Here is a 70,334-nt window from a genome sequence, read left to right as displayed (position 1 = left end):
GGGTAGGAAGGTCCTGAGAGTGGTGGGTGGCCCTCCTCCTGCCAGGCAAGAGTCTCAGAGCCACGAAGCTCAGCCCCTGAACCAGCTCATGGAGAATGGGGAGGAGCTGGCATGTGTGTCTTGGGCAGAGACCTTGTGGATTTCTGTGAGCAGGGGCAGGAGCATCTGTGAGCGCAGGAATGTATGCATCTACCCAGCAGAGGAAGCTTTGCCAGCTTTCCCCCACTCCTTTGGTCTCCATTTCGTGGTCTTGCCAGGGAGCTTCCCCACAGTTGCTCAGAGCAATGCCTCATCCCCATCAGAGGCTATACCTAGCCCAGGGCTGTCTGAGCTGGTGCTTTAATAACTAGCATTATCATGTGGAGACCTTGCCCAAGCACCTCCATCCTCCTCCCTCTCCCTCATCTATCACCTGCCCTTCTGTCCTCACTAGCCTCTAAATGCAAATTTCAAGTGGAGGCTGAAATTGCCAGCTTCCGAGTTTCTTGATAACCCTGAGAGTCTAAGTATTAAGGGGAAACAGCTGGGCATGATGGCTCACGCCTGTAATCTCAGCACTTTGGGAGGCTGAGGCAGGTGGATCACTTGAGGTCAGGATTTGAGAACAGCCTGGCCAACATGGCAAAACCCTCTATCTACTAAAAATGTGAAAATTAGCTGGGCACGGTGGCACATGCCTGTAGTCCCAGCTACTCAGGAGGCTGAGGCAGGAGAATCGCTTGAGCCCAGAAGGCAGAGGTTACAGTGAGGCCAAGATCACATCACTGCACCCCAACCTGGGTGACAGAGCAAGACTGTCTCAAAAAATAAATAAATAAGTACTAAGGGGAAACAAACAAAAGGAATAATCACTTTCAAGTGAGGCTAACCAGGATGTGTGGGCAAAGGAAAGACGTTGCTGTTTCCCAGACTCCTCTCCTCTCTTTGTGTCTTCAATGCTGGTGTTTCTGGGGCTCTCTCCACTCGGTGTAGGTACTCTACTCCTGTGTCCCCCATTAGCATGTGAATGCAGATGATGTCCAAGTCTCTCTCTCCTGCCCAGATCTGTCTCCTGCACTCCAGACCTCTATGTCCAGCAGCCAGCAGACAGTTCCATTGGCATATCCCTTCACCACCTGGAGCCTACTCTGGCCCAAACCAAACTCAACATCTTGTTCCCCAAGTCTTCTCTTTCTCCCGAGTTCCCTAGCTCACTACATATCATCACCACACACCCAGTTCCCCAGCCTGGAATCCTGGCCTCGCTCCCCACCACCTGCTCCCACCCCTAATCAGTTGCCAAATCTGTCCACTTTTTAATTCTAACTCTGAATATTTCTAAAATCTGTACACTTCTCTTCATCATCCCTGCTACTAGCTTCATTTAGTCTTTAGTATGCCAGCTAACAGCTCAGATTCTAATCCACATTCAATGGGTTTGAATTTTAGAGGAGATTAAATTTAACCTCAAAAGTGCGGGTGGATGAACTTGGGCAAGCTACTGAACCACTTAGTAGCTCAGAGTCTTCCTCTGTAGAGCAAGGATAATAGTACCCACCGACCCACCGCCTGGGTTGGCAGCTGAAATCAGCAAAGTGCTTTTTAAAGTGCCCCGCAGGTAGGAAGGTGCTAAAGAAGTGTTAGTGTATATTACTGTGCTATGATGATCACTTTCATTGTTATTACCTGGGTTATCACCATAGTCTCCTAACTGGTCTCCCTGCCTCAACTCTCATTCTCCACACTGGAGAAGCACCTGAGGCTTAGATAGGTAAAGTATATTGCTCAAGCTAGTAAGTGGCAGAGCAGATTTTAAGCCACTTCTAACTGACTCCAGAGCCCTTGTTCTTAGCTACTAAGCCACTCTGCCTGTTTGCAAGCATGAAGAACTAATAAATTTGGAAGAGCAGGATAGTGAGTAAAGAATGAAACCAATGGAGGGGAAATTAGAAGAGTGACTCAGAGGTGCTCCAGATTTTCCGTACAGAAGAGATATCAGAGCTGCCATCTGGTTGCTGGGGGTGGGAGACCAGGGAGCTTGTATTGAAGCTGGGTTTGACAGAAAGCATAGAGCTTTGCTGGGGATGCTGATGGACAGAATGTGCTAGAGAGGCAGCAGTTCTCCCCAGAACTTCTTGGGACAGAGTGGTCAGGCCCAGTCAGTGGGGACCAGGTGAAATCTTCACAGGCATGTGCCAGAATAACCTTGGCTGTCAGAACAGTGGAGACGGGGAGTGGGAGTCTCACTGGGAATTGTTCTCTTATGCTCCAGCCACCACACCAGTGTCTGGAGAAGAAACTAGCTAAAGCTCCAGTAGCAGGGCCCCTGTGTGCTTGGAGCTGGGCTGTAGGCATGAGAAGAAAGATAGATGTTCAGGCGGGCCACCACCCAGCCTCTTCGCTCTGCCCCTCCATCTCCGAAGAGGCAGTGGGCAGGAGTCTCAGCCTCAGGTGAGAGGAAGTGATTTGGTAGCATTTTGGACTTGGGAATGGAGAGCTCTGCCAACTAGATTCTCAGGTTGGCTCTGCTCTGCGAGGTCTCTGGGAGAGGCTGCTGGTTAGTTGTCTGGTCTGCCTGTGGTGGGATTATGAACAAAAGCCAGCTGGGAACAGCAGGCAGGGTGGACTTGCTTCAGGTATCCAAGCTCTGGATAAGGGGATATTTTTCCTCTCAGCCTTCTGCACCTGAGGCTGGTTGCTTAGGTTGTTGGCTTCCCTTCTGCTCCCAAAGAATGCGAAACTTTAAGACAAACAGTCCAGGGCCCCTGTGTACTCTGCTTCCAGCCCAAACCTGCCCCCAAGAGTCCATCCTTCTCTATCTAGCAACCCTTGGAGTTCAGGTGCAGGACGGAACTTTGAATGGCAGGGAGAAGCCCACCCCATTCCTGTCTCAACTGTACCCCTCAGGAGAAGCTGGCTGGACAGGCTGAGGTGAGCAGTATGGAGGGCACTGGACCTTGGTAAGTGACCTCCCAGAGGAGGCTTCTCTGGCATGGGAGGCTGGAAAGGGAACCTGGGGCCCTGCGGGAGGAGGCTGTGCACCAGCTTGTCTGATTCAGCCTGTGCAAAAATGAACAGTGTTCCTTTTAAAAATCAACAATCTTGCGATTTCTGGGATCTGTGAGATGTTTGTAGCTTGTGTGGAGGGTGGGGGGAAGCAGTTTTTAACACCAAGCAACATGAAGACAAATTCACTGAAAGCCACCCAACCACACCCCCCGCTTTTCATATCCGTGTTTTACCTTCAACAAAAGCTCTGGGTTCTCTGTCATGCCTCTTTTTTCTTCCTGGATCCCAATTGTCAAGCTTTCAAGAAAATGCACTTCAGTCCTTTGTCACTGAGTGTAATTTGATAAACTGAGCAGAAACACACTGCTCTCCCCATCCTTTCAAAAACTGTTACTGCCAGAGAAAGAGGATGAGGGAATGAGATCTGAGGTCTTTGAATGGACATTTAAGCACGAGCGCATGCCCACACACACACACACACACACACACACAAAGTCTCGTACACATGCCAGGACATACAGTTGCCTTGGTGGGAAGAGGCTGAATCCCAGATTCTTGTGTGTGGGGCCCTGGCCCTGGGGTCCTGGGACGAATGCCCTCTCAGCTCCTAGAGACTCCCCTAGTTGCAGGCCCTTGTTGCAACCGCCCAGTGGGCGGTGCCAGGGCAGGTTTCAGGCTATAAAGGGCTCTTGGCTCCCCGGGCCTGAGGGAACGCCATCACTGCGGCAGTGTCGCTGCCAGCCACAGCCAGCTTGGGGCACTGCCGGTGTCCCATTGCCACCGAGCAGGCTACTCTTTTCCAGGCAGTGCCGATTTGGACACAGCTGTCAGCTGCGTTCCTCGCACCTATCCGTCCTCTCCATTGGCAAGTCCTTTTTTGGATTGCTTTTGCTGGGGTTGGGTGTGGGGTGGGAGGAAAAGGACTGAGTTGGGGGCTCTGACAGGGGACGATGGGGGTATTTCCACTTCTTTTTGAAAATTCCTTTTTAGGCAAGTCTCTGAAGCTGAGATTTCTGAGATGAGGTATGACGTGAGGCTTGGTACATATTCAGGCAAAGGAGAAAGAAGCAAAGTTCTTTCCCAAAGGCCACCCCCTTCCTAGAGGGCTGCAGGGGAGTGGATGGGGGCTCCCTCCTCGCTGTTTCTCTCCGAGGGGCTGGGAGTGAGGGGCCAGGCTGTGCCGACATCTGGCTCTGCCAGGTAGAGATGGCTGTATAGTGGTTGCTATCTATAAAACAAAATGAAAATCAACATCTGAAGATACCTGGGGGTGGGGTGGGAGCAAGTGGCACTAAGGAAGAAAGAAGGAGGAGAAGGCAGCCTTTAAGAAATAAACGCACAGAACCCAGAACTGCGCTCTGCTTCGGCAGCACTGAAACAGCAGGATGGTCTCTCCAAGGGGCGGGTGGGCTGGCTGGGCTTCTGGCAGGCAGTGGCTTTCGAGGGGTCAGTGCATTCTCTACACAGCCTCAGAGCCCTCAAAGCTGCAAGGGGTTGGGGGAGAAGGAGAGTTTAGCCCCTACAGGCTCTAGAAAGGCAGAATGCCTGGTACCGTGTTGATTTCCAAGCCGAGCTGAGTTGAGTGCCACCATACACCCCCACCCCCGCCCAGCCTGGACAGCAGGGATCCCAGCCCGTCAGAACAGCCAGGGCACAGGCAGGGAGCGCCCTCTAAGCTGCCCTTGAGGACTGAGCACTGGACGAGGGCTGCCGATCTTGTGGTGCTGGCTCTGGAGGGAGGGCACAAAGTGGGAGAAGGGTAGGCACCTAGGCCTCGGGACGAATACCTGGGGCCGCAAGCTGGGTTCCAGGGGAAAGGGGCATCCCTGACCCACCAGAGTCGCAGTTTCTGCTCTGGCTCCAGAGAAGGGTCTGAGCAGGACCTGCCCCCCAGGTCCCTCTCCTCCACAGCCCCTCAGAAATGTCGTTTCCCCATGGGACTTGGGATCTCTCAGGCAAAGGGCCCCGCCACTGTCAGGCAGTGTACCAAGAAGACTTAGAACAGAAGGGAGCCAGCCCGAGACCCTGGGAAGAATGAGAAGGAGCCGAGAGCTGAGTTTTCCAAGGACTCCTTCGTGCCAGCAAGCCAGAACAGGTCTAAGAGCAAAGAGCTCCCTGAGGCGAAATGCTGCGCTTTGTCCCTCAGGCTAGACGGCTCAAGGTGCAGGCCAGAGGCTGGGAGGACTTTAGCAAACCCTGCTGGTTCCTGAACACACAGCCCTGCTTCCTGCTCGCTGCCTCCTGGTGTCTTTGCCTCTGGACTCCTTGGCCAGTAGGGCCAAGTGGTCGCCTTGATCCTGGACAATTTCCCCCTTTCTGTTTGGCTCCGGTTGGAGGAATTAGAAATGGTTTTAGGGAAAAGAAAGCAAATTAGCATCAATTGAAAAAATTCAGGGCCAAAACTATACAAAATTGAGCATAAAATTGACAGCTCCCTCTGTTGTTGGCTTTAGTTGTCAGAGCATGGACATTAAACAAAGAGGAAGCTGCCGTATGGACAGGATCTCATGGCTCCTGGAGATGTGTGCTGGTGTGGTGGGAGGGGAAACAGGACAATACAGTGTGTGTGTGTGTGTGTGTGTGTGTGTGTGTGTGTGTGTGTGTGGCGGGAGTGAGCATTGAGGGACTCTGGCCCTCTGTTTTCTCATCAATACAAAAAGTAACATGTATATCTAATATCTAAAAATAGTATTATTTCACTATTTTATCTCACTGAAGTAAAACAATAGCTGTAGAAGAGAATTACTGGCTATACAGGACTGCATGCATGTAAGCGACTTGTAAGGGGTAATGCCTTCATTCCCTTGGGTGTAGCAAGTCCAGGGCAGACAACACCCCTGTGCAGCTTTGTGTCTTTGTGAGCAGCAGGACTTTAGGCAGACCTGCCCCTGTATGTGGAGTTTTCTGAGCTAGGGAAGTGGGTGCAGAGGCTGTGCTTGCCCCTTGCCTGCATATTCCTGAGTGCCTGAGGCCTACCTTCTGTATTTCCCAGGCCCTTTCTGCCAAAGACCGCAAATGTCACCAGGCAGAGCTCCACTTGAACTAGCATCTCCTTACTCATGTCCCAGGCTGCTCTGACTGATTTCAAAGTGCCAGAAAGGCTACAGGGTCCTGTGACTCAGGCCCTGAACTGCAGCACTGCAGGCAATAGCTGAAGCCTCGGGGTATGCCCTGGGCCCATGGGAAAGAGGGGTGTGTGTGTGTGTGTGTGTGTGTGGTAGGGGCAGCAGTCTGGGAGTTCCTACAATCAGCCCGGAGGGAGAGGGATGACCATTAGCCAACAGGCTTATCATCCCAAGGCTAGAATGAGGCAAATATTCCCCCCTGGAATACACTTGTGTGCCCAGCACCTCAGGGGTGGAGCTGTGCCCCAGCTTTGGGGCAGTCTACAAGGGGCCAGTCACACTTTCACGGCCAAAGTGATACTTGGTAGTACTGGCATTCAGTCTGGGCTTAGAGACAGGGTCAATCTTTGACCAGGATTAAGGATCATTCTGGGATTTGGCTCAGGGGTCTGTTTTAGGTCAGGGTTACAGGCTAGACTGAGGTTTGGAGCAGGGCTCTGTCTGGGATCAGAGTCAGAAGTCCATCTGAGGTTAATGAAAGAAAGTCCTCTGATGGAATCCGACTGGCAAAGACAGTTGCCGAGCTTTCTGTATCTTAGCCACCCTCTTCACAAGCCTGTCCATGGCCTCAGCACCCCCACTCTCCACAGCACCTCCAGGAAGTCTTGGAGTGGAGTACCATGCTCTCCTTTTCATCTTTACGAAGTACTTTGTGAGATTTGAGTAGAGAGGTGGTTCTAATTAGGAAATCCAGCGACTATTGCTGTGGGGCTGTGCCATCCCTGCAGACTTTCCCCAGGATCCCACTTGGCACAGGGTGTAAGGACTCAGAATTTCTCCCCCACATCCCTCCCAACTCCTCCTCTATACCTGAACGGGAAAAGAGGGTGGGCAGTGGAGGACAAAAGGGCACAAAAGCCACCCCCACCCAGGAGTAAGGAGATGGGAGGAAGGCAACTGGTGTGTTGGGGGACTTCTGGGGCTGTGATCCCCACACCGCAGACACTTCCCGTGGTCTCTTGGGTTGGTGGCTGGAAGGTCTTGGGTGTTTTCTGACTGTGACAATGATCCTTTGTGTGTGTGTGTGTGTCTGTGTGTGCGCTCAGTATCAACCTGTGCATCTGTCTGCATTTCTATAAAGCTGTGTGTGTGTCTGTCCTTTAGGAGACGGAGATTTCCACAGGTGGGTTTTCCTGGGTTATCTTGCCCATTTCACCACCTTGTGGCCAGTGCTGTGTCTGAGGGTCAGGCTAGATTCTTAGAGCTCTTCAAGCCAGCAAGGCCTCAACAATCTCCCCCAACCCCATTTTATGTTAGCCTCATCCTCAGATAGAGTGTGGAGTGGCTCTGGCACTTTGATGTGCCCGGTTCAGATGTGACTGTTTTGTGAAACCACCCTGCTCCGAGAATGCTTCCTAGCTCCCTATTTCGGGACCACAGTGGTCCTGACAGGGCCTTCGTGAGTGTCCGGCCCCGAGCATCCTGGGGTGGAAGTCTGAGGGCACTGACAACAGGCGCGGGGTGCTTCGGAACCTAAAACTGGGCCCTTTGGACCTATCTCCCACTAGGAAGGGCGAGTGTGGAAAGGGGGAAGAGGGAATTGTTTCCCCGAATCTGTAGTACTATAACTGCCCACCAGGTGGGGTTCCAGGGCAGAGAGTGAAGCCGAGGTGACCTAGCACTAGGAGCTAGACCAGCGTTTAGATCTCTTGCTTACACCAGCCTCGGAAGCGCTCATCCAGGGAGGGACAACACATCTGCGCGCACCTTAGACGCTCACACGCATTCTTGTCTCGTGAACTCTAATGCATAACTCGTACGGGTGCAGGCAAAGTGTTCAAAGGGAAGTCTAGTATCGTTAACACACACACTACTCTAAACGAAAGATAGGATATCGACTCTGGTTCCCGGAGTGCGAGAGTGAACGCCAGAGCCAAGGGGACTGAGGGAAGCAGGATGCATGGGAGAGGGAGAGGCAGGCACTAGCTAGACCAGTGCCGGTGTTGCTGTGCGCAGCTCCACGTTAACACAGACTCGCAGGAGGAGAGGCCAGATGACAGATGCACGGATGCGCAGACACACTCACGGCTCTAGAAAGAATACACAAACCCACAGACATGCCACCTTGCTCCTCAGACTTCGGGCCGACGCAAGGCCACGCGCGCGAACACACAGGTGCGGCCCCGGGCCACACTCACACCGTACACAAGCACGCGCGCCGGGTCCTCTACTGCCAGCGCTGAGAAGGTGGCCGTGCTCACCCGGCACGTTTATTTACCAATTTGTATCAATGAACGTTTGTGCCCGTCTTCTCCCGCCTCTGGGTACCGGGGCCGCCGCGTTTGCCCCCGTGCAGGACACTTGCTGGACCAGCATCGGGGTTCCCCGACGCTGCGGGCGGTGGATGGGGACTACAAAAGCAGGGGAAAGGGGTCCCTACGTGCCGGAGAGGAGGGGCTGCAGAGTCAGCAGCCTAGGACGCTGACGGGGACTGGGGAACCTCTAGGTTCCGTAGGGTAAGAGACATATGGCGGGGGTGGGGGGGCGGACCTTAGCATCGGAGGTGTGAGGATGTAGGGATCGGGAATGGGGGATTTGGCTTAGGGGGATTGGGACTAGTAACTGAGGGGTCCCTGGAGATAGGAGCCAGCAAGATCCCGCGGGTTGGAAGCTCGGGACCCTAGGCACAGGTTCGAGGGCTTTGGGCGCCTCCCAGTCGTGGGGGCAGTCAGGCCGGACCTCCGCTGCTGGGGCTCCGGCCCAGGAGGGACTGCTGGGAGCTGGAGGAGGAGGCCGCTGACCTGAGGAGGAAAAGAGGAAGGGAAGGAGCCTAGAAGCCAAGCAGGCACTAAGCGAGTGCGCACCGTGTGTGTGCGGAGGTGTGTGTGGTGTGTGTGTGTGCGCGCGTGTATGTGTTTGTGTGTGTGTGCGCGTAGGTGCGCGCGCGTGTGTTTCATCTCGTCCGTCTGTAGGCGCTGGGCTCAGCGAGACGCCGGCGAGAAAGAAGAGGAGGCGAGAGGTGAACTGAGTTTGATCCTGCGGCGGCTACAAGTGGGTCCCGGGCGGGCTGCGGGCGGCGGGCGGCCGGGGCGGGGCGGGAGGCCGGGCTGCACTCTACAGCTCCGGCCGCGGGCCCGGCCTCTCACCACGCCTCCGGCTTTGTGAGCGCGCGGGTTGGGGGGGGGTTTGCTGGCTGGGCGCCCACGGCGCAGCCTCCCGCCTCTATATAAACACACGCATCGCCTCGCTTTGGACTCAAATTCACATTGAGAGAAGCTTTTAAAACCACCAGCCCTGAAATCCTGCCTCCTGTTTTTCCCCCTCTTTCATTCCTTTTGCCTTCCTTTCTTTTTTCCCCCTCTCTTCCCCTAACAGCAACTCCAGAGCCGAGAGACCGCGTCCCGGGACGGACTGCCTTTTCTTAATTGATACAATAGCCCAGCTCGGGTTTTCCACCTCCTCCCCCAACCCCACCCCGCCTCACCCCTCCCGCCCGCTGCCGTCGCCGCCGCCGCCGCCGCTGCCGCCCCATCGCCCGCCCGGGGCTCTGTCGCCGGCTGCGTCCCGTCCCGGCCGCGGCCCTCCAGCTCCGCATCCGCGCTCGGGCCGCAGCGCCCGCCTCGCCGCCTCGCCCGCCGCGCCCGCCGCTCCTGCCTCAGGGGTGCCGCGGCGGCTCTGGGGCTGGAGCGCGCCGCCCGGGGCAGCCCAGGGACATTTGGGCTCCGGCCTCTCCACTCGCCTCAGCCAGGGAGCTTTCTCCCTCGCCCCCAAAGTTTCTGGGTTCGTTGGAATTTTTGGATTCAGGATTTTTTTTAATTCTTTTTTTACCTAGGAATTTTGGGGCCATACTGCAATACTTTTGACAAATCGACTGCACTTCCTCTCCGCTAGCTCTCTGCCCCCTTCTTTTTTTCCGAGCAGGGAAAGGGGCTCCCTCTGGACAAAGTTTTCCAAAGTTTTCCGAGTGTGATGGTAGCGGGGAGAGCAAACCCACCAGCTTGACTCACGGCTTCATCTCACCACCCCTTGAGCAGCCCCTAAGCCCGCTATAAAGGAACAAACAAACAAACAAACAAACAAAGTTACACCCCAGTCGCCTCGTGTCTCCTCTCTTCTTTTAGGCAATTTTTTTTCCTCCCTCTCTGCGCTCCCCTCGCAGCCTCCATTCCCCTTCCCTCGGCCCCTTCCTCCTCATTCTCTGTTTCGGCTGGAGGTGCCAGGACCCCCGGCCGCAGCCTCCCCTCCCCCGCCGCTCCGGTCCCCTCCCGTCTGGCCCTCCCCTCCCCCGCCGCGGCCGGCACAGCCAATCCCCCGAGCGGCCGCCAACATGCTCTTTGAGGGCTTGGAGCTGGTGTCGGCGCTGGCCACCCTCGCCGCGTGCCTGGTGTCCGTGACGCTGCTGCTGGCCGTGTCGCAGCAGCTGTGGCAGCTGCGCTGGGCCGCCACTCGCGACAAGAGCTGCAAGCTGCCCATCCCCAAGGGATCCATGGGCTTCCCGCTCATCGGAGAGACCGGCCACTGGCTGCTGCAGGTAAGGGCGCGCTCGCTCCGCTGCTCTCCGGGGTCCGCTAGCTGCGAGCGTTGGGCTGATGGAGCGGCGGGCCGGCCAGGGGGCGCCGGGAGCCTGAAGGCACAGGTCCCCGCCCCGCCCCTTCCCTCCTCTCTGCCGCAGCAGCCCAGGCTTCCCCAGCCCGCCGGCAGCGCGGTTCCGGGACCACTGGCGCTCGCTGAGCAGGTTCAGGGGGCTGGTAAGAGGGGTTCCTGGACCTGAGGGGGCTCCCAGATGGACTTGCCTGGGTCGCGGCTGGCCTGGCATGGGGTCCTGGAGCGCCCTGGGGGCGCCCAGCGCGGCGCGATCCCGAGGGAGCTTCAGGTCCTGAGCCGCTTTCGCCGCCCCTCGGTGCTCGAAGCCCCAGTCGCCCTCGGCTTTCTGGGGTTGGCTGTGTCGCTGGGAGCCGAAAATTGAGTCGGAAGAGGAGGGGGCTGGTGGCAACTTGAACTGCCGATTTAAAACTGTGTTCCGGCGGCGCCGTCGGCAGCGCCAGGTACAGTTGCCCTGTTCCGCGGTCCGCGCTGGTGTGTCTGTTTTGTGGTGGAAGAGGAAGAAGGTAACCCAAAGAAAAATGAGAAGCCTGAGAAGCCAGGGCTCTAGGCTTTCGGGGAAAAGGGTCTATTTACTTATTGGGTGGGGACAGTTTGGCAGGAGAGGGAAACTTGGGAGAGGTGAGTGTGGGATCCATAGAGAGAGTGCGTGTGTGCTTGTTGGATGCCGCACAACCCCACTCTGCTGGTGATAATGGGGGTGGGGCGCGTCAGGGACCAGACCCAGGTAGGTAATGGGGAGATTAACCTAGAGTTAACCTCATCAAGTGGTAGACAATCGCTTTTGCAATGTGATACACACCAGTTTTCTTCTTGGGGTATGGGAGCGCCTCTGCAGTAACTGCGGGAGGTGTATTTGTGCATACTCGCGTTTGTTCTGTTAGCGGAAGCAGGGATGTCCTGAAACTGACAATCCCCGCACCAGAGAGGTGAAGCGAAAGGTGAGCGCTGGGACCTGTGGGTTTAGAGGTGCGAAAGCTTGGCTTGAAATTAACAGACGCGTGCAATCCGCGCTCTCGCGCGCGCGCGCACACGCGCACTCACCCTGCCCCGGGCGGAGTGACAGCGGAGCGGGGGCGGGGAGGGGGCTCGAAGTTCCTCTGCCCTGTGGTCTTTCCACGTCCCGGATTTGGCCCATCTCTTTTTGTGGTTGTTAGTGCAATGAGGTGGGGGTCCCTTCAACCAATGGAAGTATCCCCCCCCCACCCCCGCAAAGAAATCCCCAGAGCCTTTCCCTCGCCACCACACTTAAAGGGTCAACTGCAGCGGTGCTCTAGGCTCTGGGCCGCGAATTTAGGAAATAAAATAACTTGGGCAACGGCTCCCGCCTTTTAGAGACTGTCTGCTGAATCCACGGTCTGTCACCAGCCACCCCCACTTCGTTTCCTTACCTCTCTCTGCCCCGCTCAGGTTCCCATGACCTTTTCTCCGAATCCCACAAGAGTCCCTGGGGGTCTGCGTCCAACCTGCACAGAAGTTAGGGAGGAGGAAACCTACGCCTCCCCATCCCTCCAACCCGGGGCCCTAGATCTGGCGTGGGGGAGGGAAATAGGGGGTACGTGTACAGAGCGCCTAAGGGGTTAATAAGAGCCCTCTGAATCCCAGCGTTATTTTTTCGGAGTCATTTATCAGATTTTACGGGGGGACCTCCAAGGGCTCTCCGTTTCCACCGAGCGCCATCTAAACAGAGCCCAGGGCTAAAAATACAACATTTTTGTATAAATTGGACTCGCGGCCCGAGCGGCCGCCCCTATGAAAGTCCTCTTTGTGAAGACCGTGGAAACGGCAGACAAATAACTCTTTATTAATGCCACAAAAAACGCACTTTAATTATAGTTAGGCAGATCAGAGGCAGGGGGTGGGGGCGAGGCGGCGGCGACCTCGGAAAATTCACAACCCAACTTTTGTGTTGAAAGAAAAGAAAAACAGAGGAAAAGAAGGAGAGGAAAGACGGAGAGTGAGACGGAGCGAGGGAGACGGGTATAGCAGACGGAGGGAGGGAACCCCTCGCCTCACCACCCGCTCTGTCGCACCCCACCTCCGCCTAGATTTTTCTTAAAGGGGTAGACGCAGTGTAGAAGGGCTGCACGGTGGGGGGAACTCTCCCCGTCCTCCAGCCTGGAAGGGGGACAGCGTTCTCGCGGCCCAGCCCCCCTCCTGGCTGCGCCGGCGCTCCCGGCTCGTTCCCCGTCGCGCGCCGGGGCCGGAGGCGCATGTGGAAAAGTGATTAGGGCTCCGGGTTCTGCAGAGTCACTTTTCGGCTGTACTGGGGTGTGTGCACATTTAGCTGGCGAATAGTTTTCTGTGGAAAAAAGAAAAGTGAGGAGAGGGACCAACCCGGGATAGGGAGACTGAGTTGTCCCCTCGGGGTTGCAGGACCAGGTAGATCTGGAGCCCGAGTCTGTAGATCTGGAGCCCTGCCCGGTGGACTGGCAGGCGGGGCGGCTAGACAGGTGGCGCCCCTCCCCTTTTCGCCCGGTGCTGCCCCGGCAGGAGAAGGGTTAACGTGGGGTGGGGTAACTAGTGCCGACGTCAAAGGTGAGCGGGACGCCCCTGCTCCCGCCCCTCTGAGGTCTCCACGGTTTCCGGTACCCGCGCCGGGCCGGCTCCGCCAGCCGTTTCGAGAGCCCGGCAGGGCCCCGGCCCCGCCATCCTCGGCTCGCGCCGCCACAGCCGGGGATCTGGTTACCTGCGCGGGTCTCCCTGCCCGGTCCCGCCCCGCCCCGCGCTCGGGTTCCAAACTCCAGGGCGGCAACCAAAGTCGGTCTCCGTTATTTCCAGGTCAAAATGCATTAGGAAAATCGCGGCTCTCGGCCCGTGACCCCGCCCTGCAGAGTCCTCCGAGGGCCGCCGGGTCCCTGCGCGGGCCACACCGGACAGCGGAGGAAACTCCAACCCCCATCTGTAGTTGCTGCCTTCGGGCACCGACCGCTTACCGCTATAAATAATCTTTGGCCTGCGGCCACCCCGCGGGGTCTCGCCAGCCCGTGGCCCGGAGCCTGGAAATATTTATTCCGAGAGGCTCCCGAGCGCGGGGGACGGGCGGGGGGGGGGGGGGGGTTGGAGGCGGAGACTCCCGCTTCGGGTCCAGCTGTCCGGGATACCTCTTTCCTCTCGAAAGTCATTACTAAAAAACAGCCTCCTGGGGGTGCCCCTGGGCCTCCGCCTCCTTGCATTATTTATTATCCTCTAGGCCCTACTTCCCAGTTCTTGTGCACGCTATGAAAAATAAAACCTGCGTGCTTGTCTATGTGAGTGTGTGTTTGGTGGGGAGAGGGGGCAGGTGACTGTGCCCTGCGTTGGGGTCCGCCACCCCTCCCTCGCGGGCCTTCTGCAGAAGTGCACCCTGAGAGAGACCCCGGTGTGGCTCCCGCAGGGTTCTGGCTTCCAGTCGTCGCGGAGGGAGAAGTATGGCAACGTGTTCAAGACGCACTTGTTGGGGCGGCCGCTGATACGCGTGACCGGCGCGGAGAACGTGCGCAAGATCCTCATGGGCGAGCACCACCTCGTGAGCACCGAGTGGCCTCGCAGCACGCGCATGTTGCTGGGCCCCAACACGGTGTCCAATTCCATTGGCGACATCCACCGCAACAAGCGCAAGGTAAGAACTCTGTCCTCTTTCTTCCGTGCACTCCCTCCCCTCACCTCGGGGCAAGGAGTTCCTGGAGCCTGGGGAATGTTCCTCTACCGAATCTGTGCCCCCCTTTGCACACCATGCTTGAAGACACCGCAGTTCCCCGCCGACAAGGCCTCGAGTCCGGATCCAGGGCCTGCTCCGGCCTCCCTCCTCTTGGTCCCTTATCATGCTGGCCGACTGCCGTGGGCACCACCAACGGTGGCTTGGAAGAGCTTGAGCATGCGGGATCTGGGGTGTCCAAAGCCTGTCCTTGCCTTGCTCCACAGAGCTGGAAAAGGAAGGAGGCGGGACAGTTGGCCGACGTTCGCCTTTTCGCCACGTTTCCCAGGGAATTCCGAGGACTGGAGAGCGATCATTCTAAAATCAAAGCTGCCCTTCCCACCACAGGCTGCCTGAAGGGAGGCGCGGGCAGGCGGCTGCTCGTGGAGGTTGGGGACAGCTCGTGGGCTGCGGTGGCTGGGCCTGGTCAGAGAAAGGTGCGGCGAGCCTTGGGCCGCGGAGCGCACGGGCCTGGGCCATGGGGGCAGGGCGGGCGGGGGGAGAGCAGGCGAGGCACGAGCGGGGATCAAAGCGCACCCACCCCCCCGAAAGAGGAAGGGAAAGTGGGTGTTTATCCCTTGGATTTCCCGAGCGACTGGAGGAGGCGCGGAGGAGGCGCGCACGGGGCAGGCCTCCGCCCCTCCCGGCTGCGCTCGGCTACCAGCGCGGGCAGCACGTGCTGTTTGAACTGCAGTAACCCGAAAGCCGAGCCGGCGGGCGGGCCCGAAGCCGCCAGGAGGGGGGCCGCGCGACCTCCCCGACTCCATTTTTTTCCATTGGGTCAGAGGACTCACCCAGGTTTGAAAGCTAAGGAAAGAGAGAGGCAGCTTCCCGTCCGGGAGCGGTGGCAGACCCGGGAGGTGGGGAGGCGGACTCCCTCCGTCAGGGGCCGCATATGCTGTGGTCTTGGCGAAGATGGGGAGCGCTCTACTTGCAGACGCATCCTGTAGCACTTGACGTTCTCTGAACAGCCTGTGAAGGGTGATTCTTAACTGCAGACAAAAGAAGGAGCGGTCAAACCGAGGAGACTGGGCTGCATCCCTGCCCCCACCCCGTTCCCTTATACAGCATGTATTTCAGGAACTGGAAACGGGCTCCCAAAGTCCTTTCTTCCATCTGCCCCACTCCTAGCTGGAAGCAGTTGCCACAGCCTGGGGGCGGCGGGAGAGGGGTTCTGGGGAGTGGCTGGGAGGGGCTGGAGGCTTCGGAATGAAGCCTCGGCTTTTCAAAGGTGTTGGGCAGTTATTTTTCCCTCAGCCTTTGCGACTCCACCACAGGCCCATTCCAAAGAGCGAGGAGAGCGGAGACTCAGCTCCAAAGGAGATGACTGCTTCCTGAGCTCTGCTTTACAGAGGCTTTGGTCAGAGGGGTATTATTGTGCCCTTTTCACGGAAGGGGCCACTGAAGCGTAGAGCGGTAGAACGAGACTTGAACCAGGTCAGGAGACAAAGAAAATTTCGGGGAGAGCCTGCACCACCGGACTGCAGCGTCCACGGGAATAGTCTCTGGGCCCGGGAGAAGAGTCCTCCTCTGTCCCGCCTGCCTGGGGCTGCTGGAAGCTGGGGTGGACAGTGAGGAAGGAGATGTGGCCAGGACCAGAGTGTGGGGTGCAGAGGGCTTTGGGGTGAGGGCGTTGTCTTGGGGTTCCACCCACCCTGGGCCTGACTTGGCCTCGGGCCTCCAGGTGTTGGCTGGGAAGGGCTTGCCTGGAAAGCCCCAAGGTTTTTTGGCCTACATTGTCCATTTAGAGGGGAGGGAGAAGGAAGGGAGGGCGCAGATGACCAGGAATATGGGGGAAGGGAGGAGGAGGGCTGGGACTGGGGTCAGGGCAGAAACTGAGAGCCTTGGCTGAGGTGTGATGGTTCCCTATTCAGAACAGCCAGTCCTTTAGCTCCCTGGGGGTGAGTGGGGAGTCACCAGAAGCTGGTTCATCCTGCCAGGGGCCTGAGAGCCAAATGCAGGGCCCCCTCTTTGTGTGTAGCAGTTTTATGCTTGCCATGTGAGGCATGTTGGCAGGGAGGGTCGAATGAGAAATGGGTAGTCAGCCAGATGAAAGGATTCTTCCCCCCAAATCTCCCTAACTGATGATTTAAGTTTACTAAACTCCACGGAAGTCCTGGGGCTGGGTAGGTAGAATCTAGCTGGAAGCCAGGAGGACACTCAGGGCCACTGTTTCTAAATATACATGTTGGTCCTGGAGAGAACTGCTCATCTGCTGAACCCAAGGCCTGGTGGACTGAGTGTGGCCAAGGTAGGGGCTGCTGTGTGCCACACACACCTCTTTATCTGGTCCATGCTGCAGTTAGGGGCCTGGCTACAGTGTGGGCTGCTGGGCCAGGACTGGCCTGGTTAGGAGGTAGGAGCGGGAAGTGGGGCCCAGGTGTGCTGGGGCCCGGCTGGTGGGGAACTGGAGCGTCACTGTTTCCATTGGGGCTGGTGGCCCACCCTGCCTCTGGGAGGTCTGACCAGATGTGTTGGAGGGGGCTTCTCACTGCCATCACTGCGCTCCAGGTGTTTGCCCTGGCTGCCCTGGTGGTCTTGGGCCAGCAGGGGTGGGGTTGCCAGGGAAAAAGTCCAGAAAGTCTTGCCCAGTGTAACAGAATCATCTCTGGAAGCCAGGCCTGTGTCCTTGCAGCCGGGGCCTCAGACTCCCTCCCTCCTCCTGGGTTACCCTTCCCCTGCCCAGGGCGTGGGGTGTATCCCTCTTCGTGTGTAGAGAGGCTGGAGTATTGCTGTAGAAGGGCAGATGGAGTCTGGTTAGGAAGGTGGGGGTGAGACAGTTGTCCAAAACATGGAGAAGGAGCTAGGGAATCGTTCTAGAAGCTTCCTATGCCCAGTCCTACCCACCAGGATTGGGCCTCTCCTCTTCTTCTTTGGAGATAGGACTGGACCTCTACGCACCAAGAGGCCAGCAGCTTCAGGACACCCCAGACAGTGGCCTGGAGATACCCTTAGGGAACTTGGAGAGTATTTCAGGGGAGGGACTTAGCCTTGGAGCCTCTGAACTGGGGAGACCTCAGGAGTGGTAGTCTTGCCCCTTCTACCCAGATCCCTGCCTACAGGGCCTTCTGGGCCTGAAGCCAAGGTGGGGGATTAGGCTTTGGAAGTAGAAGTCAAGAAACCCTGCCTGTCCATCCACCATCCCTGACTTTGGCCCCATCTTGGAAACCTTGTGCTCCTGGGGTCTGTGTTGGGATGGAGAGGCCAGGAGGTGCCTCAGCAGGAGGACGGTGCCAGGAGGACCCATGGTTATGGGGTCCCAGGGAAGGCTAGCCCACACCTGGCTCTAGGAGGCCTTTGGACCAAGGCACAACCTCTGGCCACACAGTCATGTCCACCAGGCTCAGCTCAGGGCAGAAGGTCCAACCTGTGTTGGATGGAAGGCCAGTGGCACAGCCAGGCAGCTCTGCTGCTGGGAGCTCTGCCCCAGCCCCTTGGCATAGGCACAACGCCTTTGTTCTGCCAACACAAGTCCTTCGCCCAAAAGTTACTGTAGCACCAGTGGGTGGGCACAGGGGCTGCTGAGGGGGCGGGTAGCAGCAGCGGATCTATCTGAAGGTCAGTGGGGGAGGGAGCCCACAGTCAGTTGCCAGGACGCCTGGGAGTGGGAAACTCCCTCTGCATGCCCTTGTGCCAGGCAGCAGGTGGGTGGGCGGCCTGGATGCGGGGGCCAGCCCTTCCCTCTGTCCCTTCTTTCTGTGTCCTTCTCCCAAGGCAGGGAGGGGTCCAAGGTTGTGGTACTGATGTGTTTGCTCACTCTCCCAGCCTTGGAAGATGAAGGTGGCCTTGGCGGGGAGTGGGAAGGTTTGGTGGGGTCTGCCCTGGCCCTGGGCCCCCCAGGCTGGCTGCTGTATCTGTCCTGGGTTCCCTAAGCCTAAAAGGAAGCAACTGCGGGGCCCTGAGACATGCCAGGATCACACCAAAGTGGCAGGGACAGCTGGCCTCACCCTGAGAGTGGACTTCACTGTAGAGGACAGTCCCCTTCAGGACCCTTGGATAAATTCAGAGCCCACCAGGGCTGGCAGAGGGCAGCTCTATGGAGTCTGGAGTGGTGGGAGGCAGGGAGTTCAGGGCCTCTGGTGGGTGTGGCCAGCCACACTCTGGACTGTGACCTTGGGAGGCCCCTCCCCATCCACGGCTTTCTAAGGTGGGGTTGGTGGCGGTTGGAAGCGGGAGAGGTAAGAGTGGCCGGGCAAATCTCAGATTCTGTGGCTTGGCAGGTGTCTGCCAAGTGCTGCTCGCCCCTCCCCACCTTGCCCCCCTTGTGCTGTAGGTATGTGTGGAAGAGTTAGGGCAGTGAGGAGCACGTCTCCAGGTGAGATGATCACAGCTGGAGTCAAATCAGGGGCAGGCGCTCTGCTCTAACCGCTGGAGCCTGTTGGGGGTCTGGGCCAGCCTCCCTGTAACCAGAGGGGCTGAGTGTGCCCAGCCCCACAGACCCGGATTGGACATTTCCAGTTCTGGGTGAAGCTGCCTGGCATTTCCACTGGGCCAGCGTGAAGCTGAGGCAGCCAGGCAGCTGGGAAGATGACGTCCTCTCTTACCCCCCTTGCTTGAATATAAAGTACACACCTTGGCGTCACCCCTGTGCGGACGGCTGCCTCAGCGCCTGCCTGCCCTCTGTTATTCTTTCCACTCCGCAGGCTGAGGCTCCGGTGGCTTGGCCGGGTGGCCTGCCCAGGCCCCCACCCCTCCTGGGCAGCCGCTTCCATTCCTCCCAGTCTGAGTCACTGGCCTGGGCAGTGGGTCCCCGCTCCGGCTCTACCCGCTCCTGCTGCCCATCCATTTGTCCATCTGTCCACACCTGCCAGCAGAGAAGGGGGAGGCTATCTGGCTGAGCAAGCGCGGCCCGTAGGGCCATGGGGGTTCACAAAGTGACTCCCCTCCCAGGGCACAGGGTGAGAGGCAGAAGGGGTGAGGAGGCCTGCTTGGGGAGAATGCATTTGTAGAAACAATGATAGGGAATCTGAGCCTTCACGAGCCCCTGCTGGTGCCCCTAGACCCTTGTGGGATCAGCTCCCACTCCGGAGGGAGGGAGAGAACCAAGGGGTGGACTCCTGAGCCTATTGTGTCCTTGGGGGCTTGGCAGGGGAGTTGCCCAAAGTCATCCCTCAAGGCGACTGCCCTCCTCCCTCCTGCCCAAGCCTCTGAGGCTGCAGCAGGTAAACCTGGATGGGCGCTCCTGGTCTCCTGTGACAGTACCCTTGCTCTCTCCCGGCACCAACCCTGGTGGGGAGTCCATACCTGCCACTCCCTCTGCAGGGCTTGGCCTGGGCCTGGGCTGGCTCCCAGTGACCTTTGTCCGGCATTCTTGGCTGACTTTTGGGAATTCCGAGGGAAGCCCCAGAAGGAAACAAAGCAGCCGTGGCTCCTGCTATGCCTGTGGTCAGGGAAGTAGCTCCGGGCCGGGAACCCTTCGTTTCTTCACAGGGAGCCGCTCCCCGGCACCTTCCCAGTATGCCCGAGCCCTGACCCCAGCAGGCGGTGGCCTCAGACCCAGCGCGCCCTGACGCAGCCCTGACCGCCCTCTGCCCCAGCCTGCGCCTCTGCCTCCACCCGTCCTTTGTGGCGGGTGGTGGTTTCAGAGCTGCCCTGGCTTCGGGAAGTGCCTGCGTTGTTACACCTGGGCACAGACCCAGGGATGAGGCCCTGGAGGCTTCCTAGGGCCTGGGAGGCCCCTATGTCTGTGGAGCAGCTGGGCCAGAGGCAGGGGCATGGACCTGGTGACCTCTGAGCCCAGCCCCTCGGGGCCAGTGTGCCCTCCACCCACCTTTGCTGGGCTTCTCATTTGGGGGATTTCTCCACCTCACGGTGAGCTCTGAGGAGCGTCATGGACAGCCTGGCGGAAAGGCCCTCAGAACGGCCAGTCAGGCCTCTCATGAACCCAGCGGAGAAACAGCTCCAGGAGGGGCAGCGGCCTGCTGGCTGTCACTCAGCCAGTCAGACACTGGCCGAGACAGTGTCCTGGTCCTGCCTTCACTTTCCTTTTAGAAGCCCCAACCCCAGGGGCCTGCAGGTGCCGGGTGGCAGTGGTTTTTCTGGCTGATTCTAGCTCCTGGCCTTGCCCATAGACCCCTTCCCCGCAGGGGTCAGGTGTGGACCCCTGCCCTTGGAGTCCTTCGGTCAGTCCCTGGGCCCTTCTCTCTTCCTAGACTATCCCTGCCTGCCCTCCAGGGCCCCCAAGGCCTGGGAAGGAGCAGTTCAACCGGCCATCGCTAGAGGGCGCAGGAAACGGAGCCCACGGAGCAAGGCAGGGCTTGTCTGTGGGTGAGGTGTGGGCCCTCCGTGCTCCCCCTTTTTAAACCCTTGGATGGCCCCTCCTGGGCCACTGTAGCCCACATGGGGTGTGTGCGTGGGGGCTGGAAGGCGCTCCCCAGGGGTTTCGAGCATTGACAAGTTCTGGGCCGCTTTGAAGGGATAGCATCTACTTAGGGGCAGGTGGGGGCTGCTGTTCAGGTGCTCAGTGGATTGAGGGGAGGCCACCTGGCTCCACCTCACTGTCTACAGATGAGGAAACTGAGGCTTGGGGGAGCGGGTAGCCACTTGGCCATGATCACACTGTAAGTTGCTGGATGATGCACAGCTACAGCTCAGCCCCTTTCCTGTCACCCCACCGCATCTTAGAGCCCGCCGGTTTCTACTTCGACTGGGCCTGGTGGACGTGGCCTCCGGGGCAGGGGGTGAGAGGCAGGAGGACCAGGTCTCCCATGTGCTGGGGGCCCTGGCCAGCTCCCACCTTGCACCCTCCATGACAGAACACCTAGTCCGTCCTGGGCTGGCTGGCCGGCTCTGGGCCAAGTATGACCTCTTGGGCCCTCCCTGTCCCACCTCTGGCCTCCCTGCCCTGCCATGGAGGCCTGGTAGCCGCAGAGTGATTTTCCTGTCCCCGTCTTGCTTCCTGATGCACTTTTCCCTCCTGTGTGCTGCTGTCTGCCCACCCTGTGGCTCTCTGCTGTCTGTAAGGGGCCCTTCACTGGCCAGTGCTGGGCTTTAGGAGAAGTGCCCCTTCTCATTCCCCCAAGACCCTTCATTTGCCCAAGGGCTGAACCTGGAATCCTAAGGACATGAGGGTTGGGGGTTGAAGCAAACAAGCATTGCCTTTATCCATTACTCTCTGAAGGGAGGCAGCAGTTAGAGTCCCCTGGAAATTCCCTCGGACCCCCAACACTGGGCAAGGTGTGAATGACCCATCTGGACTTGGGCTGATCTAGGCGACCTCCTATCATCCTTCTACCTCTCTGCTGTTCCTCTGTAGCAGGAGCAGCCCCAAACAGTGCAGGCCTCTCTGCCCCTCGCCGGCCTCCTGCCCTCCCTCCCTTCCTCCCTCCACCGGGAATTTCGGAATGAAAGTGCTATTGTGAACGCCTGGCTGGGCCACTGAAGGGCCAGCACTGTTATTTCTGCAAACCAGCCCTCCCATTAGCCATGCAGGGCCCAGGCCAGGAAAATGTTACCTTTCCTCCCCAAGCTGACTGCAGGGGAAATTCTCACATTTACAGTTTGTGCGGTGGTTGTGTTTGGGGGGCAGTTGGGGAGGGCGGCGCGTGTGTGTGGTTTGCATGGGGTGGGGTGGGGTGGGGGGCTCCCTCTTCCGCACTGTCCCTCCCCTCCCAGCCTTTGCTTGGTGCTGGTAGCGGGGGTGCTCCCCCTTCTCATCTGAACTCTGGTGGGATGGAGGTTGCTGCTTATGAGCGAGACCCACAGGCTATCGGTAAATAAACTAACGTGCTCCCGTCTCCTCCACACATGAAAACATGTGCGGGGGAGTCCTGGGTGAGGAGGGCAGCAAGGGGGACTGCGCAGGCAGCCGGGAGGACGGAAGACGGGGAGGTGGGAACAGGACTCACTGCCTCCTTACAGTGGCCCTGGAAGATGCAGGGAAGTCACAGGGCTTCTGGTTGTCCTTATGATCTTTGGGGGTGGAAAGCCATTGTCCCCATTCCCCCGCTGCTTTTGGACCTGGCCACACTGAAGACCTTTTCATGGCACAGCTGTTAATAAACTTACTAGAATCTGCACCCAGTAGGTGTTTTCCAGCAAGTGATGACAATTTTGGTTCCCAGGAAGTCCTGCTTGAGGTCTAGTCTCAGGCTCTCTTGCTGTCCCCCATGGAGTAGCTATACCCCGATGGCCTTCCTCTACTTTCCTGTACAATCCAACGACTGTGCTCCACTTCTCCCGGGCACTTCCATCCTGTGTCCCGGGATTCCGAAATGGGCTTCTGCAATGGAAGGGTGGTTCCCCGCTCAGCTGCCACTTGTGCCCCATGCAAGCCACATCCCTCGAAGACTTGCTGACAGCTGGCCTGCCCAGCTCCCAAAGCTTTGTGATTGTGTGGAAGCTGAAGTTCTCTTTGGCCACATTCATCCTTCAGGCAGAGTGAGGGGCTGACCAGGGGCGGGCCGTGCCAATCAGCTCACCCACCTGCCTCTCTGCCTTCCAGGTCTTCTCCAAGATCTTCAGCCACGAGGCCCTGGAGAGTTACCTGCCCAAGATCCAGCTGGTGATCCAGGACACACTGCGTGCCTGGAGCAGCCACCCCGAGGCCATCAACGTGTACCAGGAGGCACAGAAGCTGACCTTCCGCATGGCCATCCGGGTGCTGCTGGGCTTCAGCATCCCCGAGGAGGACCTTGGGCACCTATTTGAGGTCTACCAGCAGTTTGTGGAGAATGTCTTCTCCCTGCCTGTTGACCTGCCCTTCAGTGGCTATCGGCGGGTGAGCACCCAGGGCCTGGGAGGAGATTAGCAGGAGCATCCATGAGCCCCCTCTCTGGGGATGGGTGGCTGACCTGACCCCTGAGTGGGCACCTAGGCACAGGGCACATGGACAAAGGGGAGAGGTGTCAGCGTGGGGTAGGAGGAGGCTGGAGTCATCCCTGGTGGTCCCAAGGCTCGGATGGGAGCCTGCCCTTCTATATGAGTGACAGCCCTTCCCCCTGCAGGGCATTCAGGCTCGGCAGATCCTGCAGAAGGGGCTGGAGAAGGCCATCCGGGAGAAGCTGCAGTGCACACAGGGCAAGGACTACTCGGACGCCCTGGACCTCCTCATTGAGAGCAGCAAGGAGCACGGGAAGGAGATGACCATGCAGGAGCTGAAGGTGGGGTGGGCATGCGCCCCTCGCTGGCAGCACCAGCACCCAGGCTCCATTCTGAGCTTTCCTTGGGTGGAAATGTGCCTTGCCCTTTCTAGCCCCTGTAGTCTGGCCCGACACACGCTTTCTGAGCAGTGGCTGGAGACCGCAAGACTGGAAGTGAAGTCTGTGTCCCCACCCCTGCTCTGCAGGATACCATGGGTGCCCTCCCTTCTCTCCCCATGGCCTACAGGGAGCTCAGGCCTGGGAATGATCTCGGTTCATTTCCTAGTCCCAATATCCTTGGGAGGCCATCTAGGGAAATGCAGGCCCACAAGGGGAAACCGCTTGCTTATCGTCAGCCTCAGCCCTTGGGGAACAGCAGCGGAGATTTGGATGCGAGGTCTCCTCCCCCACCCCCAGCCTTTTCAGGTTGCTGGCACTTTGCATGCCCTCCCAGCCCCCTGGCCCCTGGTGATCCCGGCTGTGCTCCGCGCAGGGCCTGCTTGCCCTGCTTTGGACAGATGTTTCACCGGAGGAGGGCTCACTCACCCATCCCCACCTGGGCTCTGCAGGCCCACTCCACTGCCGAGTCCCCACAGACACTCACTGCAGCCTCCCCTGCCCACTATCTTTGCCTCCCCTGCCCACTATCTTTGCCTCCCCGTATTCTAGCTCCAGCTTCTTTCCTGGGGAGCTAGGAAGAGCCAGAGTGGCTTTTCCACTATAACAAGCTTTGTGATTTATGGGTGTCGCCATGGCCAGTAATGGACCCAGGTCCCTTCATTCCCCTCTCTGGGCCCAGAGTTCACATTTGTAAAATGCAGGGCTTGCTATGAGATGGCTTGCTGGGGCCTTTCTATGGGGAACCCATGGCCCTGGTGTCCTGCTCCCCAGGGAGCCCTGGCAGGGTCTTTAGGTCCTCAGGAGGTCACCTCCCCTCAGCCTCATCCCAGGTCTCCAGGGGAGTGGCCCCAGGCTGTGGCCCCAGGCTGCCTTTCAGACCCCATTGGCTCCCCTGACTACCCACCAAATGTCCTCCTCCTGAGATGGAGGAAGGGGCTGGCGCTGCTAGTGGGAAGGCCCGGGTTTAGACCACATCCCCCACACACGCATACGCACACCCGCTGCGCAGGGCCTTGCTCCTTGGGATTTGTTCTTTTTCTCCTGTGAGCCCATTGTATATCAGGCCTGTGGGGCTGGCTCAGGAACCCAGCAGTGAGTGAGAAGTGGCCCCGCTCCAAAGGACTGGAGGCTTCTGCCCTGGGTCACAGCAGTTGTGTCTTCTGCCCAGCCAGGGACTGGCTGTGACCCCCGTGTCCATCGTGACACTAGTGCTCTGGCAACATGAAACTCAGAGGAAGCAGAATTCACTGCAGGAACCAGGCAGGGCCCAGCACAGATGACCTGGGCACACGGGCCGCTGGCCGAATGGGGTAGCCCCTGCCTGGCTGAACCCATACCTCCAACAACGCCTCTCCTCTGTGCCCTGCAGGACGGGACCCTGGAACTGATCTTCGCGGCCTATGCCACCACGGCCAGCGCCAGCACCTCACTCATCATGCAGCTGCTGAAGCACCCCACCGTGCTGGAGAAGCTGCGGGAGGAGCTGCGGGCTCATGGCATCCTGCACAGCGGTGGCTGCCCCTGCGAGGGCACACTGCGCCTGGACACGCTCAGCGGGCTGCGCTACCTGGACTGCGTCATCAAGGAAGTCATGCGCCTGTTCACACCCATTTCTGGTGGCTACCGCACTGTGCTGCAGACCTTCGAGCTGGATGTGAGAGAGGCTGGGCCTGTGGAGCCGGGGGTGATGGGGGAGCGGGGGCACCGGGATGGGGCAAGGCGGGAGACCAGCCTCCATTTCAGGGACATCAGGCCTGATGGGGAAACAGTGCTTACTTTCAGTCTCATGAGAGAAGTGCGCCCCAAATGCATCAGATGAAGCCAAGTTGGGTGTTATATGTGAAGTCGCATGTGCACATCTACAGATAAGGGCTTGGACTAACATGCTGAGTGGGGCTGGCTGGCCAGGCCTGGGGGGCCACAGTGGGGTGTCTCTAGGAAGAGACAGGTCTTGAACATCTGGGGCTGAGCAGGCAGGGGGCAGTCCTAGGCCCTTCGTGGGTTATTCCGGCTCTCACCACCCGCTCCTCGGCCCCCATCTTGCTCCAGGGTTTCCAGATCCCCAAAGGCTGGAGTGTCATGTACAGCATCCGGGACACCCACGACACAGCGCCTGTGTTCAAAGACGTGAATGTGTTCGACCCCGATCGCTTCAGCCAGGCGCGGAGCGAGGACAAGGACGGCCGCTTCCATTACCTCCCATTCGGTGGCGGTGTCCGGACCTGCCTGGGCAAGCACCTGGCTAAGCTGTTCCTGAAGGTGCTGGCGGTGGAGCTGGCCAGCACCAGCCGCTTTGAGCTGGCCACGCGGACCTTCCCCCGCATCACCTTGGTCCCTGTCCTGCACCCCGTGGACGGCCTCAGCGTCAAGTTCTTTGGCCTGGACTCCAACCAGAACAAGATCCTGCCAGAGACAGAGGCCATGCTGAGCGCCACAGTCTAACCCAAGGCCCACCTGCCTCAGCCCAGCCCAGGCAGCGGGGTGGTGGTGGTGGGAGGTAGAAACCTGTGTGTGGGAGGGGGCCGGAACGGGGAGGGCAAGCGGCCCCCATACTTGCCCTTCCCTGCTCCCCCTCCCTGGCAAACCCTACCCAAAGCCAGTGGCCCCATCCTTCCTAGGGCGGTGCTCCACTTCTGGCTCCCGCTTCCCTCCAGCCACTCCCCATTTCCCACCAGCTCAGCCCCTGGGAAGGGCGTGGCGGGGGCTCTGCATGCCCGTGACAGTGTTTGGTGTCAGCGCGTGCTACAGTGTTCTTGTGATGTTCTGAAATGCTCCCTTCCCTCCGTTCCTTTTGGACCCTTTTAGCTGGAGCCGGGGGACGGGAAGAGCGGTGCCCCCTTTGGTGCACTCTTCAGCGCCTCCCTCTCCTGCGCCCCCACTGCATCTGCCCAGGAACAGCATCCTGGGTAGCAGAACAGGAGTCAACCTTGGCGGGGTGGGGGCTGCCTCCAACCTGGAGACTGCCCTTCCCTGTGCCCCTGTTCCCACCCTCCCTCGCCGGTTTGGACATTTGAAATTACCTATTGCTGCTACTTGTTCTGTCCTCCGACTTTGGGGCAAAGGAGCCCCAGGCCCTGTCTCCCCAGCATCCTCCCTGGTGGCCCTGGGCAGGTGCACTGACACCCCCACCTTCCCATCCCCTGCTGAACCGGGCCCTGTTACACACACGGGCCTGAGGTCCACGGCTCGTGTGCTACTTGCCCCCATATTTATTCACTGATAGAGAATCTTGGGGATGCTGGGGTCTGGAGTGAACATCTCCTCCGCTTCACGCCCTAGCCGGTGTTCCAGCTGTCTTGGCGAGACTTCTGTGAGTGAAGAGGAAGAGGTCTCTGGTCAAACCCAGCCCCCGGGCCTAGGGTTGAAAGCCTTCCCCGGCTCCAGGCATTATTTGGGTTTAATCCTGGAGGCTCACTCCTGGGCTGAAGTCCAGTGCCTCTGCCTTGTCCCTGGTGGAGATGGGACATGGCCCATTGCCTCCTCCCTCTCCTGTCAAAAACCCTGATCAGGTAGATTTGGAGGCGGCCGCCATTTCCTGCTTGGCCCCTGTTCACGCCAGTGCCCCTGACTCCAGTGCATCAGTATGGGGAAGGATACGGGTTCTTCTGACGGGGAGCCAGGGCCTCCGTCTTCCCTTCCTTAACCCTCCCCCTTTGCCCTCCGCCCTGCAAAAGGTGTCCTTGAAGTCCCTTCCACCTCTATGCCACTGTCTGCTTAGCCCAGCTCAGGGGTAGGGAAGAGGCGAAAGCGTGGGGGAGGTGAGTGCAGCGGCAGTTCTGCCTCGGAGCTGACTCCAGGGCCCCGTGTGGTCTCCGGACAGCTGCGGGAAGGCTGCTGCAGCTAGAGCTGATGAGGCGGCTATGTGCAGTTTGTCAGGGGATTGGGTTGAAAACTGGCCAGTCGGGATGACTGGGTGAAAGAGGAGTAGCTCCTGCCACTGGCATTTTGAGTGTTGGCAATTTGGGATGCCTCCTGGGGATGGTCTGGGGGCCTTTGGTAAGTCTCTAAGCAATTGTGTTTGTTTTCAGATTTTTCCTTGCCTTTGTGTTTCTCTATTGGTTTTTGATGTTGTAAAAGCAATGAATCCTCTTTACAAGAAAATCGAAAACATAGAAGAATGAAGGACATGCCAGCCCCCGATCGCTGCTGTGAGCACCCCAGCGGCTCCCTCCAACCAGATACCGTAGGCAGCCCTACAGACTGACCCTGACCCCACTCACCGCCACCCTGACGATAGACTATAGGAACGGGCCCATACCACACAGACTGCTCTCCGGTGTCCGAGTCTCAGATGTTTCATTATTTCCTACATTTCCACTACTAAAAAACAGTGTGGAACAGACATTATTGGCAAAATTGATCATCCCCAATCCTGAAAAACAGGCCGGAATGGGTAAAGACTTGTCAAAGCTTGCAACATAGCTACATGGTGCGCCCGAACCTGTACCCACCCATCCCCCAACACAAAACGAGGGTCCGGAAAGTTCATTTGCCTTTAAACTGATCCAGCTGGCCCTAAACCAATTGTTTTTGACTGAGTATCTAGGAGAGCAGTAAGTGGAACTTCAGACAACAAGCCCACTGGGTCTGGTCCAGGTGACGGGCAGGAGGCATGGGGCTGGGAGGTCTCAGGGGCCTTGCCTGGGGGTGGCCAGCCTGGTAGGGGGCAGAGAAGGAAAAGCTGAGGGGGGTTCCTGTGAGGGAGGAAAGAAGGATCATTTGCCCTGCTGGGTATCAAAGGCAATGAGAAGAGAGCCGAAGAAAGCTCTGGCTGGCTGACAGGCCCCCTGTGTTGTAATTGGTCCCTCCTTTCAGCTCTCTGGTGAGATTCCCGTGTCTGTGTGTGTGCGCGTGTTTCATAGAGCTAGCATTAGATGGGTGATGTTTCTTACTTATCATCCCTAACTATTGTAACTTGACCTTAACAAGACAAACCCCCCCCCCACAAAACTCTTCCTGCCACGGGCTTGCAGATTGAAGCACTTTCGATGTTGGGCGCTGGCGTTTGTGTTCTGGGCACCACCGTGACCCTGCCCAGATGGCTATAATATTATTTTATACACAAACATGTTTTTCATAAATGTTATAATTTTGTGTCTGTCTTTATAAACTATTATAAGTACTATTTTTGTTATAATTCAAAATAGATATTTAGTATAAAGTTTTTGCTGTTAAATATTTGTTATTTAGTAAAATATGAATTTTGCTCTATTGTAAACATGGTTCAAAATATTAATATGTTTTTATCACAGTCGTTTTAATATTGAAAAAGCACTTGTGTGTTTTGTTTTGATATGAAACTGGTACCGTGTGAGTGTTTTTGCTGTCGTGGTTTTAATCTGTATATAATATTCCATGTTGCATATTAAAAAAATGAATGTTGTGCATTTTGTGATTTTGGAAATACTCAATGTGGCTCTTTTATAGGCTTCTATAATAAACCGTGGGGACTTGCCCTTGTCTCCGTTGCCTCTCTGCTCTCTGCCTTCTCAGCCTTACTGAAAGTAACACCCCATCCACCTTGTCAGTTAGGAAGTTCTTCCCTAAAAGTGTCCCGTGAGGCCAGTTCGCCATTCCTTGCGTGCAGGCACAGAGATCTGTGACAGAGTCCTGGGAGGAGGAGGTTCCTTGGGGAAGGAGAAAGAGAATTGGACAGCCTATATGGGGAGGGGCAGCTGGGAGGACACTCCGAGTGTGGCCATGGCTGGCTGTGCCAGGTGTTTCGGGGCTGGACAGGGGGACTGAGAGCTCTGAGTTTGTCTTGTTAACTTGAGTGAGGACACTGATGTTCACAGTCACGTGACAAATGAGGGCGCAGAATTCAGTTCTTCTGACGTCTGGCCTCGCATCCCATGCCAGCACTTCTCAAAGCCTGTTTCATGGGTGTTGTGGGATCACATGGATTCCATGATCAAATGAGTTTGGGAAATGGGCTAAACACAGTCATCCTGGTTCCCCTCCTGCAGGCCTTGTCAGAACCTTGAGCCACAGGATGTGTAGCCTCAGGGGTAGTAGAGTATGGGGTGAACATGGGCTGCAGCATTCTCCAGGCCTATTTGAGGACTGAAACCCTGTCCTCTTTCGCCGATGATCACACTTCATGGAAAGATCCACGGCCTATCACAGAGGCCTGAGGCGAGGACCTGTGGTGGGCACAGCTTTCAGTGCTGAGAAAACCCCAGGTGGTTCCCGGGATTGAGGGGCTGTGCTTGGGGAGGGAGGGCAATGAGAGACAGAGCCTTGGCCCCTGGAGCTGCACACTGGGAACCAGGAAAGGCCACAGCATGGCCAGGCTGGCCCCAGCCTCTGCCCTGCCCCAGTCCCATCCCCACAACCTGAGGAGGAAGGCCCACCCCTGAGCTGGCCTGAGAAGAGCCTTTTTGCGGCTGCAACGTTTCTTTTCCATACAGTCAAGTCAGCCCCAACCTCAGCTCAGAGCACCCTGGCCCAGGCATGCCCTGAGGTGTAGGGCCTCACTCTGCCTAGGTCTCAGAGCCTGGCCACCCAGAAGAGAAGGACCCAGCATCAGAGCAATGTCACCAGAGCAGGACGCTCAGCAACCCTAACCCCAGCTCACCTGCTCTGGTGTCCTTTCTGCTCACCTCTCCTCCGCACTGTGACGCGGCCCCATCCTCCACTCTCCCCAGCGTGGGGAAAGGGGCAGGGGACTTTCCTAAAGCCACAAAAAGCAGAAGGTAGTACTGGTGGCCTGCCCCACCCGCACATGCCCTCTCCAAGGGGCTCCCTTGGACAGAGGCCCCCAGCATCCTGTGAAGCAGTGAAAAGCCCCAGCTTCCGCAGGGAGTCGCGCCAAGAAAGGCGGTCATTTTCCAGAGAGTAAATTCCACCTCTCCTGGTGGAATGCCCCGTGTGGCAGCAGAGGCAATGAAAGCGTGGTCCCTGGGCTGCCCTCGGCCTGACCACCCTGCTTGGGGTAGGCGGGCCCAGCTGGGCAGGCGGCTGGCCCTGTCATCACCCAGGCTGTCCTTGCCTCTCCTCCATGGGCCCAGTGGGTCAATGACGTCCCCGACACGGTCGCCTACCCTCGGGATCTCCCAGCCTGGAAGGAGAACACAGACCGCTGTGGACAGGCAAACATGGACTCTGTTTGTCCAGGGATTCGGGCGCCAGTTTGGAGGGAACTCACAGACCGCACATTCTGCCACCTCCCTGCACTTTTGCAAAACAGCCTGGTCTTTGCTGGGCCGGGTTGCCCAGGGTGGCCGGGGCTGGGAGCCAGGAACAGAGCTGGGGAAAGCAAGGCTAGGGGGCCAGCGTGGGGGGTAACCAGATGAGGACAGAGACACGGCTCTGCTGGCTCTGCTTAGCTCTGACATGCCTTGGAGGGGAGACGGAGAAGCAGGCAAGGGGGGAAGAGGGAGAGAGGGACAGATGAAGAGAGAGGGAGGAGAGGGAGGGAAAGGAGGTACAGAAGTGAGGAGACGGGGAAGAGGAGAGAACAGAGAATGCCCACGTCTGGCCTCCCAGGAGATTCTTATTCCAGCCCCTTCAGCTTTGGCCTCCTCCCTGTGGAAAGAATCCCCTGTGTCCCTAAGCACTGGTGCTCTGAGACTCTGACCTCCTCCAGTGGCTCCTCCGTCCTGCACAGCAGGCAAGGGACAGGGGACCCCAGAAAGGTTTCCATGTGAGTGGGGTGCTGTAACACCCTCAGGCTGTTTGAAGCACAGCAAGGGCTCCTTGGCTACCAGTAGCCGTGGGGCTGGGGGCTGGCCCAGCTGAGGGTACTAGGCTCCTTGGGAGGCAGGTGAGCCTGGGTAGTGTCCAACTGCGTGGCTCTGGCCCCCTCCTTCCTGGCTGGTCGGCACCCACAGAAGTCCTGGCTATGGCATGCCTTCCTTCCTGAAGTTTCCTCTTCTGGGACTCGGGCTTAGATTCCTTCTGAGTCAAATGTTATGTAGAACACATCGTGAGTGGCTCTCCTGGAGTGGTGGCCCTGGAGATGCGCGTGGAAGGCCTTGCTCTGAGCCCGGAGCTGCAGAGGTCAAATGGCAGCCCCCTACAAGGACTCCGCTTGGTCTAATTTGGGTCACATGCCCACGCCTGGCCAGGAGGATGGCTTCCTCTGATTGGTTGCCTTGGAGGGGGTCAGAGGCGTGGTGTAGGTTTGGCAACCCAAGGTAGAGAGGGGAAGGAAGTGTAGGAAGGGACAGGTGGATGTGAATGTTACTTCAGAGCACAACAGAGGTGGCAGGGGAAGAAACTATCAAGCGGGGGAAGAGCAAGCACATCCCTGGATTGTGCCAGGGATGCCAGAAGGAAGGTGGGCAATGAGCGACATTTTAGGAGTGGAGACACTGTAAATGGAAGCCCTCACCGCTTCCCGTGAGCTTGTTTGCACTCCTATGGTATCAATTCCTTCTCTTGCCATGCTCCCAAGGGCTTTGTGTGACTCTGTGTGTGTGTGTGTGTGTGTGTGTGTGTGTGTGTGTGTGTGTGTGTGTACTGTTTAGTTTGAAGTAATTATAGATTCACAGGAGGTTGCAAAGATAGTACAAGAGAGGCTCTGTGTACTCTTCACCTTGTTGTGATTGTAGTTGAATCTCAAAATAGGAAATGGACATTGGTACAATGGATAGTAACGCACCACGCGACAATGTCGTTTCAGTCAACGATGGACCTCACAGTCGATGGTGGTCCCGTGTGATTATATAATGGAGCAAAAATATTCCTACCACCTAGTGACATCGTAGCATAACACACTACCTTTTCTATGTTTGGATACACAAATGCCACTGTGTTCAGGGCTGGACAGGGTGACCGAGAGCACACAGGATTGTCCACAGTATTCAGTGCAGTAACAAGCTGCACAGGCTTCTAGCCTAGGGGCGATAGGCCGTACCATACAGCCTAGGTGTGTGGCAAGCTCTACCGCTGATGTTTGTGTAATACATTCTATGATGGTCTCATGACAAAATTGCCTGACAGGCGATTCTGAACATATTCTCTGAACGTATCCCTGTTTTTAAGTGACATGTGACTGGATGGGCGCAGTTTGTTGCCCTTTTATCACCTGTAGATGCGTGGATCAACCACGCGATGCAGGTACAGGACTGTTCCATCACCACAAAGATCTCCCTCCCACCTGCTACCCCTTGACAGCCACACCCACCCCTGCCCCACTCCTCCACTCTCTCCAGCTCCTGGACACAACGAATCTGTTCTCCATATCTAGAATTTTGTCATTTCAAGAAGGCTGTATAAATGGAATCGTACAGGATATAATTATTTGGGACTGGCTTTTTCCATATAACATCAAGACCAGGCTGGCCAACATCGTGAAACCCAGTATCTACTAAAAATACAAAAAATTAGCCGGCGTGGTGATGAGCACCTGTAATCCCAGCTACTCAGGAGGCTGAGGCAGGAGAATTGCTTGAACCCGGGAGGCAGCGGTTGCAGTGAGCCGAGATTGCACCATTGCACTCCAGCCTGGGTGACAAGAGCGAAACTCTGTCTCAAAAAAAGGAAAAAAAGCCATCCAAGTCCTTCCGTATATCAATAGTCTGTTCCTTTTTGTTGCTGAGTAGTGTTCTATGGTACAGACGTGCCAGTTTGTTTAACCATTTACCCATCAAAGAACGTCTGGATTGTTTCCAGCTTTGGCTTTTACACAGAAAGCTGCTACGGACATTTGTGTATGCTTTTTTGTGTGGACACACATTTTTATTTCTTTGGGATAAACATCTACGAATGCAATTACTGGGTGATATGGTAGTTGAATGCTTAGTTTTATAGGAAACTGCCAAACCGTTTTCCAGAGTGGCTGTGCCCTTTTCAATCCCCACCAGCATGTATGAGAGATCCAGTTTTCCACATCCTCACCAGCATTTGGTATCATCATTATTTTTAATGATAGCTATTCTTGTAAGTTCATAGTGGTATCTCATCATGGTTTTACTTTGGCGAGGGAAACATCTTTTCATGTGTTTATGTGCTATTTGTAAATCCTGTTGGGTAATAAGGGTGTTCAGGTCTTTTGCTCATTTTCTAATTGAATTGTTCGTTTTTTACTGCTGCACGTTGAGAGTTCTTTACATATTCTGCATATTCTAGTAACTAGTCCTTTGTTAGATGTGGCACGCAAATATTTCCTCCCATTCTGTAGCTTGACTTCTTATCCTGTTAACAGAGACTTTCACAAAGCAACACGTTTTAATTTTCATGAGGTCCTTGTTATTAGTTTTTTCTTTTACTTATTGTGCTTTGATTCCTTTTATTTATTTATTTATTTAGAGACAGGGTTTCTCCATGTTGCCCAGGTTGGTCTTGAACTCCTGATCTCAGGTGATCTGCCCACCTTGGCCTCCCAAAGTACTGGGATTACAGGCGTGAGCTACCACGCCCGGCCCCATTGATTGTGCTTTTCATGTCAAGTCTAAGAATTCTGCCTAGCTCTAGATCCTGGAGATTTTTTGCTATTTTTCTACAAGTTTTTTAGTTTTGTTTTTTATAATGAAGTCTATAATTTCCAAATAAGATATGAAATTTAAGTCTAAGATTATTGTGAGTGGGATTTTTGTTTTTTGTTAATGTTTTTGGTTTTGCCTATAGATTCCCAATTGCTCCACTACTGTTTGTTGACAAGGGTATCTGTCATCACTAAATTGCTTTTGCACCTTTGTCTAAAATCGGCTGGGCATATTTTGCTTGGGTTTATTTCCGGCATCTTTTCTTTTCTATTCATCAATGTGTCAATCCATCTGCTAAAACCACACTGTCTTGATTATTCTTTCTATATAGTAAGCCTTATTATCAGGTAAGGGGATTTCTTCTACTCTATGCTTCTTTTTAAGATTTAAAAATTTTTTTAGATATGGGTTCTTGCTATGTTGCAAGACTCCAACCCCTGGGCTCAAGTGATCTTCAGTTTCCTGAGTAACTGGGACTGCAGGTATCACTATCGTGCCTGGCTTCATCCTTCTTTTTGAAGAGTGTTCTACCTATTCTAAGACCTGTGCCTTTCCAGAAAAAGCTTGTATATGTTGGCAAAAACTTTGCTAGGATTTTTATAGAAATTGCATTAAACTTTTAAATCAGTTTTTGGGGAAATGACATCTTCATTATGTCGAGTCTTTCCATTCATGGACATATGTCTCTCCATTTATTTAGTTCTTCACTGATTTCTTTCATCAGCATTTCACAATTTTCAACATACAGATCTTGTATATGATATGTAAGTGTGTATCTAAGTATTTCATTTTCTTTGGAGTGATTGTAAATATGCATGTGCTTTAAAAAAAAAACTAATAGACTTCATTTTTCAGAGCGGTTTTAGGTTTACTTTTTCATCAATTGTGATTTACAAGATGAGGAGTAGTTTAGTTTATTGTGGGTACCCGTATTTCTTTTCTTTCTGTTTTATTTTCCTCTGGATGTCCCGAGACTCCCCCTTGTATCTTTTCCTATTTAAAGAGCTTCCTTTCGACATTCTTTAAAGGTAGGTCACTAGCCACAAATTCTTTTTTCCTTCATCTAAGAACGTTTATTTCCGCTTCATTTCTGCAGAACACCTTCGTTCACCCAATGTAGAATTCACAGTAGACAGTTCTTTTATTTCAGCATTTGTAAAAGATTGTGCCACTTCCTTATGGTCTGAATAGTTTCAGATGAGAAATTTTCATTTAAATTGGTGTGCCCCTAGAATTAATGTGTCATTTCTCTCTGGCAGCTTTCAGCATTTTCCTTTCGTCTTCAGTTTTTACTGTGTCTTGGCATGAATTTCTTCAGGTTTATCCTATTGGACTTCACTCAGTTTCTTGTGTCTGTGGGCTTATGTCTTTTGCCAAGCTGGGATTTCAGCCATTACTTCTTTGAGTACTTTTGAGTCTTCTCCTGTCTTTCTTTTGGGATGCCAAAATACAAATGTTTGGTCTTTGCCATTTTTATATAGATCCTTGTAACAGTTTACTTACTCCTTTTAGTCTGTTTTCTCTCTGTTCAGATGCGGTAAATTCCATTTTTCTGTCCTCAAGTTTACTGATTTTTTTACTATGTCACCTCCATTCTACTATTGAGCCCATGTAATGCGTCTTTTTTATTTTTGCTTATTGTATTTTTCAGTTTTATAACTTTCCTTTTTGTAGTGTATATTTCTTTTTTGAGATTTTCTATTTTTCCTTTGTTTCAAGAGAATTTGTAATTGTTTGTTGAAGCATTTTAATGATGGATGCTTTAAAATTCTTGTCAAATAATTACAAGGTTTGTTCTCATTCTTGTTGTTGGCGTTAGTTGATTGATTGTTCTCATTCAAGTTGTGATCTTCCTGAATCTTTGTGTGATGGGTGATCTTTTATTGCATATTATACATTTTGCCTGTTATGTTAGGAGACTCTGGGTCCTATATAAATTTCTCATTTCAGTAGTCAGTCACCCTGATTAGGTTTAGCACAAAGAAACTGGCTTGTTTTATGAGCTGTAGTTCCAATGAAAATTTAATTTTCAGAGTCTTTGCAATGTTATTTTGGTTTTCTTAGTGTATCTAGTGCCAGTGAGGCTCCCACTAACCCTTCTGGCAGAATGGCAGAGGGAGCCTCCCTAGGCTGAGCTGCCTGGTGCTTCTGGGTAGAAGGAGGGAGTCTCTGGCCTGCAGGAATAAAGAGCTCTTCCAGGCTGGGCACTTGTGGCAGAATAGCCCCTTCCTTGATCAAAGGCTGGGGATCTGTTGTGTTGTAATCACCTTGGTTGTTCCACCTGGACTCCTGGTATCTCTGGGTGGGGAAGAGGAGTATCAACCCAGTAGGAGGAGGGAGCTTCCCAGGCTGGGTACTTGTCTTGATTGTAGCTATAGAACAAGTCATCAAGTTGGGTAGAACTATTTCTTCCATGTTGTTTTCTTCTTTTTCAACATTATTTTAGTTATTCTAGTTCCTTTGCCTTTCATGTACATCTTAGCATGACCTTGTCTATATATACAAAAATTCTTGCTGAGATTTTGATAGAAATTGTGCTAAACCTTTATATCAATTTGGGGATAAATGATACCTTGCAGGCCAAGGTTGAGATGGGCAGGTGATGTGGGAGAGAACAGATGGAGACCAATGTTACTCTAGAGGAAAGTGAAGGAGCTAGCAAGGTAGTGAGTGGACTGATGGGAATGGGGGTGGTAAATGACATTTTAAGCTTGGCGAGACTCCAAGTCGAAGCCATTGCTGCTCCATGTGAAGTTGCTTGCATTATTATAATGTCAACTGCTTCTCCATCAAAACAAAGCCATGTTCCCAGGGGCTTTGTGTGACTGTGTATATGTGTATGCATGTATTTTAAAAAATCAAAGTGCACCAACAGTAACACACATATTCTTCTGCTGGGGATGTTGTTGATAATGGAGAAGTTATGAGGACAGCGGGTTTATGATAAATCTCTGTACCTTCCTCTCAGTTGTGCTGTGAACATAATGCTGCTCTGAGAAAAAGTCTTTAAAACATACAAATATGCAAATAGAAAGAACTGTGAATATCCTAGTGATAGGTAAGAGAGGCGAGGCAGTGCAAGCCTAATCATTCTGTTATATAAAAAGATGTTCAACTTACGAATTTTGATGCATAGATATTGGTTATTGGAAGAATTCAGAATTAAAATATGTTATTGGGATATGAGAAGGTTGAAATAGTTGAAGATTTTGGTTTAATGGACTGGGCAAAGGTTTATTGAGTAATACCCCACAAGCAAGGGCAACCAAAGCCAACATGGGAAAATTGGTTCACATCAAGTTAACCCATTTATGCTGGAGGCTGCAAATGTTTTGTGTGTGAAAAATCAGACCTTGGTGATGACCTTGAGCAGTAGGATACAAATAACTCCCACAAGCTTAGCGTTCCAATGATGGAACACTAGGCATAAATGGGTTAAAAAGTTTCTGCTCCTACAGCAAAGGAAACAATCAACAAAGTGAAGAGGCAGCCCACAGAATGGGAGAAAATATCTGCAAACTGCCCATCTCACAAGAGAATAACCGGAAAATACAAGGAGCCCAAACAACCCCATAGGAAAAAATCTAATAGGAAAAAAAATGGCAAAAGATTTGAATAGGTAATACTTTCAGTGTTAGAATTTCAAAAATAAGATAACTCTGGAAGTGGAAACAGCTCTCCTGCCTTCTCTGTTAATATTTACTGAGTGCTTTGCATGACGTCTTGCTTACAATAGGCTTGTACTAAATACACGTTTCTGTTTTTTCGTGGTTGTTGTTTGTTTGTTTGTTTTTGAGACAGGATCTCAACTTGTTATCCAGGGTGGAGTGCAGTGGTGCAGTCACAGCTCACTGCTGCCTTGAATTCCTGGGCTCAAGTGACCCTCCCTCCTCAGCCTCCTGAATAGCTGAGACTACAGGTGTGTGCCACCATGCCTGGCTAATTTTTACAATTTTTGTAGAGATGGAGTCTCGCCATGTTGGCCAGGCTGGTCTCAAACCCCTGGGCTTGAGTCATCCTCCTTCCTTGGCCTCCTAAAGTGCTGGGATTACAGGTGTGAGCCACCATCTCAGGCCCATCTGTTGAATTACAAGAAATCAAAGCAGAGCTGAATTTCATATGTGGGGCCCTGAATGCAGACAGAGGTGTCGAGATGTACAGAGGATTGCAGCTGACCTGTGTGGTTTGCTGTCTTTCTGCTCTAAGAAAAACCAGAATTGGAAAGTCCCCCAAGGTCCTCCACCAGTTTGAAGAGAGGGTGGAGAAAAAGAGTGAAATTAAGTCAGATGTGACCCAGTGATTTCTATTAGTGACAGAAAAGGCCAACGGGTGGGTGTGGATTGTGTCTGGGACTTCCTGTCTCTTCTCAGAGAGACAATGTCAACCTTTTCTATGACCTTACAAGTCAACTCCACAGATACTTTCTCATCTCTTTATCCCCTTCTTTCCCTTATTTATTCCCCATTCCAAGATTTAGAACCAGTTTTCCAGTTTTTCATCCCTTTGAATGGATGAAGAGATTAGAGAATGAAGTGAAGGGGCATGGGCCAGCCCAATCCTATCACCACACACTTTCCAACTAAACTTTCAGGTCCTACCCAAAGGCGCCTTCATCCCAAGCAAAGCTCCATCAGGCCAAATCTCAGTTCATCCAAAAAATTGGGATATCCTTTGGGGCTGATAGCAAGAATGAAAAATTATCCTCAAGTTCCGACCTGCCTGTTGTTGTTTATACCCTGCCAGGGGGCTGGAACAGATGCGTTAACCCTGTCTTGGAGGGCTGTCACCTGGTGACACCTCCCAAGGGTCGGTGGCTCACACCAACAGATGCCAAACTTGTGGTGTCAGCTCAAGACACAACCCACACATCTTTGCCTGTCACCAGCCAGATGGCTCTTCTTTATTAATTTCATAATTCAAGTCTTGATTGAGTTCCATAACCCATGAGTAACTTGAAACCCCAGTTAGGGTATGGGTTGGTTATAAAAGCTTTACAAATTTCTAAGTACAAATATGTACTTGGCGCCACACTTAGCGATTCCAAGCCTCTTCCCCAGGCCTCCCTCCCACCGTGTCCCTAACCCAACTCCCTCCGAGATCTTCCTGCTGTGGGAGGAGGCAGGTGTGGGGAGCCCTGCTGTGATCCTCAGAGTTGACACTGTGGGTGTTGCACAGGGTGTCTGGGGATGGCAGTCCAGTCCAGCCTCTGCCGTCCCCTACCTATGAGGTGCTCGATCGATGACTCCCTTCTCTGGGCCTCGGTTCTCTCATCTGAAAAGTGAGGAGGTGGATGTGAGCTTCCTTCCTGCTCCAAAGTTAGATCATTTCTGATTCTTTCAATTGCAAGTAAAAGAGACTAAATAGCAGTGGCTTCAGCACCAAAAGGAATTTATTGGGAGGACTCTGGATGTCTCATGGACTCCAAGGAAGACCCAAACTCAAAGCCATAGAAAGGGGTTTGCCCTGGAGACCCCAGTAATGGGAGATTGTGGTGCTGCCTTCTCATCCATGTGACTCAGCTCCAGTGGTTTGTTGGCAGTGGATCTCCCAGTCTGCCATTTCGGTTTCTCAGAAGAGAGCATCCGATGGGTCCAGCTGTCTTCTCCTCCAGGCTAGTTAGCTCTGTCCCAGGAGACAGGATCCTTCGGCACAAATAAGGCAGCTGAGAGGTGGGGTGGCCAGAGAGATGGATCATGCCTTAAGTGTCCACTCCAGGTATCAATGATATTTATAAAACTCAACCCAAAAAGTTTTATCATAAAGCGAGTGCATAATCAGGGAGGCAAAGCAGAGCAATTATTCCTGTGGGATAGAGTAAATCAGGGATGGCTTCCTGTAGAAAGATGCTCCTTTTTTTTCACATGGTCCTATATATGTGGCCTGTCTAAAACACCAACAGCACTCACTTCTTCACAAGTCACCCTAATTCTTGCCACTTTTGAGTTCCCTGCCAAGGCCTGGCATCTCATCCGGTGGTCTCTAAGTCTCTGACTGTAGATACATTCCTTGTGTCTGGTGTGACCTAAAGCCTGTTCCCTCTATGAAACAAAGACTTTGGTGTATCTGCCTCAGTTTTCTTATCCACCATGCAGGAGAATCATTTCTTCAACATTTCAGTGTTGAAGAGCACTGGATGGGGTTAAAGGAGACAATGTAATTAAGCAGTGTCTGCTGCCCAGCAGGCCCTTGCTGAACAGTGGCGAACTCCTGATGAAAGTCTCCAGGAGCCTGCAAAGGGCTCGCCTCTCCAGCACAGTGTCAGGGTCTGTAGGTCCAACGCTGGCCCTTGTGAGAAGAGCAAGGGAATGCACGAGGGGAGCAAAAAGTCAAAAGTGCATTCACACTAAGTGCTCCTTACACTCAATGGGCATGGAAAACAGTGAACAGCTCTGGAAAATGCTTCAGCAGAAGCTCATCAAGCTGACCTGGCTATTCCATCCTCAAACGACGCTGCATCCGCTCCTCGTGTGTGAAGGTACAGGAGTGCTCGTAAGGGCCCCAAAGTGGAAATGACCCAGATGGCCATGAACCTGGGATTCATGGATGGCCCTCGGAGGCCTTTGCACCTGTATTGTATTTACAATTTTTGTTTTTGTGCCTTCTTGGAGGTGAGAGTTCATAGCTTCCATCACTTTCAAAAGGGGTCCGGAGATGCTATAATCAGTTAAGGTTCAGAATTAGTGCTCTACATTTAGGTCAGAGGTATGGTTTGGATGTGTGTCTCCTCCAAATCGCATGTTGAAGTGTAACCCCCAGTGTTGGAGATGGGGCCTGGTGGGAGGTGTTAGGGGCACAGGGGCAGATCCCTCGTGAATGGCTTGGTGCCCTCCTCGTGGCAATGAGTGAGTTATCACTCTCTGAGTTCATGCAAGATCCAGCTGTTTAAAAAGGAGCCGGCCCCACCCCTTGCTCCCTCCCTCACCATGTGACACACCTGCTCCCACTTCACCTTCTGCCATCAGTGAAAGCTCCCTGGGGCCTCCCCAGAAGCCCAGCAAATGCTGGCGCCATGCTTCCTGGACAGCCTGCAAAACCATGAGCCAGGTAAACCTCTTTTCTTTATAAATTATCCAGCCTCAGGTATTTCTTTCTTTCTCTTTCTTTCTTTTTTTTTTTTTTTTTTTGACAGTCTGACTCTGTCATCCAGACTAAAGTACAGTAGTAGCATGATCATGGCTCACTGCAGCCTCAACCTCCCAGGTTTAAGTGATCCTCCTGTTTCAGCCCCCTGAGTAGCTGGGACCACAGGCATGTGCCACATGCCCAGCTAATTTTTAAAATTTTCAGTAGAGGTGGGATCTCACTATGTTGCCCAGTCTGGTCTCAAAATCCTGGCCTAAAGTGATCCTTATAACTCAGCCTCCCAAAGTGCTGGGATTACAGGTGTGAGTCAAAACAGACGAACATTCAGTAATAGTAACTAATAAGAGAGAATTTTGATTCATCATTCTACTATATTCCAGGCTCGATGATCCCTTTTTACATGCGAAGAAACTGAGGCTCTGAGTGCTAAGTGACTTGCCCAAGGTTCCAGTTAGAAAGTCAGAGTCGTCTCAGAGGCTGTCTTGGGGCTTTCTCCCAGAATGGGGAGGAGCTGCTGAGGGTCCTGGTCTGCAGCTTTCTGGAAGTCCTGGGCCTCTCCAGGCTCAGAGTGAAGACAGGTGAGGGTGGGGCCAGATGGACCTGGGGCACGGGTGCAGAAGCTCCAGATTGGGGCACAAGCTCTGAGGCGTGGCCTCCTTTCTTTCCTGTAGGGCTGGCAGAGAAGGGGCTGAACAAGGGGACCGAGCAGGCCCCTCCTTGGGCCCTGAGAAAGCCAGAGGAAGTGCAGCTTCCTGCAGCCCCTGCTCTGGCCTGCAGGTGGCCCTGGGGCTGAGGGTGCGTCTGGGGGCTCCTTGGCAGTGGTAGGCTGGGGACAGTGCCTGGGAGGCTGGGAGGAGGGAGAGAACACAGAGAGGAGTCAGGGCAAGTGTGGGCTCAAACTGGAGAAATGAGTGTGTGTGTCCTGAGGGGCCAAACCTGCAGCACTCTACAGGGTGGGGGAGGCCATGAGGCACACATGCTTAAGAAAACGACCTGGGGGTCAGGGCTGGCCCCAAGCATGTGCTGAGTAGTGCTTGGAGAGAACTTGTAGTGGGGTGGGGCCCATGACAGGGTGTGGAAGGGTTGAAGGCCAGGAAGTGATCTTTCCTCAGCCCTCAGCATCAGCCCCACCCTCCCTGGAGGACCGGGTCCTCTGGAGGGCAGGATGTTGTCTGGCCTGGAGTAGGGGCTGCTGGGCTGCTCACTTGCCAGCGACTGGGAAGTGTGCGTCTCTGTCGCTCAGGCTGCACTCACGGGCTCAGGCTCTCAGACAGAGGGGGTGTGCCAGGAGGAGGACAGAGAGGAGTGCAGGGTGCCCCGGGGCCAGGCTTCGAAGGGAGCCCAATTCAAGTTCTCTGGGGAAGCTGAGAGCCTTTTCTGCCCTGGGTCCACCCTTTCCCGGCACTTTCACTGCCTCCTGTCCATAGATCTCCTGTCCGTCAGTCAGCAGGCTGAGTCAGAGATGCCCTGGGGCTGGGGGCCGCCTGCCAAAGGCTTGACTCACAGAGTGGCTGACTGGTTTCCCCAGCCTCTGCCCCTCCCTGTCACAACACGCTGAGGGGCTGCGGCTGGAGGAGCACTCAGAATCTCACTCCTGGGCGGATCTTCCCTGAGGGCAAGGGGCACGGGCCTCTGTCCTGGACACACCAGCCCCGGCACCTGGGCTTCAAACCACAGGCAAGGCCCTCTGCTCTGGTCTTCTCCCCAGCCCGAGCTGGCTCAGGCCCACTTGCTGACTGAATGAGTCGCTCCCCTCAATGCTGGCTCAGAGCCACCCCTGGCCCTCCCATCCCAGGCGGGACCTCGCAGGTACCTGCTTCCTCAATTCACAGGAAGGTTGGACATGCTGTGCTGATTTTTGTGCTGTGGCTCAAAGAGGCGTTTCCAAACAGCTCACTGAGTCCCACCGTTAGTTCTGGTTTGGCATTTTATTCCAATAAGAAATAACACAAACCTTCAAGCTAAAGAGCCGAAACGCTGTGCAATGCGCAGAAAGCAGGGCGCGGGCAGTCTCAGCCAGCGAAGCATCTGGGCAGGGAGCGAGGGCTTGGAGTCTGTGCGATGGAGTGGGCTCTTCAGAGAAAGTTGCATTCCTGAGACAGGGGCTGGGGTCTCCCTGAGGAGGCCAGGCAGCCTTGCTCCAGGGCAACCCACTCTCCTGGGAATGGGGGATGCCCCAGCAGCCAATTCTGGGCCTCTGCATCTGAGCTGTCCAACAGCCAGTCCAGGACCCATCATGGTGTTGGCCCAGGGCTGCAGAGCCACAGGTGCTGTGTGGAGGATTGAGGAGGGTGAGGCTGGGGGATACAGTGACAGCTATGGAGAGCAAAGGCCTGGGCTCTTGCAGTCAGTAAAGACAAGGAACTGGAAACAAGTCCCCACTGCCTCAGAGCCGCTGAGTCCATCAGGGGCTCCCGCTTCAGGCAGTGCCAGGCCCTGGTTTCAAATGGGAGCCCCCCCAGCTGCTCGCTCTGGCTTTATCTCTTGGTTCTCGAATGTCTCTGTCTGGCTCCATTCTGAGTGGGGAGGACACTGGTGGGCCACGAGCTGCCCTGTCCATGCAGCCCTGGTGGAAGGGGGACTTCTCTCTCTGGTCCTCATGCAACTCCACGGAAGAATGATTGGCTGTGGGTGGGGAGGGGCAACTTGATTAGCTGGTGGGGCCATGTGCTTGCTCTGTCAGGTGGGGGTGGGGACATGTGACTGTCAGCCTCACCATGAGGACCTGAGAGAGGGGGGCTTCCCAGATGGCTGGGAGGGTTGGGGAGCCTCCACCAGCCCAGCCTGGGATGCTGGGCCTGCCGATCTGGAGGGCATTTGCAGCTCTGGCTGTGGTTCTGGCCCTTTCTAACTGCATGCCTGAGGAAGCCCTGGTTCCTGGTGAGCCTCATTCCCCTGCCAGCCGTCCTCCCAGGGATTTAGAAGTTGAGGGTCATAACAGACCTGAGGGGACTTAGGTGGGGGACTAGCAGAACTGGTGTCTCAGTAACAAAGATTCAGTGCAACCTCGGGCAGACAACCTCCCACAGGGAAACGTCTTTTCACCTCCTGTCAAGCAAACAAAAACGTGACCCGGCTGCACACACTCACTGGGCTTCCGGGGCATTTGATTAGCGGGAAATTCCAGAGACGGGAAGCTGGGCTGTGCGAGCCTTCATTGCTGGTCTCATTAGGGCAGCACGCAGGGACCCAGCAGGGCCAGACGTCAGAGCCTGGAAGAGGGACTGAGGCTGTGGGGCTCTTAGGCTGTGTGGATAGGAAAGCACCTGTCCCTTGCCTCCGATGGGGCCAGGCTGCTGCAGCTCTCAGCATGGAAGACCAGCTCCATCCCTGCTACCTTCTTCCAGGACTGCTTGCCCTGGTCCTCAGGCCTCAGCACTAGGCTGAGGCTGGTTTTGGGGGACCCCTGCAGGAGGCTGGCTTTTTCTCTGAGACGCCAGGTCACCTGGGATCAATTCGGGGCAACTTAACCCCTAACTCCCACCTCCCTCTCTTGGCCCAGCCATAAACCACCCAATCCTGGATGAACCATCTTACCCCATCAGTTGCAAGGATGATGGAGCAGGGCAGATGGCACAGAGCACCCAGTATTCCCAGACCTGGGGTTCATCAGCTCATTGGCCGGAGTCAACCCAGCATAGCTGCTGGGGAGGGACATAGGCCTGGTGGCCGAACACTCCTAAGCTTTGTCTACAGACTGGACATTCAGCCACTGGGGAGTGTCTAACCGTCACACTGAACTCCTACATCCAGCAAGAGGGTCCCTCCCAGGGGAGTGGACATAGCACGCAGCCAGAAATCTGGCTCCACCTGAGCTCCACAGATTTCCCCATTCGCTGCTGGTCTGCCTCTGCGCTCAGCCTGCCCGCAGGCTTTCGGATCGAAACTCTTGAGTCTCGCCTCTCCCCAGTCCACTCTTGATTCCAGCTGCGCCTTGCAGGCCCATGCCAGAAACGGGCCGGAAGAGCCTCTGTGAGCTCACAGGACTGTGAGGCCGGGAGGACACTCCCTGTTCCCACCCCAGTTCACGTGTGCTCCCAAACCCAGCCTCAGCGGGTGACTTTTCTCAGCACCTGTGGTCCCTGTCTCTGTGCTGGGGATTTTGGCCTTGAGCTGAACTTCCTCAGTGCTCTTTGATTACGTGCCGTGAGTGGCCCTGCTTTCTCAAGGGGAGCGCCGTCTCTTTATGCTCCTAGGGGACCCTTGCACTCCGTGAATGCGTAACAACAGGGACTGTGGGGTTAAAATGGATGTGAACTTCGCTTGGTCCAAACATCCCACTGAACAGATGAAGCGACTGAGGCCCGGAAAGTAAAAGTGGCCTCCTCATGGCTAACGGCTTGTTTCGTAGAGTCTAGCTTTCTTGGCTCCCAGGCCGCTGTCTGCTCACTCACCCGTGTGAGTGCTGAGTCAGTGAATGCATCTCACCCTCTGAAACCAGCTACTCCAACGATGTAGATACAATTCTCAGACCTCACACAGCTCAGAATGGGCCCTGTCCTTGCATTTGTCCTTACAAATGATATATTCCTCACTCCAAGGAGTTCATGCACAAGAATGAATTTACTGCCTGGTGTTCAAGGCGGTCCAGGTAGGAGCTGACCACAGGCCCAAGAGATGCCAATCTGGCTGGTCACAGGGGCTTCTGGAGACTGAGGACCCTGGAAGAGCTGGTTAAGGTGGCTCTTCGAGGGCAGGGGTGGGATTTTCTGGCACAGGGAGTGACTGTTGCTTGAGACTCAAAGAGGGAGAAGAGGGAGAACCAACATCTAGCCTAGAGGACACAGGCATTGTGGAGATCTGATCTGAAAGCTGGTTAGGATCTATTTTTTCAATTTGTTACACTGTGTGTGTATTTCACTTTGTTACATTGTATGTGTACAGGTTAAGGAGTAACAATGAAGCAAATACCCTGCTTTTTCTTCTGTTTCAATACCCAGTGAAGCAATTTCTCAGGATGAGAAAATTAACTCTGCCAGGGCTTGCACCTGCCCAGGACAGCTCTCTTTGGTTGCGTCCTCCCCACTTCCGAGGTCCCCCAATTTCGAGTTTATCACTAGGCTTCCCACCTTGGAATACAGCCCTAAGCAAAAGAATATTTCATGTTGCCTGCTATTTTATTTTATCTAATTTCTGTAGGACAGAGTCTTGCTGTGTTGCCGAGGCTGGTCTCGAACTCCTGGGCTCAAGGGCCTCAGCTTCCCAAAGTGCCGGAACTCCTGCCATTTTATAAATGGAATCATTTTTCTTTCACTTGCTTCTTCTGCACCACGTTGTGAGTGTTGAGATTCCTCCATGTTGACATGTGGAGTTACGGTTCGTTTTTTCACTACTGTATAATAACCCACCATCTATAATAAACACACTTGGATTTATCTATCCATTCTACAGTCAATGAATATTTGGTTGTCTTCAGTTTTTTTTCTACCATAAACAGTGCTGCTGTGAGCATTCTTATCTCTTGATGAACAAATTCCAGTTTCTTTAGAAGGAGCTTGGAGGATGTGTATATGTTCAGCTGTAAAAGATGATGCCAAATAGTGCCTCAAGTGTGTTCTTCCTGTTTGGTTACTGCTCCTGACGGTGCCCCTAATGCTCCAGTCAAGAACATAATCTAAACTGTGTGGTCTGGAGAGTTAGTTGGATGATGGGCTTCAGCAAAGGAAAGGGGCATTTGGCTGTCAAATGTGCTACACGATGAAATCCCTGCAGCCTGTGGGAGCCCCCAGGAGAAGCATTGCAGGTGCCAGGGGAGGTCTGTGCAAGCGAGAAAGTGCATACATACGGTGGCCCCATGGCTGGCAGAGGAAGGGCTAGTGGAGCTGGGGAGCCCACTGGCTCCAGTGATCACTCACTTCTAGGTAGAGCAGGGATATTCAAATACCCCCGTACAGAAAACCCTTCCACACGGTGATGAGACACCCCGCACCAGGCTTATTAAGCCATAGAAGCCTCTGCTCACCATGAGCCTCACAGACCCCAGTCGGGGAAAACAAAGCTAACATAGCATAGCTCAACTTTTGTCTTCTTCATCCTCTGGGAATGAAAGGTTTGAACAGAAACCTGCACATGTTCTGACAGAACCAATGTCAAATCCCAATACTGGACAAACAGAAGTAAAAGAACATTTATTGAAAAGGCCAATGAGTTCAAAAGAAGGAGATGGTATCAGTTATCTATTGCCACCTAACAAATTATCTCAAAATTTGGTGGCCTACAGCAATAATAAACACCATGTTCTCTCACAATATTAGTGGGTCAGGAATTTGGGAGAGGCTTGGTGGTCCTGGCCCAGGACTCTCATTGGGTTGCAGTCTTCTGACCTGTTGGCTGGGGCTGCGGTCATCCGAAGGCTCTATGGGTTGGGAGGACCCGCTTCCAAGGTGGTTCACTCACACAGCTGGAACGTGGTGCTGGCCTTTGGCAGGAGAATTTACTTCCTTCCCAGGTGGATCCCTCCACAGGGCTGCTTGAATGTCCTCATGACATGGTGGTGGGCTTTCCGGGGAGAGATTCGAGAGCACAAAGATGAAGCTGCAATGTCTTCTGTGACCTCCCAGCATCAAAGGTCATGCACCGTTACTTCTACCTAATGGTGAGACTCTTGGTCTCACAGATCAGCCCTGGTTCACTGAGAGAGGGCAACACAGAAGGGCAGGAATAGCAGGAAGGTGGGAATTTGCAGGGACATCTTAGAGGCTGGCTCTGCAAGGACAAATCCAAGGAAACTAAACAGATGTATTCCCCTCTGGAAAAGAGTTACTGCAAGAAACCAGAGAAAACAGAACGAAAGGAAATACAATGTAATACCTCTCTTTAGAGTTTTTATAAGATTGATTGCACCTGTGAGAAGAAACAAATCTCAACTGCATTTTTTTTTGGTAAAGGAAAGGGTTAAAATATGAAAAATCACTATTATAAAATTTAAAAAGTGTAAGCCATGAATAACATAAAATCAAATGAAATTAGGAAAGTAGCTCGAAAATTTCTGAGAGCTATCAGAAGAAAATGCTGATGAGATGAGGGAAAACATAAAAGGCAGGTTAGGAAGAAGAAGAGAACAAAGAAAATGGAGAAAAAGATTCACTCATCCATTCTTTGCTTATTCATTTATTCAACATTTATTTAGGGAGCTTATTTTAAGTCAATGGAGCTTTTATAGTCTCATGTAAAGTCTCTAGTTTACATTTTCATTTGATTATTTTTTATAATCTACTATATCCATACTCAAAGAAATAATAGAAGAAAATTTCTCTGATGTGAAGGAAGATGTCAGCCATCAGATGTAAGTGGCAACATTCATATAAAAGAACTCATGTATGCTTAATAAAATCTCAAGGCTTAAGGATAAAGGAAAACCATTTTCAGTATCTAGGCAGGAAAGAAACAGAGAGAGAAAAAAATCAGGTCATCCCAGGCTTCACTTGTGCAACTTTAAATTTCAGAAAACAATGAAGCAATGTCTGCTGAATTTTTGAGTGACAACAATTGTGAAGAAGAATTCTATACATAGCTATGATGTCACTCATATATAGGTCAAGAAAGAGGCATTTTCAGACATGTAGGAGCTCATGTAATTCTGCTTTAAAAACAATGCCCCAAAAGATCCACCAATCATCCAAGAAATGAGTCAAAATCAAGAACCAGAGAATGAAAGAAGATATACAAAAGAAACAGCCATGAGTAACTCAGCCAGGAAGGAACAGTTAACGTCTAAATCATCGTTTGGAATATGGCTATAAAGCCAAATGCAAACACACAAAATAATTCTTGAAGGAAAAGAATATAAATCCAAAATAAATAATTATTCTGATGAAACTTTTAGGTGAGGAAAAGACAGGCAAAGAAAGAGAGAAAGAAAAATGTCCTAAATTTCTCATCTTACTTCAGTACAGTTATAGATATTATTTAATTATTAAAATTGTAGAATTTTTTGCTTTAAATATTTTGTTTTATTCTACAGGTATATATACCTTTCAAATTATTACAGAAAAATACACCGAAATATTTATGCAATTAAGTAAATTCAGAAAAAGAAACAGGAAGGAAATATAAAAACAAAGCACAAAATAATATTATAGAAACAATGCTAAACATACAAGTTTCACAATAAATATCAACATATGAGGTTCTGCTGTGAACAGATGAAAACTTTTAGATTATGTAAAAAAATCAAAGTATATACTCTTTCAGAAACATACAGTGGAAACATGAAAAACAGAGAAGTGGGAAAATATTATACTCAAAATGCAAACAAAAAGAAAGCAGAAATACATACTAGTAGTACATGAGAAGTGCAAATAAGAGAGTGCTATTTTATATTGATCAAAATGACAATCCACAATAAAGATACTTCATAAACTTTTATGAACCAAATAACATCTCATTAAAAAATAGAAAGCAAAAGCTATTATATTAAAAAAAAATTCATGAATCCATGTGGAGATTTTAAACATATGGATCTCCGTATTTGACAGGTCAAGGTGTCTAAAAAAAGAACTAGAAAAATCAAATCACGTAGACATAAAAGCAAAAGCGAAAAGTGGAGACCATGAGGTTCCACCTGAACAGGACAGAATCACCTTCCAAACCTGTCCTGCTCCCTCCAGATCCTCAGCCTAGTCTGAGATTTTGCTCTGGGATTAAAGTGAGCTCTCACCTTAGGGCTTTTGTACCAGCTTTCCCTCAGTTTCAAACCACCTACCCTCTGCCCTCACCCCATGTTTACCTGACTCACCTGCACTTCATTCTCCTGCTTGAAAGTCACATCCTCAAAGAGGCCCTCCCTACCTCTCTCCTGGTGGGATTTTCCCTGCCGGCTCATCCCCCCTTCAGGCCACCACGATTTCCTTGTCCTGCTTTATTTATTTTTGCATATAATCATCACTCCTGGACATTATATTATATAAGCATTTGGTTTGTTCACATTTATATCCCTCAGTACTAGGGGGATTGCTTGGCATACAGGAGGTGCTCAGCAGTATAATTCATGAATGAATGAAATTTTAAAGACACAACATTTAAAAATTCTGCAAGTTCTTTGTGTTGCTCTAGATCAGTGGTTCTTGATGAGGCTGATTGTGTCCCCAGGGGACATTAGGCCATGTTGAGACATTGTTGATTGGGAAGAGGGAACTTTGCTTCCAGCAGCTAGTGGGTAGAAACTGGGATGTGGTTAAACAACCTCCAATGCACGGGGCAGCCCTCATAGCAAAGAATTATCCAGAATTATATGGGGGGAAATAGCGGGGAAATTCTGCTGTAGAGCCATTATTGCCTAAGTTGTTTAGGAAGATACCTTCTTAGGATTTTAAACATTCTAAATAGTTAATAAGATGTAAAAAATATAAGTTTTAAGTGGTTGCCTGGGGACTGGGGGGTAGGGAGCGGGGCAAGAATAGGGGAAGTGCCGGATTGTTAGGTCAGTGAAACTGACCAGAATGATGCTCTGATGGTGGATACATGCTGTGATACAGTTGACCCTAGAAAAACATGAGTTTAAACTTAGAGGATCCACTTACACACGGCTTTTTTTTTTCAAGCGGGGCAGATAGAGAATACAGTATTCTAGGAGGGTCCACTTTTCGTATAAGTGGGTTCTGCAGGGCCAACTGCAGGACTTGAGTATGTGTGGGTTTGGTGTGTGGCAGGCAGTCCTGGAACCAATCCCCCACATATACCAAAAGACAACTGTACATTTGTCAAACCCATAGAATATCCCACACCGAGAGCGACCCCTAAGTAAGCTGCAGACACTGGGTGATGGGTCAGCGCAGGTTCATCAGCTGTAACAAATGTACCAGTGGGAGGGGGATGTTAGTAATGGGGGAGGCTGTGCCTGTGTTGGGGTAGGGGCTCTATGGGAACGCTGTGCTTTCCATTTAATTTTGCTGGGTTCCTAAAACTGCTCTAATAAATAAAGTCCAGAAAAAAAAATCAGAGTTTTACCAAGGCACGTCGGTTCTAGTTCGCAGATGCTCTAAGTGTGGTGCTTGAATCAGAAGCCTCAACATCACTAGGAGCGATGCAGCCTCTCAAGCCCATGCCAGACCTGCTGTGCAAGAACCCGAAGCTCAGTAGCCTCCCAGGCACTTCATAAACATGTTGAAGTCTGAGGACACTGGTCTCATTCTTGGCTGCTCATTAGAATCACCTAGAGGAGGCTTTAAAATCCCACTGCCCAGGCCACACCCCAGACCAATTAAAGGAGAATCTGGGGGCTGAGACCCAGACATCACTATTTTCAAAAACACCCCAGGTGATTTCAATGTGCACCCAAAGTTGTGAACCACTGTTTGACACCATATGCCAAAGTCACGAAAGAGTTAGAAAGAAAAACAAACCAAAACAACAGCAGCAGCAGCAGCAGCAAACAACAACAACAACAAAACCCTCTGGTTTTCTGACTCTTGGGCCCTCACTCACATCAAGGGTCTGAACACCTGTGAGAGACTCTGGGAGGGGGAGTTTCTTCACAGAGCCTCCGTGTCCTTCTCACCCGGTGTCCATCGAGAAGGCCTTGGGAGATCTTGACGGACATGAGAGCTTGAGGGACACAGTGCGCTGGGGTCTGACACCTGCCTGCAGGGAGGCTGGGAAGCAGGGCCGAGGGACACTGGCCACTGGCGGAGAGAGATCTGCTTCCTCCGAAGGCCAGCGTGGACGTGCCCATTTGTCATGGACCAGAGAGAGGCGTGCGGAGTGACAACGCATCAACTGGACTAGAGCTGTTGAAAGTCCTGCCCAGGCGACCTTCTGAAATGGCTCAGGGACCTGCCAGTGACAGGCAGGCAGCGTGGAAACGCGAAGGGCACTAGAGGTCACTGCCGCTCCCCCTTCATAGCAAGCGTGTCAGGTGCTCCCTGCGTGGCCTCTGAGGATGCTACAAATATGTGCCACAAGGAAGTCACAAGGCCGTCTTAGCTCAGTCCCCGGCAGGTGGAACGTGCCTGTCTCCTTATGTCTCCTCCTGCCCCCTCACTCAGGCCCCAGCCCTGGAGGGTCAGATGCCACAGCTATTGGGCTGGGGGAGGCAGAGAGGTGCCAGGCAATGCAAGGGGGAAACAGAGGCACGCAGAGGCCCCTGCCCCAGTTGCCCCCTGCACCACTCCACTGTAAGCAGCTTAGATAGGGGGGAACATTGAAACCAGGTTGGAGGATTTTATTGTCACTTGGGACTGGAATAGTTTTAATTACTGAACTGAATTAGTATTTGGCATTTCAAACAATTTTTATTATCTAGAAGTGAGATTTAAAAAGCAATGCCTTGGCCGGGCACGGCAGCTCATGCCTGTAATCCCAGCACTTTGGGAGGCCGAGGCGGGTGGATCACTTGAGGTCAGGAGTTCGAGACCAGCTTGACCAACATGGCAAAATCCTGTCTCTACTAAAAATACAAACATTAGCCAGACACAGTGGCACCCACCTGTAATCCCAACTACTTGGGAGGCTGAGGCAGGAGAATCGCTTGAACCCAGGAGACGGAGGTTGCAGTGAGCCAAGATCATACCACTGAACTCCAGCCTGGGTGACAGAGCAAGACTCTGTCACACATACACACACACACACACACACACACACACACACACACACACACAAAAGCAGTGGCCCAGTTTTCAACCCAGGGGTTGAGGACTAACATCTGAATGAAATTTAAAGGGAAGGTGGCGGGTGTTGTGAGTTGAATGTGTTCTTCCAAAACTCAGGTTGAAACTTAATCCCCAATGCAATAGCATTAGGAGGTGGCTAGGTCATGAGGGTCCTGCCCTCGTGGATGGGGCCCAGCCCTTCTAGAAGGGCTGGAGAGGGGCTGCCAGTCCCTGTTCCCTTCTGTGTCCCCCCTCATGTGAGGACACAGCAATAAGCTGCCATCTCTGAAGTATCACGTCATGGAGATTTTCTGTCTTTCTATTTTAAGAGATGGGAGGGGTCTGCAGTGAGAGACAGAGGGAGGGAGAGAATGGGGAGGACTCGGAGAGCAACCCAAGGCCAGGGGACACATCCTGGGGGGCAGTGGACGAGGGCTTCTCACAGTGTATGGGTGCCATGGTTTAGCGTGGGCTGGGATGTCTGCTCCAAGGATTAAGCAGTGGGCACACTGTACCAGCTGTGCACATGGAGCTTTGGTTCTGAGTACTGTGCGGCTGCCCATGATCTTTTTGTAAGCAAGACAAAGCCATTGAGCTAGCAGTAACTAGGTTCTGTTTTCTCTGAAATTGTGTCAGGATTAACTCACTCTCCTCCTTCCCACGCCCCCAGTTCTTATGTCACACTTTGAGAGAGAAGAGCCAGCAAGGAGCAGGCCCACTCTCAACAGAGGGCAGGGGTGAGGAGGCTACGGCAAGTCCGGCTGGTTTGAATGACATTCAGATACCTGCTTAACCCCTTAGACTTTTCTTGTTCAATAAGCAGACAAAACTGGGACCCCAAGCAGTCAAACGATGGTCCTAGAGGGGTCCCTAGCACCCCACACTGCCTGCCACAAGTTTCCCAAGGGAGAGCTTCCGGGCCACCCTCGGGTCATATCTTGAAACAGGGCAGGAGGACAGCACGGGTGGCTCACCATTTCCTTGCGCGCTTGATCTCCTAGCCCCATCCCCTAGCCTCTTTCCCTCTTTAAATTTTCCTCTCTCTCCCGCGCAGAGAGAGTCGTGTTCGTCTGGCTAGGGTGAGTGGTTTAAAGACACATTGCCTGCCATCCTTCGGGTTTGCTCAGGGGTCCTCTGGGAGAACCCTACAGAGGATGGACATTTCTTTCAGCCACAGGTCAGAATATTTTCAGCTTAGACCAGGTCCCAAATAAGTTCTCAATCACTTCTAAAATGCATGCATTGTACAGGTCACATTCTCTCACTAGAATTCAAGAAAACTAGACATTAAAGAGCAAAGGGTAAGCAAAGAACAGAAACGTCGGACCACTTGGGAAATTAAAAACTATCCTTCTAAGTAGCTCTTGGGTCTGAGAGGGAAGACAAACATCAATCATAGTCTGTAAGGAACATAATGATAATGATGACAACACAGAAAAATAAATGAGCCAAACATTTATTTCCAGAAGCCAGAAAAAGAGAAAAGCAAACAACTACCATCACCACCCACACAACCCAAGGAAACAAGGAGAAGCTCATAACAAAACCCCTAGAAATTAATGGATTAGAAAATGGGAAACATAAATTGATAAATAAACCCAGCGTCCCTGGCTCTTTACAAAGACCAATGAATTAGAGAAACCATTGGCAAGCCTAATCAAGAGAAAGAGAACATATGAGCGTGCAGAAATGAGAAATGATGCAAAATAAATGAAAAATATAAAGAAATAGGTTTTATAACTTTATGCTAATAAACTTGAAAAGTGGATAGTTTTCTAGGAAAATAGAAACGACCACATCTGACTGAAGAAGTGGTAGAAACCTGAATAGACTAACACAATCCAAGATGAAGCTGAAAAAGTTTTTTTAAAAAAAGTTTTAAACCCAGACCGTCGGAGAGGCAAGTTCTTTCAAAACTTCAAGGAACAGATCATCTCTGGGCTGTTTAAATAGGGCTAGTGCATGGAAAAAGACGGGCAGCTTCCCAAGTCATTTGGCTAAGCTGGCATTGCCCGGACATTAAAACCAGCCAGCCAGATGGGCAAAAGAGAAACTGCAGGCTAATTTCGCAAATACAGACTCAAACTATTACAAAATTGAATGAAGTCTTGTGTTTAAACTAGTAATACACTATGTACAAGCAGGGCTGATTCTGGCAATGCAAATGTTGTTCAATACTAGGAAATTTCTTAATGTGATCAATTTTTTAAATAGATTAAGGCAAAACAAAAACAAAAACAAAACACACATTGTCATTGCCATAGCATGTCAAAAGCTTGAATTTTGAAAGCCTGAGTTCAAATCCTGTCTTTTTCACTTCCCAACTCTGGGCCTTTGGTCAGTTTTTCTACTATATAATTTGAAAATTAATTTTTAATAGTCAGGGTCATGTGCAGGTTACATTAAACTGTAAATTTAAAATTCTTGGCACAGAGCTGGGCACAGAGTCAGAGCTTAGTAAATCAGAGTTTTAGAAAAATTTCAAGACATTGCCATTTATTCCTGGTGATGTTTTTGTAAATAAAATAATTAAAGAACACTCTTTTAACATTATAAAGAAGATCTCTCTCAAACTAAAGCAACATTATCATTAACTGTGAAAACATCATTGGCATCCGAATTAAGTTCAGGAATAAGACAAGGAAGCCTCTATCATCACTATTACTTATTAATGTTCTGAAAGTTCTAGCAATGGAAATAAACAAGAAGATAAAATAAGGGTCATAAATATTCCCAAGAAGGAAATATTATCACCATCATTTTCAGGGGATATGGTTTTGTAATTTGAAAATCTCAAAAAATCAACTGAAAATGTCATATAGCTAACAAATGAGTTTAGTGGGGTAGCAGTCACAAAATACAGAAATATAGTTATAAAAACCAATATCCTTCCTATGATAATGAACAAGCCGTTAGAACACATCACAGAAATATATTGCATTTACTACAGCAACAAAATTCATGGGAATTAACTTAGCAAGAAATGCACAAGATTTATGTAAAGAAAATGAAAAGACTTTACAGAACCCAAAATGAGACTTGAACAAAAAGAGAAACAAACATTTTTTTTTTTCTAGGAAGAATCAATAAAAATTATAAGATTTTAATTTTCCCAATTAATCAATAAGCCACTAAATATCAATCAAAATTTCAGTGAGTTTTTTCTCTTAAGGAAATCTGACAAAATTATTGTAAGTTTCTTTGGAAGAATAGAAGCATGGGGAGGAAAATGTTGAAGAGCAAGGTGGATGGGCTTGCTCTACTAGATATTAAACATAATTAAAGGCTACAACAATTACAGTGTATTCGCTGGTGAAGAAAAACAGACAGATGGATTCATGAGACAGACTAGGAAGGCAGGAGCAGATCCAAATATGTGTGAGATTTTATTATTGATTATGGAGATATTTCATAGAGTTGGAAAATAAGTGCTCAATAAATAAAGGCTAAGTTAGATTCCTTCCTCAAAACACATGTAAACACAAATCTTAGCTTTTGATTACATGTATGTATTTTCATTTTTAACTCTTTGCTTTTTTGAAAAGACTTTAAATTTACCAAAAATGTATAAGAATAGTGTAATCAATTCCATCATAGCCTTAACAAAGACTCACCAATTGTGGACATTTGACAATTGTTTTATTATATACCCACAGATGCATATACATATATATACACACATCTATATACACACATATATACATATATACACATATACACACATATACATATATACACATATACAAACACACACACACGTGTATGTGTGTGTATGTGTATATATATATATTTTATTTTTTATTTTTTCCTGTAACATTTGAAAGAAAGTTGCAGGAAAATTGTACCTCTTACCCTTAAAAACTTCAGTGAGATTCTCCAAAGAATAAGGACATTCTCTTACGTAACCACCATACAATGGTCAAATTCAAAATTTTTAGTATTGATACAATACTATTATTTAATGCTCAGTTCCAATTCAAATTCTGCAGTTTCCCAACAATATCCTTTATAGGCCTCCCTTCTCCCCAACCAGAATTCAATCCAGGATCATTCATGGCATTTTGTTGTCACATCTTTCGTTCCTTTTATCTGGGATACTTTCTCAGCCTTTCTTTGTCTTTTGTGTCCATGATATTTTTTGACATACACAGGCCCATTGTTTTGAAGAATCTCCCTCAATTGCTGTTTATCTGGCATTTCATACTTGGAATCTGGCTATGCATTTTTGCAGGAATACAGCTTGACACGTGTGTCCTGCTCAGTGCGTCACTTCAGGAGGCACATAGGAATGTGATCAGGTTCATTCCATGATTGGTGCCTAAATTAATTAACTAGGATTATTGTAAGGTGGTGAATTTCCAAGTCTATCATTCCTTCTGTATTTATTAGTTGGCATTTTATTATGAGGAAGTTTTCTCTCTCTTCTCCCTTCTCTCTCCTTCTCTTTTTCTTTCTATCCTATCAGTATGGATTCTTTTGTTATTCAATGGGCCATCGCCCGTTACTGTCTTTATTCATTTTGATGCTCCAATTATCTCAGATTTGGCCCATGAGTCCTGTGCCCTTTTGACCCATGCCCTTTTGACCCATTCCTATCGTTGTCTAAGCACTTCTTTGCTTTCTGGCACAACAAGATGCTCCAGGCTTACTTTGTACTTTTCCTGTGCCAGACTTGGAATCAGCCATTTTTCTAAGGAACTCTTCCTTTGATTGGGAAATGGTATTGAGAAATGAAGGTCTGAACCTAATCAAATATAAAAAAAATTATACTATAAAAGAAACATAGATGAATAGTTATATATCTGTGGGTGAGAAAGGACTTTTTAATATGATATCAAAGGCAAAAACCATAGACTTTATACACAAGTAGGAGCTTCTTTAGGAAATTATCATTAAAAAAAATCTTGAGATGTCCCAGGGCTCATCCCTTGGATTTCTTCTCCTCTTTGTCCATGCCCCCATCCTGGGTGATCACATCAAATGTCATGTCTTTCAGGATGATCTATGTTCCGAGGATTAGCAAATCCATGTGTTCCACCTGGACCTGTCTTCTGGACTCCACATCTGTGTGTTCAGCTGCCCATCTCCAGTTGGATGCCCACTACGCATCCCAGTTGCCTCTCTCCCTTCCCAGCTTACTTGTCCCAGTCTTCTTCAGAGCAATTAGTGGCAAATCTATCATTCCAGAAGCTGGTCTTGAACTCCTGCCCTCAAGTGATTCCGTCTGTTTGGCCTCACAAAATGTTGGTATTACAGGCGTGAGCCACTAAGCCCGGCTAACAATTTAACTCTAAATGAATCACAGACCCAAATGTAAGAGGTAAAATGATAAAGCTTCTAGAGAAAAAAAGAGGCAAAAGTCTTTGTGACATTGGCTTACATAAAGATTTCTGAAATAGGACACAGCAAACATGGGTCATAAAAAAAGAAAATGGTTGAAACGAGCATTAGCAAAATTGAAACATGCTTGTCTTCAAAAGGTATCGTTAAGAAAATGAAGAAACCAGATACAGAATGAGAGAATGTATTTGTTAAACATATATCTAAACAAGGACTTGTATCCAAAATATTTAAAGAACTCTTACAAGACAATAATAAGACAAATAATCCAATATTTTTAAAAAAGGAGCAAAATTTTAAAGACATTTCACCAAAGAAGACATATGAATGGCCAATAAACAGGTGAAAAGATGCTTGACCTCAGTATTCTTCAAGGAAATGCAAATTAAAACTACAATGAGATGAATTTCTCATTAAATTCAATGGAATTAGATTTAAAAGATTGATAATACCAAGCATTGTTGAGAACAATCAACTAAAAAGACGGCAGATTACTTGGGAATGTAAGATACTCACTTTGGAGAGCTGTATGGTTCACTTTTATCATACAGCCCAGCCATTCTACTCCTAGGTATTCACCCAGGAGAAAAAAGATTTGTCCATTCATACTTGTAGGTGAAGAAGGTTCATAGCCGATTTATTCATAAGTGGCTCAAACTGGAAACACCCCAAATGTCTGTTAACTGGCAAATGGGTACGCAAAACAGAATTTCCATGTAATATTACATTGCAATAAAGAAGAACAAACTATTGATACATACAACAATATGCATGAATCTCAAAAGCATTATGCTAAGTGAAGGAAATAAAACATAAACGATGACATACTGTGTGATTCTATTCAGATGAAATTCTAAAAAAGGCAAAATTATAGTGACAGGAAGTAGATCAGTCGTTCCCTGGGGCTGGGGCAGCTACAGAAGGGGGTTAACACCAGGGACAAAGGGAGATGTTTAGGGTGATGGAAATGCTTTCTATCTTGATTGTGGTAGTGGTCTCATGACTGCATACAATTGCCAAACTTCTCAAACTGTACACTGAAAGTGACTGAATTTTAATGCATATATATTTTATCACAATAAAACTGATTTTTTTAAATGAAGGAAAAAGTATCAAAATAATAGGAGGGACATTCAAAAAAAATTTTCTGCTCCTCTGCAAGATTCAAGATGGCAGGACATCAACAGAACCTGAGAGGCTATTGTGCCCCTAGACAGAGAACACAGTGCTTTGGTGAGAAAGCAGTTGTAGTGTTAGTCTCAGGTGAAGCCGTCAGCTGCCCTACCCACTCCTCCATACCTCGCCCACATGATTCTTAAAAAAAATGCTGGTCAGGTGCAGTGGTTCACATCTGCAATCCCAGCACTTTGAAAGGCCAAGGCAGATAGATTGCTTGAACTCAGCAGTTCGAGACCAGCCTGGGCAACATAGTGAAACCCCGTCTCTACAAAAAAATCTTTTAGCTGGGTGTGGTGGCGTGTGCCTGTGGTCCCTGCTGAGGTGGGAGGGTCACTTGAGTTCAGGAAGTCCAGGCTGCAGTGAGCCATGATTGTGTCACTACACTCCAGCCTGGCGTGTCAGAGTAAGATCCTGTCTCAAAAAAACAAACAAACAAACAAAAAACTGGCCTACACAACTTTCCCCATTCAATCATTCAATGATGAGGAATGAACAGAAAGGAATCATCAATAAAATGGTTTCAACAGAGAAAGAAGAAAAGACACATAACAATTAAAAAGCCGATGAAAAATGCGTATCAGAAAAAAATTACCTCGGGAGATGGAGAAACATTCCAGAAAAACACACTCTGTCCATCATCTCAGAGGAATGAGGAACTGATGGAAATATAAACTCTTAAGGGGAAAAGGAGGAACTCAGAGAAGAAATAAAAGAGCCCAAAGAAGCAACAATAAGAGAATGAACAGAGATAAAAAGTGAGCTGACAAAACTCAAATAACAGACATGTAAGATAATAATAAACACGTTAGAAATACAAGAACCTTATTGGCAATCACAAGAACGAAACTGATTTTTGAAAGTGGAGTAAGATGCATGGTAGACAAACCTGAGAAAAACCCCATAAAACGAAACAGAGAAGAGCAAAGATAGAAAAATATAGGTAGAAGTTCAAGACAGGCAAAAGAAATCCAGCATAAATGCAACAGTTTTTTTCCAGTGGAATTAGACAAAATAAATGAAGTAGAAAGAAATTCAAAAATAAAACTGTCCTATAAAGGAGGACCTGAATGTACAATTGGATAGAGTGCAGTATGTTCCAGAAAGAACATATCTTAGTGAAGTAATTAAGTAAGAAAGCTAAAGAATCATATGGGCATCCACGCAGAAAAAGCAAGTCATTTACAAGGAAGAAAATATTATCAACTGGCCTCAGGCATATTCCTCAGTATTAGCAAAAAGTAGTGGCATAGCATCTACAGAGTTATGAGAGAAGCATGACCTAATACGTTTTCACTCAGCCAAGCTGTCACTCAACTCTAAAGGCAATGGTCATTCACAAATATGAAAATATGCTGGGACTGTTGCACCAGTAAGTATTTCTTTAAAAACTACTTGGGAGATGAAATCCAGTTAAGCAAGAGATGAATCTGAATAAAAAACTCTGGAGTGGAGAAAGCATTACGCTGAAGGACTGGTGATGAACCTTGAATAAATTCACGTACAGAGCCAATATGTTTATATTATAAATATAATATTGACAGTGTAAAAACTCTTATGGTTGTAAGAGACTATGATTTGGGATTGATTGTTGCCACAGCTAGCATAAGCTGGTCAATATACCAATATTGGGCTAAAAACCCAGTATCTATCTGGTTGAGGGGCCAGGGCTTTTTGGAAAGAATATCTTCTAAGATTAGAAAAATCTATGTGTGTCCTGATTGGCCTTGAAGAGGCTAAGGAAGTCTAACATAAGGACAGGACTATTACTTAAACATGTCCTTGGCCATGTCCCAAGAACTCACATCTTGTCTTTGACAGAGAGAGACAGCGAGCTACAACATGAGTGAACTCAAAATGCCTCTTTCACTAAACTCTGAATAATATTGTGGCCAGAGCAATGAGCTTAGCTGTCCTCTCCCAGAGACTAACATGAAGGGGAGCATGATATTCAGTCACACTTTTCCCTGGAACCTCTGGCTTCACATGTTGAGGGTTTTAGGACATTGGTGGCAGTGCCCCCTGGGAAGCACTGCCTGCAGGTGCCATGCTCAGGAATACAGAGCAAAGCCCAGTGGAAAATGGCAGTGGTTACTAGTGGTTGTGCCGAGTCCTGTGTCAGATGGTGGATCTGGCCCAAACAGAGGATGTATTAACAGTAGTGATGGTTTCAGTGGCAAGTAACAGGACTATAAACAAGAAAATTTATAGGCTTAGTATATAGAACTGTCCAGCAATGAGTGAACTTAAGGCAGTTTGATCTTTTGAGGCCCAAGCTTGTCACTCAGGACTTGATTTCTTTCCATCTCTGTTTTGTTTCCATGGCGGCAGCTTTATCCTGCAGCCCCTCCTGCAAATGGCTGCTTCCAATTCCCAGGTTGACACTCGAGCAGGTGAGAAAACAAAACCACTGAACACTGAACGCAATGCTTGAACTTCATTCTCATTCAACCAGTTTAGGTCATACATTCGAATCTAACTGAGAACTGGAGAAGAGAATGACATTACAGAATTGGTTTAGATCAGTGGTTCTCAACCAGGGGCAATTTTGCCCTCCACAGGACACTGGCAGTGTCTGAAGACATTTTGTCACAGGTTTTGTGTGTGTGTGTGTGTGTGTGTGTGTGTGTGACTGGCATCTGGCAAATAAAGGCTGGTGATACTGCTAAACAGCCTATGATGCACAAGATAGCCCCACCCTTGCCCCCAACTGGCCCAAAATGTCAACGGTGCTGAGATTGAGAAACGCTGGTTTAGATGGAGCAGGATCCCTCTCAGAGTTGAGATGGGGTCAGGACCATTCAGACTGCTTGACAGTTACACAGAGGGGAAGGGAGACAAAGACATTGACAAGGCAACATTCCATCCCCAACAAGTCCTCAGCAGACCACTGGGTGGCAACTGGACTTGTGTGTGGACATAGGTGAGATGTCCCGGGGACTCTTAGAATTGGAGTGGAGATTTAAGATGCCAGATTCTTGCGTGATATGGACCAGAGGAATCTAGGTTCTTATCAAGATGCTGGCCTCGTTTGTTCCTAGAGGCTGGCCAGGTGTTGGCCAACCCAGGACACCTAACAGTAGGATTTTGGTTAAGACCTGGAGGCTTGGGGTACTGCTCCTGCTGGAGGACATAAAGGAAGAGTGGGGTGAATGGACGAGGGCTGAGGCATGGTGCAGGGTGGGAGCTGCAGAGCTGGGCACTTCAGAATGAGGGCTGAGGGCTGAAGGCTGACCCAGGCAGGGCTGTCCTGCAAAGGAGACAAGGACCCCTGGAGACTTTTTTTGTTTGTTTGTTGAGACAGAGTCTCATTCTGTAGCTCAGGCTGGAGTGCCCCTGGGGAAATTTTTAAAAAGGGAATGGGATCCTCAGATTTGCATTTTATAAAAATTGCTCCTTGGGTGGAGGATGAATTGAAGTGAGGGTGGTGATGGGGATGGGACAGCCAACAAGGACAGTTAGACTTCCCCAGTGTCCCAGTGATCCGAGAGGACACCAGGACTGAGAAGGAGGTGGAGGGGGAAGTGGGTTTAAGAACTACTAAGGATGAGGCATTTATAGGACTTGAAAATGGGCTGGATAAGGTCTGTAAGGGAAAGGCAGGAGTTAAGAAAATCCCCCACATTTTAGACCAAGTAGCTGGTTGGGTGGCGGAACCCGAAGCTGAGAGGAACAACTGAGAGGAGGGGCAAGAGGTGGCCATGGGGGAAGAGATCATAGGCCAGGTTTGAGGTCCTATAGGATTTGAATCCGGAGCTCAGGAGGGTCATTGGCGGTCATATTCATCCTCCGCCTCAGGGGGCTGTGGGTAGCGGGAGAAGAAAGTGCACTCGGGAGAGAACGCTGGGGAATCCCAGCCTCTAAGGAACAGAAGCTCCAAAAGAGGGCAATGGGGGAAGGTAAGGAGAGAGGATATATGGGAATTAATGGGAGAGGAGCTTGGGAGAAGCAGGGAGTCGCTGAGTATCCAACACTGTGGAGAAATCACATGGCGGGGCCTGAAAAGCACATACTGGATTTAGCACCAGAGGCTGCTGGTTACCTTGGAGCCACAGAGATGGAGGGTGGATTGCAAAACACTGCGGGAGGAGGGGAGGAGAGGAGATGAGGCAGTAGGTCCGGACCCCTCTAAGGAGAAGCTTGCTGGGGAAGTGAGCCCACAGAGATGGTGACAGGAGAACGGGAGAACCGGATAGGCCCGAGAGGCAGGAACGCTGCAAGCTACTCCTATAAAATTTAAAAACCAAAGGATCAGAAGAGTCAACAGACAGTGGGCAAGACAAATTAAAAGACTTCCACTGAATGGAAAAAAAAGGGAGGGTTAATATAACCTGTAAAGTCAATTCTTTTATTGTTATTTTTCTGTTTTGATAACTTTGTACCAATCAATGCTTTTAAACCAACCTTCTTTTTTTTTTTGGAGGTGGAGTCTCACTGTCACCTAGGCTGGAGTGCAGTGGCACGATGGCGGCTCACTACAACCTCCACCTCTTGAGTTCAAGTGATTCTGCTGCCTCAGCCTCCTGAAGCAGCCGAGACTACAGGCGCATGCCACCACACCTGGCTAAATTTTGTATTTTTAGTAGAGATGGAGTTTCACCATGTTGGCCGAGCTAGTCTCATACTCCTGACCTCAGACAATCCGCCTGCCTCAGCCTCCCAAAGTGCTGGGCTTACAGGCGTGAGCCACCGCGCCCAACCTAAACCAAAATGTTTGGCTTTTGTTTAGTAACGGTGATATTTACTTATAAAAGCAGCACCTGCTACTTAAAACTCCAATTTTAGCAGGCATCTAAAATTTTACCATTTTATATAAAATGCGATTTATTGTTATATTAAGTAAATATAAGTTAAATGCATATTAAACCATTGTATAATTTATTTAGTCTTTCACTCTTGAGGATGTTGTTTCTGTTTTGTTTATTAAGGTGGTTGGAATTTCATGCTGAGGGGGTCAGTGGAGGTCCAGGAGGGATTCAGATGCCTGGTTCCATGCTCACCGTCCTCTAGGACCTTTATGCTTTCTGCTTCTCTCCTATGGATGCCTCTAATTTTCTGCACTTTTGGAGGGAAGAGATGACTAAGATAAGCAATGAGCAAGTCCTTTCCGCTTGAACTCACCGGCCTTCTCCACCGCCTTTCAAGTGAAATAATTTTCCTGTATCTTGTCACTACTGGTTTATGTTCATGTTTCCAAATGCACAGTAGCAATACATTGAAAAACTGCTGGCTTCTTTAGAGTCATTTCCTCATTGAGGCTGAGGAGTTTGGATTTGATCTAATGAAATGAGTGAGGAATTTGCTCACACGCTAACCACCCCCCAGGGAGCGCTTCCCCTTCGTGTGAACCACACGGCTCCTTCTGTTCTCCTGGACCAAATTTTCTCTTCCTTTAGGTGAAGGATCCAGAACAAATGCATATGTTCAATTCTATCACTGACCTTTTGAACCTGATTATTCAGACAGTACTCAGCCATTGTCCCAGGGTAATCAATCAATATTCTGATAATCCTATTGGTAAGCCTCGAGTCATCCCCAGCAGGCCTGGAGAGAACTGTGCAATTGTACACTGCCAAGTCAGTGTGGAAACTGCGAGGGAGGTCAGGACACCTGGTCAGATGGCATTCTGAGTTTAATACCTGGAGAGGGGAAGAACTAGGGCAGAATGCATCAAACCCAGGTAGGCTCCTTCTCTGGTTGGATAAAAACACAGTTTGCGAATCTGTAGAAAAGAAAGTGGTCGCCACCAGGAGCCCACCTGGCTCTGCTTGACAGACCTATGAAATTCTTTCATGTTCATTTTTAATGGGTTCCAGATGAGGAGGTGGGAGTGGGAGCCGGGATGGGAGGCAGATGTGTCTCTTTTCCCAAGTCTCTCAAGTCACCCTGTGAGATCAAATGGAGACCCTTGGGCTGGGACTGCTTGGCACTTCTCTGACCCTGTCTCTTTCTTGTCCATAAGCTGAGGCCAGGTGGATTCCCAGTTAATCAGGAAGGCTGATTCAGGAATAAGCCCCAACCAGGGTGTGGGAAATGTAAGGAGTTATATATGTAATTGGGTAAGGGAATGATGTTATTTCCCGTTTGCAGCTTGGCTGTGACCTACTGCTCCAGATCCAGAGACTAGGGCTTGCCTTTGAAGCAGTCTCATATGAGGCCCCATGGTGCTTCCAGGTCTGGATTCTGCCTTGGGCCCTTTCAGATACTGCAAGTCCATCCAAGTGTTGGGCCTGTCTCTGTCTTCCAGTCCACTGGTAAGACAAGAGGCAGGCCTGCCAGGGTGCTCATGGACATCCATTGCTGGGCTCCTCTCTTTGGCTGCCTGTTTCTGGGCCTCTCCTAGGTGGGCCCTACCAGGGCAGTATCAGCTGCCAATTTGCTCTTTTTACCCTGGCCCAGTTGCACTTCCTGCCCCTGATAACAGCCAGTTGTGCCATTATCAGGGGCAGGAACTAGATGGCTGCTCCAGGGGCAGGTCTGGACCGCAGCTCCCCGACAGCCTACAAGCCTCAAGCTCCTGTTTTCATGGGCTGGGTGCCAGAGTGCTGGTCTGTGGGACTCCAGGCGCCTGCCATTCCCACCTCTGCTTCTCAGGAAAGCAGCCTTGAGCAGCCCTTGCAGGCTAGTGCTGGGAGTTGTGGTCTGGGACCCTGTCCCTCTGGCCACAGCTGGTTGGCCTAGGAATCAGAACTTGGGTCCAAGGAAGTCATCTATTGGTTGAAGATGAGTGGGCATGAGCCACCCTTGGGAGTGGGATTTTGCCTGCCTGGTGTGCTCCATCCTGGATGGTGACTAGCTGGCCAACAGAACTTTCTTGGGAATTTCAAGAGGCAACTCACAGAAGTCAGGCAGGAAAAGGGAGAAACAGAGGCAGAGGAAGGGGCAGGAGGGACACTAGCTTCCGGGTTGAAGAATTCACAGTGCCACAACGTGTTGACCCTTCCTGGGTCAGCCTGGCCTCCCTTCTTTTCCACAGGTCTGTCTGAGCCCCTGCCAGGGCAGGTTTTTCTCTCTTCCCCATCTTCTGAGGTCACCCTGAGTGAGCCTTTGCTCCTACCCAGCTCTCCAGGGGTGAATGACCATGCCCAAGGGGTGTCAATGGAGGAAAAGATTGAGGTCAGATGAGGGAGGTTTCAGCAGGATGTTTAGGCCTGTGTAATGATTCTAGTAGCTATGGAGCTGAAGACATAGGTGATATGCTTATTGAATGAGGGCATCTGGGTCAAAGGCCAAGAGGCCCCATCAGGCTGGAGAGGTGAGCCGAATTAAATGTGAGGGTGCCCCATGGGGACCAGTGAGAAACGCTCCCTCCACTGAGACCACAGCACCCTGCAGCGCTGTAGATCTTTTGGAAAATACTTGGTGTGTCAAGTTGGCTTAGGAAAATAGCCCACAGTGGGAGGGAGTTATCCCAAGTGGGGGCTGGGGGACAACAAAACTACTGGAATCCGGTAGTGATGAGAGGACGGTCTCTAGTTCAACCTCCACCGATGAGCTGGGACAAAACTGTTAGCAGTAGAAGCGATCCGAGTTACGGGTGGTGCATCCGTCCGGGTTTGTAGCCACTTCAGCCCTTGCCTCCTGGAGAAGAACGAATTCCACTGAGGGGCATAACGCAGAAAAAGAGACCGAGGCAAGTTTCAGAGCAGGAGTGGAAATTTATTTAAACGGGCTTTAGAACAGGAAAGAAAGGAAAGTTAGCTTGGAAGAGACCCAAGCGGGCGCCTGAATATCCAAAAGAGAAAAGAGTGAAAGGAGAAAAAAAAAAAAAAAAAAAAAAGGGTGGGACTTTAACCGTGATCCTACGATTTTATGGACTCGCCTCTTTCCCATGATTCTTCCCTTAGGGTGGGCTTCCCGCATGCGCAGTGCTCTCCTACCCTTTGGAACTGAGCAGGCACCGTGTGTTCAGGGAGTTACACAGATGCCCGTCTGAAGCATTTTTCCTCTTTCCAGTGGCGTGTCCTGGCACGTCATACTTTGCCATTTTGTCTCTTAACACTCATGCCCAGGAAGCCGCTTCTCCCTGGGGTCTGCATTCAATTAACACTTCTAATGTAAAAAATGTGGGCCGTCAGTAGCTGGTCTCTCCCTGGGTGATGAATTATCATTTTTAGAGAGGCAATGCAATAATTGCCAAACCATCACCTGCCATTTCCAGCAGGTTGGGGGAGAGCCCTCTCCTGCTCCACTCATGCCTAACCACCTATAACAAAATGTCGTGCCCAGGAGGCCCCACGGGGCTATTCTAGGAGCCAATGGCACTTTCCATGCTTTCCACAGAAGAGGAAAGGGCCCAATGATGCCTGGGGCATCATACATATCCTTCCTTCCTCATCCTCTCTCCTTCCTTCCACTCTCTCCCATCCTTCCCTCCATCCCTTTCTTCCTAATCCTCCCTCCCTTCCTCTATTCCTCCTTCTCTCCCATCTTCCTTCCCCCCTGTCTTCATCCCTTCCTTCCTTCCTTCTGTTCTTCCTTCCCCCCGTCTTCATCCCCTCCTTCCTTCCTTCTGTTCTTCCTTCCTTCCTCTTCTGCATCTTCCTTCCTCCCTCCCTCCTTCCCTTCTTTCCTCCCTCCCTTCCTTCGTTCCTTTCTTCTTCCTTGTTCCCTTCCTCTTGTCCTTCCTTCCTTTTTTCTGTTACCATAAAGGGGTCCCGATCCAGAACCCAAGAGAGGGTTCTTGGATCTTGCTCAAGAAAGAAGCCAGGGGAAGTCCATATAACAAATGAAAGCAAGTTAAGGAAGTAAAGGAATAAAGACCAGCTACTCCACAGGCAGGGCAGTGGCATGGGCTGCTCAGCTGCTTATACTTACTATTTCTTCATTGTATGCTAAACATGGGGTGGATTTTTCATGGGTTTTCTGGGAAAGGGGTGGGCAATTCCCGGAACTGAGGGTTCCTCCCTTTTTTAGACCATATAGGGTAATTTCCTGAAGTTGCCTTGGCATTTGTAAACTGTCATGGTGCTGCTGGGGATGTCTTTTAGCATGCTAATGCATTATACTTAGCATATAATGAGCAGTGAGGACGACCAGAGGTCACTTTCGTCACCATCTTGGTTTTAATGGGCTTTGGCCGGCTTCCTTACTGTGACTTGTTTTATCAGCAAAGTCTTTGTGACCTGTATCTTGTGCCCACCTATCTCATCCTGTGATTTAGAATGCCTCACCTCCTGGGAATGCAGCCCAGTCGGTCTCAGCCTCATTTTACCCAGCCTCTATACAAGATGGAGTCACTGTGGTGCAAATGCCTCTGACCCTTCCTTCCTTCCTTCCTTCCTTCCTGCCTTCCTTCTTTCCTTCCTTCCTTCCTTTTCTTTCCTTCCTTCCTTCTTCCTTCCTTTTCCTTCCTTCCTTCCTTTCTTCCTTCCTTCCTCCTTCCTTCCTTCCTTCTTCCTTCCTTCCTTCCTTCCTTTTCTTTCCTTCCTTCCTTTTCTTTCCTTCCTTCCTTCCTTCCCTTTCCTTCCTTCCTTCCCTTTCCTTCCTTCCTTCCTTCCCTCCTTCATCAAACACTGATTGAAAGCCTCTGAGTTAGCACCATTGTAGGTATTTGGCCTAACAGGGGGATGAGGAAGCCAAATAAACTGTGTTTTGATGAATGAATAGTTTCATTTTGTCAGGCTGATTTAGGAGAGAGTGGGGTAGGGAAAGGTTTGAGGGAATGGTGAGAAGTTTGAACTGGCCAAACGGGGGAATTGCAGGAAGAGAAGTTGTAATCACACAGTGGAAGACATCATATGTCACATCAAGGACTGTGGCCTTATCTGAAGTCGATTATTAAAAGTTTTTAAGCAGAGACCAACACAATCAAACCTGAGATTAGAAAGGTCACTCTGGTATCATTATGGAGGATGGGCTGGAGAGGGGAAAGGTCAAGGGCAGGTCATCCCATTAGCCAGATGGGCAGGTGCCCCTCTCCTTTTTGGCAGAACTACCTTCCCAACACCAGGCCTCCCCAGCCTCCTTTGCAGCTAGGTTTTCAGCACCATGCCTGAATTGGTCCAAGGAATCAGGGGCTTCCAGGAAAATATTTTCTCCCTGATAAAAAGAGACAATGGAGGAGGAAAATGCCTTCTTTTCTGTGTGTAGACTTTGCCTTGTAAAAATGTGACATTGGGACTCATGGCATTGGTCTCACACACTTCAGGGAGTGAACTGAGAGAATCACGGTATGCCTGGCCCAGCGCCTGACATGGCTGGGTGGCTGAGTTGACCAGGCCTGGGGGTGCCGCCTCCTGACTGCCTTCTGTGGAAGAGGAGTGGCCGGCATCTACTGAGTGCCCTTCTAACTCTATGAGGTTATTATAAGAAATGAAGGAATCAATACAGGCATTGTTATCTGCACATGTGGAGAGCAGGAAGAGCAGAGAGGATGGACAGTGGGGCCCTGGGAGGCAGCTGGTATTTCAGAGGTACCCAGGGAGTGGGTCCAGAGCAAGGACTAAGGAGTGGCCAAAGAATCAGTGTTGAGGGACTGGTGGGGGGCAGTGGAGTGGGGAGCTCTGATGGACAGAGAGAGGTCAGGGCAGACAGGCAGAGGCAACTCTGGATAGAGGAGCAGGGCCCCTCTATGCCTTTGCATGAGGCAAGGCCACCTGCCAAGAAAAGAGCAGGGGGAGTGAGATTTTGGTCAGGGAGGGATTGCAGAATTGAAAATTTGCAGGGGGTGCAGTTCCCGGGGATGCCAGGGCCTCTGGCCTCCTCCCCAGTAGAGCAACTTCTCCTTTCCCACTTTTCTTCTGCTCCTGACCATGTGGGCTTCAGGGCCGCATGGGAGCCAGCCAGCCTGCGGTGTTCTTGGGAGGCAGAGGCCTTTGGGAATGGGGCCCAGAGCTGTTGGGGACATCCAGCAGCACTCGAAAGGCTGCTTCCTCCCGGCAGCCTTCCCAGGTTGCCAGGGAGCTGTGGGTTCCCACACACCTTGCAGCTCGCCCAGCAGCTGCTCCCCAGGTGACCCAGTCCTATTTCCCAGCACTTGGGCTTCAGGTCAGCCTTGCTGTTGATTAATGGTAATGGTTTTCCTTGCTCACACTGACCTTGGCACTGATGGAGCAGGCGAGCGTCTGCTCACGAAGGTGGCTTTCTCTCTTAAGATGTGCTCTCTCTCCTGCTCCTCCTTTAGGCTCACTCTGAGCAGAGGTGGGCCTGGGGAACAGTGGGGCCTGAGCAGCCTCCCAGGGGGT

General features: G+C 51.1%; 1 protein-coding gene across 2 annotated transcripts; it reads left to right on the top strand.

Moving 5' to 3' along the window:
- Positions 1 to 10,358: 10,358 nt before the first annotated feature.
- LOC112604743 (cytochrome P450 26B1) lies at positions 10,359 to 28,982 on the top strand. Of its 2 annotated transcripts, XM_025354121.1 has the most exons (6): positions 10,359 to 10,584; positions 14,032 to 14,256; positions 22,775 to 23,050; positions 23,277 to 23,432; positions 24,901 to 25,185; positions 25,581 to 28,982. In XM_025354121.1, exons 1-6 carry the CDS (start codon positions 10,381 to 10,383, stop codon positions 25,971 to 25,973), a joined length of 1,539 nt encoding a protein of 512 aa, XP_025209906.1. In that variant the 5' UTR covers positions 10,359 to 10,380; the 3' UTR covers positions 25,974 to 28,982. The 2 variants fall into 2 exon arrangements, with proteins under 2 accessions (XP_025209906.1, XP_025209907.1); XM_025354122.1 differs by lacking the exon at positions 14,032 to 14,256.
- The last annotated feature ends 41,352 nt before the right edge of the window (positions 28,983 to 70,334 follow it).

This window comes from Theropithecus gelada, chromosome 13 (genome assembly GCF_003255815.1).
Source record: "Theropithecus gelada isolate Dixy chromosome 13, Tgel_1.0, whole genome shotgun sequence".
Taxonomy (NCBI): Eukaryota; Metazoa; Chordata; class Mammalia; order Primates; family Cercopithecidae; genus Theropithecus; species Theropithecus gelada.
This window is presented reverse-complemented; position numbering and strand designations above follow the sequence as displayed.

Excerpts from the sequence above, each read along its gene's own strand:
- LOC112604743 (XM_025354121.1), top strand. The coding sequence starts at position 10,381 with ATGCTCTTTGAGGGCTTGGAGCTGGTGTCGGCGCTGGCCACCCTCGCC. Across the intron at positions 14,257-22,774 it reads TCCACCGCAACAAGCGCAAG|GTCTTCTCCAAGATCTTCAG; the intron begins GTAAGAACTCTG and ends TCTGCCTTCCAG. Across the intron at positions 25,186-25,580 it reads TGCAGACCTTCGAGCTGGAT|GGTTTCCAGATCCCCAAAGG; the intron begins GTGAGAGAGGCT and ends ATCTTGCTCCAG.